Raw genomic sequence first — 60948 nt, 5'->3', positions numbered from 1 at the left:
GGAATATTATTGAGCTCTACAAACTGATAGCGATTTGTTAAGTAAGAATGAAACCATGAAAGGGCTGTGCCAGAGACTCCAACCCAGCGTTCTAACCTTTCTAGCAAGATCCTATGATCAATTGTGTCGAAAGCTGCACTAAGATCAAGAAGCACTAACAGCGATACATAGCCTTGATCTGAAGCAAGGAGGAGGTCAACTAATGCTGTTTCAGTACTGTGATGGGGCCTAAAACCAGATTGGAACTTTTCAAATATGTGATGCCTATGCAGATATAGGCATAATTGCTGGGCAACAGCTTTTTCTATGATCTTAGATATAAATGATGTGTTTGAAATGGGTCTATAATTAGATAGTACAGTAGGATCAAGATTTGGTTTCTTGATCAGAGGTTTAATAACTGCTAATTTACATGATTTGGGCATGTGACCTATTGTAATGGATGAGTTAACTATAGTTAGAAGAGGTTCAGTTGCCGCTGGTAATACCTCTTTTAATAACTTTGAGGGAACCGAGTCTAGTGTGCAGGTAGCACAATTTAAGGAAGAAATTATTTTCTCTAATTCTGATTGTGGGAGTGGATGAAAAGCATCAAGTTTTTCTCCCAGTATGCGATTTAAATCGATATCAACCAAACCAGATGACATACCAGTTGTATTGCTAATAAAAGGTTTTATATTTTGTCTAATATTCTCTATTTTATTATCAAAGAAATCTATAAATACATTACTAGTGAGGTTTACTAGAATCTGAGGTTCTGCGCCTGCTTGATTTTTTGTAAGTTTGGAAATAGTATTAAAAAGAAATCTAGGATTGTTTTTATTTTTCTCTATCAGTGAGGCTAGGTATGCTGAGCGTGCTTTAGCGAGTGCCCGTTTGTAGTCAATGATGCTATCCTTCTAGGCACAATACAATACTTCCAACTTAGTAGATCGCCATTTACGCTCTAATTTACGTGCTATTTGTTTTAAGTTTCTAGTTTGGTCAGTGTACCACGGAGCGAGTTTTTTAGATCTAGTCTTTTTATATTTGAGTGGAGCTACTATATCTAGAGCTGATCTGCAGGTATTCTCTATGCAGTTGGTTAGACTGTCTAGCTCTCCTGGATCGGATGGCGAGTGGGCTAGAGCAGTTAAATCAGGGAGGGCTTCAATAAACTGTGTTGCTGTTAATGAATTTATTGAGCGCTTTATACACTGCCGAGGAGACGGGCGGGTATTTATGTTAAGATGAATCTCAAATTGGACTAAATAGTGATCAGAGATAGCTACGGTTTGCGGGAGTATATTTATATTATCTACGTCGATACCCAACGTTAAGATTAAATCTAGGGTATGATTTTGATAGTGTGTGGGTCCTACTACGTTTTGTGTAATGCCAACAGAGTTCAATATAGAAGTAAAAGCCCTTGTCAGTGGATCCTCCGCATTATCAAAATGTATGTTAAAGTCTCCTACCATTATTATTTTGTCACTACTAACTGCTAAATTTGCTGTAAAATCTGTGAAATCTTTTAAGAAATCTGAGTAAGGCCCTGGTGGTCTATATACATTTGTTAGGGAAAATGAACTTTTATTTTCAGATGGACTAATTACATTACATACGGTGAACATAACATCCTAGTAATTACATACATATGGTGAACATAACATCCCAGTTCACCATAACTGCCCATGAACCTCCAGATCCACACGATGATGAAGTATTTGTATGATTATACCAATAGGTTTTCAGCCTAGCCTTAAATATTGAGACTTGAACACTGACGAGATGGTATTTCCATAGTGTGGGAGCTTTATAGGAATAGTGAGCTTTAAAAGAAAAGAGGGTTGGAAAGCCCAAAATGTTAGGCATTTTGAGAGGCAGAAAAGTAAGAAGATGGAAAAATGTTTACATAAACTGCAAAGGCAGGCATCTTTTATTGTTGTTTAAACTGCTCATGTTTGATGGATTCCCATCATTCATACTTCTTGGACACTTTTGTGGGCTGTTCCAATGCATTGTGGATTTATGAGTTCTGCTGTTAGTTTTTCATTGTATAGATTGCATTCAAACCTCTTCTTTCAAACAGAAAACAGGTTGTGTCACATTTCACGAATATTTAAATTATCCTTCGCATAGACAGGCAGCAGATAGATGAGGGTGGGCTTAGTGAATTTTGCAACTGGTATGAATTCAGTCAGCCACAAGCCAACAGCATGGCGAAGTAGGTCCTTTAGCTGCCCTCCCCTACGACCCTCATACATTTCTCATTCAAAAAATTTTCAGCAAGCAGAAATTAGTTCATTTTGAAAATCAATACAGTCTCATATGAGCTGAAAAATAAAGTATCTGGAGAGAGAGAGACAGAAAGAGAGGGAGATAGAGAGACAGAGGAAAACACTTATGCTCTGTTTTTTTACCTTTGGTGAAGGGTTATTGATCGCTAGCTACATTAGGCTGCTGTATGCTACTAAGCTCATCTGCTCTATCATATACCATATATCTTAATGTTTAGCATCTGGAAATGCTGTTGTATGTAAGTGTTGTATGTTATTGTGCAGTGGTGCCTGTCCCTGAGGGCTCTATGGATTCACAGTGCTCTGTTTATGCTGCTTTAGGTCAGCCATCAGCCAAGCAGCTGCAGAGAGAGAGCCATCAGAGTTTGAAAGATTGAGGCCTGTACAAAAACAGCCATCTCACCAATCTGGTCCCCTCCCCACTGCAGAATACCAACCTCCAAAAGAACTGACCAGTAGCATGAAAGTCCACTAAACACCAGCAAGATTTTAGTGAAATTGAGTGGACAGTTTGACTGGATGGCTGTGGATTTTTGGACTGGCTAGATCAAAGATGAAAAGAAAAGTGTTTTATGTCTTTATGTATTTAAATGCTTCATTTTATGGGCTACATTTAGGCACATAGCTCCCATAAACAGACTTTGCTTTCTATGGTAGTGAATCTGCACTTGGTCTCCTATACAAGTAAGGGAACGATACATTAGAAACAACGAAGACAAGATACAATAACAAGATGGTGTGATGGAAAATTAGGAAAGAAATGTGTTTATCTTTCAGTTACATCAACAGTGGGGAGTGGTGGACAGAAAGCATATTGTGAGGGTGATGGCTGTAACGTTTGTCAGAGGCAGGGGTGACGCAAACGCAAGTGAGTGAATATTTATTAAAAAGGAAATAAGAAAACACGAAACTGAAACACAGAATGCAGACGGGGACAAAACTACACAACGAAGGGCTAGTGCTAAGGAACAGGGCTACAGGATAACTAGAACAAGGTAACATGCATGAGAGCAGGACAATAACACAAGCAACACAAAAGTACAGTGGAGAACCATACAACAAGGGGATGACTACTTGACTATGGGGCAGCAGGGCATGAACAACACTACTAGGCTACTAACTACTAAACAGACAACAAGAGAATACAACCAACGATAAACCAAAGTGAAAGGGAGACCAACATCAACACAAATGAGAAACAAGTGACTTGCGTTGAACGGAGAAAAGGGTAAAAGGGAGAGACACATCATTTAACAAAGACAACTATAAACGAAACAAAGAACAAGAACAGGCCTTAAAGGCAATCAGGAAATATAGAGAGCAGGAGAGCAAGGGGGTACTCATGTACAATGACTGACAACAAGTCATGGCCTGACGGTTAGGGAACTGGTCTTGTGACCGGAGGGTCGTGGGTTCGATTCCCAGACCTAAGGCCATGACTGAGGTGTCCTTGAGCAAGGCACCTAACCCCAACTGCTCCCCGGGCGCCGGGCTAGGGCTGCCCAACGCTCTGGGCACGTGTGATCCACAGCCCCCTAGTAATCACTAGTGTGTGTGTGTCTGTGTGTTCTGACTGCACAGATGGGTTAAAAGCGGAGGACAAATTTCGATTGGGGTGTAAAAATCACAATTGACAAAAATATGGCACACACAACAAGGGGTAGAACAGAGGGGTTTAAATGCACTGAAACATGGAGGTGAAACAAGATGCAGGTGGGAACATTGAGGACAGTGGTGTGGCAGACAGAAGGGAAACCAAGGAAACGGGAAAAACTAGGCGGGACCAGGGAGGAGTAGGACGTGACAATGTCTATATAGTTATATAGTATAGTTGATGGATGGATTATAGTATATTTGTATAGTATAGTTGACGGAGGGTGTATAGTATAGTTGTACACTACAGTTGTAGTGTAACAAATTAACGGGGCAGGCATGACGCAATCACAGGTATTTTAAAATTTTATTAAAGAAACCAGACAGAGGATAGTGGTGCACAGAGAGCATATTGTGAGGGAGATGGCTGTATTAGTTATATACAGTTGTGATCAAATTTATTCAACCCCCACTGAAATAAAGTGTTTTGGCCAGTTTGACATTGATTTTGATCATTTCAGTCATCTTATTTACAATTATATCAAAGAGGCACTTATAAATTAGACAAACATAACATAATATTTATGATGGAATAACCACAAATGTCTTTACTGTGCTCACATCATTATCAGTTTTATTCAACCCCCTAGTGACATTATTTTTTAGTACTTAGTACAACATCCTTTTCCAGTTATGACAGCTTTCAAGCGTGAAGCATAGCTTGACACAAGTGTCTTGCAGCGACCTATGGGTATCTTAGCCCATTCTTCATGGGCAAAAGCCTCCAGTTCAGTCACATTCTTAGGCTTGCGCACTGCAACTGCCTTCTTTAGGTCCCACCAGAGGTTCTCAATTGGATTTAAGTCTGGTGATTGCGATGGCCACTCTAGAATGTTCCAGCCTTTCATGTTCAACCATGCTCTAGTGGACTTGGATGTGTGCTTCGGATCATTGTCCTGTTGGAAGGTCCAACGTCTCCCAAGCCGCAGGTTTGTGACTGACTCCATCACATTTTCCTCCAAGATCTCCTGGTACTGAAGGGAATTCATGGTACCCTGCACACGTTGAAGCTTTCCTGTACCATTAGAAGCAAAACAGCCCCAAAGCATAATTGACCCCCCGCCATGCTTCACAGTAGGCAAGGTGTTCTTTTGTTCATAAGCCTGGTTCTTCCTTCTCCAAACATAGCGCTGGTCCATTGTCCCAAACAGTTCTAATTTAGTTTCATCTGACCACAGTACACTGTCCCAAAACCTTTGTGGCTTGTCCACATGACTTTTGGCATACTGCAGTCGACTTTTCTTGTTCTTTGGAGTCAGCAAGGGGGTGCGTCTGGGCGTTCTGGCATGGAGGTCTTCGTTATGCAGTGCGCGCCTTATTGTCTGAGCTGAAACTTCAGTGCCCACATCTGACAGGTCTTTTTTCAGTTCCTTAGCAGTCACGCGGGGATTTTTCTCCACATTACGCTTCAGGTAGCGCACAGCAGTCGCGGTCAGGATCTTCTTTCTGCCACGACCAGGTAACGTTTCCACTGTGCCCTTTAACTTGAACTTGCGAATGATACTTCCGATAGTGTCTCTTGGAATATTTAACAACTTCGCAATCTTTTTATATCCATTGCCATTCTTGTGAAGAGCAATAACCTCTTCTCTTGTCTTCTGGGACCATTCTCTTGCCTTCACCATGCTTGGAAACACACCAGTAGATGTCTAGAAGGAGCTGAGTATCACAGTCCTTTTAAATCTGCCTAATTGGTGCTTATCATGCTTGATTGCTGCTCGTTGACATCCACAGATGTTTTCAATACCTGATGGAAAACACTGGAATGAACCTCTGTTCTTAGGAGTGGTAGTCGTAAAGGGGTTGAATAATTGTGTCAATGAAGAAATCACAAAAAGGCCATTTAATACTTTATGACCAAAAAAATTGATGCTATCTTAGTTGCATTTAGTTCTTTAACAAGTCCTTGTAAGATTTCATTATGAACACAATTACAAATGTGCACTGAATTCCATAAAACCCTTCGCAGCATTGGGGGTTGAATAAATTTGATCACAACTGTAGTACAGTTGATGGAGGCTGTAGTATAATTGTATGGTATTGTATAGTTGACTGAGATGGCAGTATAGTTGTATAGTATAATTGACAGAGGCTGTATGGCAGGGGTACTCAACTGGCGGACCGCGGTCCGGATCCGGACCCGAACGCAGTCCTGTCCGGACCCAATCTCATTCCTGATTAACCGGATACGGACCAAAACAAAACCGGAGCATTTATTTCAGGGCTATTGAAAAAACACTCCGTCACGAGTGTTACGAAAATGACGTAATCGCTGTGGCTCCGCGTGTGCGCGAGTGCCTCGCGCGCTGTCGGTTTGCCAGGTCGTGCACCTCTCGAATTTTGTAACTTTGCGCGCGAACTATTCAGTAAGACAGATATTTGTTGTGAAACCAAGTAGTTATAATTTCAAGCATTTTTAAGTACTTTAACCTAAATTCCATTGAGTCACGCGCTACAGTCACTCGCGAAAGTACCATGCTTTACGTTCGCCACCCCCACCGCACCGGACCTCAGGTCACAGGTATCTGCCAAAATTGGACCGCGGACAAATTTAGTTGAGTACGCCTGCTGTATGGTATAGTTGTATAGTATTGTATAGTTGACAGAGACTGTATAGTGTGGCCAGAGAGAGCGCTGAAAAGCACAGCTCATGCTCAATTACAAATAGCACAGCATGTGAGCATGACGCAAGATCATCAGGAAGACCTGTAAGACGTCAGCATCATCACATCGTCCAGCACAATCTCGCACTCTCATTTAAGGATCATGTATTATTTCCTTTATTGGAGTGACATGGAATAACATGACTCAACACAATTCTATTACTAAATTAATTAACAAAATCTCTATCTTTGTGTTTCCTTTGCTCTCCCTTCTCTGGTAGAGCTGTTATAATTCTCTTTCGTGAGAATCAGGTGCTCTGGTGTAGAAATTTCTGCCTCAAGCTCTGTAGCTCTGTAGCATCTGAAATATTCTGGGCAGGTTAACCAGCTCAGGAATCTCTCCTGCAGGCTGTGTGGTGGGCCGTCACAGCCATGCTGGCTTAACCCAGAGCTTCCAGAGTGTGTGCGAAAGCAGGGAATAGGGAGCTGAGTCACTGACAGGACATACACATACACAGCCCACAGAGAGAGAAAGAGCAAGAAACACTGGTGGAGCAGAGAGGTTGGAGGATGAGTGCAAGAATGAAATGAGAGATGGAGGCAATGACAGAGCATATGAGAGAGATGGGAAGGGAGAGAAAGAGAAAAGGAGGGAGAGACAGGAAGAGTGTAGGCCTGTCACCTAGTCCTGACTGGTGGATCTTTTTCTGCTGTGCTGTATAATTGATCAGCACGAAGCTGGATATAAACACAGTCCTACCAACACACTTCCCAGGTTCAGACAGTAGAGTGGTACCGATGCGCTGCCTCCACATCCTCCTGCACACAGGCACAGGGAGTTCACTTTGTGGGAGCGTCTCAGGGAGCGGAATGGAGCTTCACTTTGCATTTAAGGTCTTAAAAGTCACAGATATCTCTCTCTGTCTCTCTCTCTCTGTCTTGATTCTTTTGTGTCAGTTATTTTAGTGGTTGTGTTAATACATTTACATGTAGCACATCTAGATCAGTTGCAGCCTGCAGTACCACAGTTGGAATCTGAATGGTTAATTAAATAATTCATGACCAGCATGTCTTTAATGTTCTGTCTCGTCTATAAGAAATTAGTGGAGGATCCTGGGATACAGTCTGTACATCATCATGGAGGATCCTGAACAATTTAAAGTATAATATTAGCTACTGTTTTATTTGTGGAATGATGAGTAAGCACCAAAGGAATTCTTTTGTCTCAGTTTCCTCCCCTCACTCTACCTACTCTATTTTAATTCTGCATTGTATGAGGAGGTAGGTGTTATAATTTACTCCAAACCAAATCCATAAACCTACAGTTTAGTTACATCAACAACACAGATACATCACAGACCTCTTGAATACATTCTTAGATTCTTTATCAGCGGCTTTGCTGCTTATATTTTTCTTGATGACTATTTTAAGATTAGTTAGTTCTATACAGGTAATAATAATAATAATAAATAATAATAATGCATTTTAATTCAAGGCGCCTTTCTAGCACCCAAGGACACCGTACAATAATACAACAATAAAAGTACAAATAAAAGACAGTAGAAGACCGATAAAATAAATAAAATATTATTATATTATAAATAAAATAATATTACAGATTGGGCAGTAGAAGTGAGCCTGAACAAATGGGTTTTGAGTCTAGTTTTAAAAAGTAAAATTGAATCTGTATTTTGGAGTTCAGATGGGAGTGAGTTCCAGAGTCGTTGGGAATTTTGTATTGAGAATGGTATTTGATGGGTAGCCAATAAAGCCATTGTAAGACCAGAGTGATGTGATGAGTAGAGGGGGTTCTAGTAATGATCCGCACAGCTGCATTCTGGACTAGTTGGATTTTATAGAGTGATTTGTTGGGGAGACCAGTAAAGAGAGTTACAATAATCTAATCGGGCAGTGACAAGACTATGAGTTAGAATATCAGTGGTATGACGAGTAAGGGAAGGACAGAGGCAATTAATATTGCAAAGGTGAAAATAAGCAGAATGGGTAATGTTATTGATGTGAAATTAAAATGATAAAGTGCTGTCAAGGATGACACCCAAGCTCTTCACCTGGGAGGAGGGAGAAACTGAACAGCCAATTTTTTTTCAATTCATTGTAACGATCTGCGTGACGCAGAACATGGAGGCGGACACAAACGCTGAGAGGAGCGTTTTTAGTGAAATATGACATAGGAGAGAGTTACAGAAAGCAGTAGAGTGCACACTGGAAAGTAAATTGTCAAGGGCATGGTTGATGTCTTTTGAGTACTGCGAACAATGACCTAGAATTACCAGCATTAGAACAAATGATATTTGAGTAGAAGGTAGATAAGAGTCCTTGTAAAGTAAAATATGATTGTAAATATGATTTACTTTTCTTGTAAAGACGCTTCAGTTGACGTCCTTTAAATTTCATTGTCCTGTGTTCAGGTGTAAAACAGGGGGCTGTTTGTAAAAATTAGACATTTTTTTAATAGAACAACTGAGTTGAGAATATATTGGAGTCCAGTATTACAGCATAGAACCAGAGGTAGGATTGTGAGTGTTTTTATCCAGAGTAAAATCAATATTATGAGAAAAATAGTCCAGGTCAATGTTCTTAATATTACGAAAGGTGATGAGACGGTGGTCAAAAGTGGTCAGTTATAGGTAGCTCATCTGCAGTTATATGAGAAGTGGAAACTCCAGAACAGGAGTTCTAGGTATAAAATATGACCCTTAGGGATGTGTTGGGATATTTGTGTGCTGTTGGATGCCATAGCTCTCAAGACAGGATGTTAAATCTTTGGTTAGAGGATTAATAATGTTATCCATGTGAATATTAACTATATCTCCCATCAATCTAATATTTGGTGTGAGTGTTCAGATCTGTGCTTAAAATGCAGCAAAGTCATTTAGAAATTTACTATTGGGTTTGGGAGGATTATAGACGAACCCCTTTGTGCAGTAGCCATTTTGAGCTGACAATTTGTACTAATACACTTTAACACTAGTTATGTCAAGATGTACATATAGCAAAATGATAATTCAGGATTCAAACTGAAGTAGACAGTTGGTGTGACGCCGGAGTAACAGAGGCAGCCGGAGACGCAGGTGGAATGAACGGGGGTTTATTCTCCATAATAGAATATTAACAGAAAGCAAGGTAATACGCAGAGACTCTGAATGAGTAAACAGGCAGGAGGACTCTGAGACAGCGCTTGACGGTCCAGTAAGGCTCGTAGCGTGAATGTGCACGCGGCGTTCCAAGGATAGAGCGGCGGCTGGCGACCGAGCACGCACTCGAACGGTGTCATCCCCGTGCTGGAATGAGTGAGGGAGTTCTGTGCGTACTCGGCCCAGGGCAGAAGGGCGCACCATGTGTCTGCGTGCTCGCTGCAGTACGCGCGCAGGAACTTTCCCACTTCCTGGTTCGCGCGCTCCACCTGTCCGTTAGCCTGCGGATGGTAACCAGAGGTTAGGCTAACCGTGATGTTCAGCTTGGACAGGAACTCCCGCCACACACGCGAGGTGAACTGCGGTCCCCTGTCCGACACGATATCCTCAGGCAGACCGAACTGCCGGAATATGTGCCGAAACAGGAGATCCGCAGTCTCCCACGCGGTGGGCAGGCCCCGCAGGGGAAGAAAGCGGACCATCTTCGAGAACCGGTCGATTACCACCATAATGACTGTGTTCTCCTCGGACGGGGGGAGGTCCGTGATGAAGTCCAAAGCGATGTGCGTCCATGGTTGCCTGGGTGTAGGGAGAGGGAGGAGCTTACCCGCAGGAGGAGTGTGTGGCACCTTGCACCGCGCACACACCGCGCAGGACGCCACCTGCTGCAGTACGTCCCGGTGCAGCCCCGGCCACCAGTAGCGAGCCCCCAACAACTGAGCCGTTTTAGACACCCCTGGGTGCCCCGTCCCCACTGACGTATGAGCCCAGCTGATGAGGGCACTACGGTGCGCGGGGCGAACGTACTTACGGTGCGGCGGGCAACCTGGATGCGGGTTCGCTGCCTCGATCTCCTGATCGATCTTCCACTCCAAAGCTCCCACAACGCATTCCGGTGTAAGCACCGGCTCCTCGCTCGTAGACTCCGTACTGCCAGGAAAGGACTTAGACAGCACATCCGCACGCTGGTTCTTCTCTCCTGGCCGGTACGTCACCTGGAATTTGAAACGAGAGAAATACAGAGACCACCTGGCTTGATGGGCGTTCATCCGTTTCGTGGTCCTGATGTATTCCAGGTTTTTGTGGTCCGTAAGCACGGTGAACGGATGCTTAGCCCCCTCCAGCCAATGCCGCCACTCACCGAATGCCTTGCACATCGCCAACAACTCACGGTCTCCCACCCCGTAGTTGCGTTCGGCAGGGGTGAGCTTCTTGGAGTAAAAGGCTATGGGACGGAGGGAGCTATGCTTCTTCGGCCGCTGGGAAAGCACCGCGCCTACTCCCACGTTCGACGCGTCCACCTCCACTATGAAGGGACGGTTAGGATCCGGTTGATGCAGAACCGGCGCGTCGACAAACGCTTGCTTCAGCTGGTTGAACGCTCTCGTAGATCTCTCTGTCCAGCGAAGCTTTGTACCTCCTCCTCTCAGCATATCAGTAAGGGGCTCTGCGATCTGGCTATATGCGCGTATGAACCGCCTATAGAAATTTGCGAAGCCCAGAAACCTCTGAAGCTCGCGCCGTGTGTGAGGCTGTGTCCATTTCACGACCGCCTCCACCTTCCTGTGCTGCATGTGTACGGAGCCTGGCCTGATGGTGTAACCTAGGAAGTTCACCTCACTGAGATGTAACTCGCACTTCTCGAGCTTGCAATACAAACGATTGCGCAAGAGCGTGCCCAGAACTGCCTGTACATCACGCACATGTTGGTCGTAGGAGGGAGAATAGATCAGGATGTCATCGATGTAAGCGACAACGCATCTATTCAGATACTCCCTTAAGACCTCATTAATGAACGCCTGGAAGAACGACGGAGCAGAGGCCAAGCCATAAGGCAAGACGCGATACTCATAGTGACCCGTAGAGGTACTAAACGCCGTCTTCCATTCATCACCCGCGCGTACGCGAATACGCGGTTGTAGGCGCTGCGTAGATCTAGCTTAGTGAAAACCTTAGCCGACCTTAACTGCTCCAGTGCCGACGGCACTAGCGGCAGCGGGTAGGCAAAGTTCACTAAGAGAGAATTGAGCCCTCGATAGTCTACGCATGGCCTCAGACCCCCGTCCTTCTTCTTTACGAAGAAGACGCTGGCTGAAGCGGGAGAGGTGGAGGGAGTAATATAGCCCTGAGCGAGAGCCTCCTTTATATACTGAGCCATAACCCGCTCCTCTTCCTGCGAAAGTGGATAGACTCGACCGCGCGGTGGCGTAGTACCCACCCTGAGGGTAATGTGACAGTCCCAGGGTCGGTGGGGTGGTAACTGGGTGGCCTTGACAGCGCTGAATACCTCCGCTAGATCACGGTACGGAGCGGGAATGACCGGAGTGGTGCTGATGTTAGGGCTCTCTACGCTGGTGGATTGCGCGAACACACGGGAGGGAGACCGAGTGCCTTGGAGGGGCGCTACCCACTTCAGCAGCCTACCCGTGGACCAGTCGATGACGGGGTTGTGAAGCTTGAACCAAGGGAGACCTAACGTGATAGGGTAGCGTGTGGAAGCGTGTGGTATTCTCCCTACGGCCCTGAACGTATACGGTTACTGGTGCAGTGCGGTGAGAAATAAAACCCCCGCCCACAGGTCGCCCGTCCAGTGCTTGCACGCGTCTCGACTCCTCCAGACGAATCAGGGGCACCCTCAGCTGCTCAGCGATGCTCCTCCTCATTATGTTCCCCGAGGCTCCCGAGTCCACTAAAGCGAACACAGACAGGGACATCGCCCCGTAAGACACAGACACCTCCCATGTTAGAAGATTACCCATAAGAGATATACTCACCCTAGCCCGCCCCCTCCTTAGACCTGTGGTACGAGCGAGGGGGGGGGGGGGGGGGGGGGGCGGTAGCACCCATCTCCATGGGCTCGGCTGTGGTGGTCTCACGGGGCAGTTTGTGTACGGGAGCCTGCGGGGTGATAGGAAGCGCCGCTCCTCGGCCCCTCTCCTGCAGTAGCCGATCTAGGGTGATAGCCTGATGCACCACCTGATTAAATTCTTGACCCTCGGGACGGCATGACAGCTCTGCCCGCAGGTCCGGGTTCAAACCCGCCAGGAATACATCGGTCAGCGCAGCTTCTCCCCATCCGGTCCTGGCAGCTAGGGTCCGAAATTCAAGGGCATACTCGGCGGCGCTACGGCTTCTCTGCCGCAGCTGCAGTAAACTCTGGCCGCAGAATCTTCCGCGGCTGGGGTGATCAAACACCGCTCTCAGCTCACGGATGAAAATCTCATACCCTCGGGTGCAGGGGGTCTCTCCGTGAACCTGGGCCGCTCCCCAGTCCAGTGCCTTGCCCCGCATGCAATTTACTGTGAAGGCGATTTTTTCTTTCTCACCAAAATGAGGCATGCTGTCAAAATACAACTGGCACTGGACCAGGAAGCCCTTGCAGTGCTCTGCGTCCCCACAGTAAGGTTCGGGGGGGGAATCGGTGCTCGGGGTGCCGGAGGTCTTACAGACGTTTGCACCGTCAGAGCTTGTATGCACGAGGTTAGGGTAGTCACCAGCGAACGGAGCTCCTGGAGCTCCTGCTGTTGTTGGCCCAGGACGACTCCCTGATGAGCTAGTACCTCCAGAGGTGAGGCACCCTCGCCTCCGGCTGCTCCTGGGTGCACATTCTGTGACGCCGAAGGCATCGGAACAGAGGCAACCGGAGGCGTGGGTGAGACAGAGGGACGTTTATTCTCCATGGCTTTAAACGGCAGCTCAAGTAAAACTCGTAGCGCATACAGGGATGCAGAAGTAATGCTCGTAGCGCAAACACAACACAGTGATGCCCAAGTAATGCTCTTAGCACACACAATATGTGTATAGGATCTCTTGGATCAGTGACGCTCGTGGTGGCAATGTGCAGCACTAGACCAGACGACCTGCGGGCTTAAGAAGTGCAAAGTAAACAAGAAACAGGTGCTCAGTATGATGGTGATTGCGACTGTGGGAGTGGCTGAGTGCGCGGGGGTGTGTTCTGGGATCGGCTGCTGGCCGGGTTGCGCGCCCTCTGGTGGCGACCCGGCCCCCTCACCGTGACAGACTGAGGGAAAAATCGTGCCAAAGTAAATAAATGCACGTGCGCAAATCAAAAATATACTTGGCCTCCCATTTGCCATGACAACAGTAACAAACAGCCTTTATATAATATATAGAGGATTTCCCATGAAATTGATAACCCAAAAACAAACACACACATTTTAACTTCGAGCTATGCGAGTAGTCAATCGAAATGTATTATTGACGCTTTACATTTCACTTTTGCAGTGACCCGCATGAACACAGCAACTGGATAAGATTAATTTTCTGTTCTCTGGCGGGAACGTAAGTGAATGCTCAATGGGCGCATGATCACGCCACTGTTAGAAGCGAGTAGCTGAGTGAATGTCAGGTCGGCTGCTGTTTGCCTTTGTTCGCAAGAATGCTTAGATTTATCTGGTAATCATCACAATATAATATGCAGATGTGCATTAAATGGTTGCGTTAAGTTAGTGTAAAAGACGTGAAAATCAAAAATTTGGCTTCACCAGCACACGGAAACATGTGCAACGCATGCAAACCCACACAATGTATGCTCTGTGGATGTGCATGTTCCCCTCCCCCACAGCGAGGACCAGACCCTCCTGCCTTCCCGCTAAAAATGTCAGGTGTTGTTCCTTGGCTAGCTAGATGTCAGGTGTTGCTAGATTGCATGCTTTTAGCTAAGAAACTCTAACTCTGTTCCATCTTATTTACTTTATTACATTGTTGTCTATTATTTTATAATTTGTCACTTTATTACATTATTTTATTGTGTTTGTTTCCTTTTTATCTTTAATATTTTCTTTTTGTCTTATCTTTGCTTTCTTTTTTGCTTTATTCTGTAAAGCACTTTGAGTTGCATGTATGTATGAAAGGGGCTATACAAATAAAGATTATTATTATTATTATTATTTATTATTATTATCTGTTTTATTATCAAAGAAATCAATAAAGACATTACGGTTTCCTGGAATCTGAGTTTCAGCGCCTGCTTGATTTTTTGTAAGTTTAGAAATAGTACTAAAAAAAAATCTAGGATTGTTTTTATTATTCTCAGTTAATGAGGTTAAGTATTCTGAACGTGCTTTAGTGAGTGCCCTTCTGTATTCAATAATGCTATCCTTCCAGGCACAGTGGATTACTTCCAGCTTAGTAGATCGGCTTTTCTGCTCTAATTTACGTGCTCCTTGTTTTATGTTTCGAGTTTGGTCTGTGTACCATGCGGAAAGCTTTTTAGATCTAGCCTTTAAAAGACCCACAAAGCAGCAAGACGGAGAGAATCTTTCTCCATATTGGTGTTTGGTATAGTTAGATTTAAGGGTGGCCTGCAATAGTCGCTGATTCGACTATAGTCGACTAGACCCCCTAGTCGACTATGAACGTCATAGTCGAATGTACCATTCTAACTCCATGGTGGTGCCCAAGGATGCTGCTAAGCATTAGTTGTTACATGAAATGTCTTGTTTTCATTATATATAGCCTTTTGTGAAATAAAACCATCCTAATTTCTGTTAATAAATATTTAAAAATTATGTTTGCGCATTACCAATAGGCATCTTCCTTACTACACATTAATAAATCACACCCTGCAGTTGCACAATCCAAACGAGCGGAGCTGAACACGCAACACAATACGCAGCATTTGCCGAGATTATAACGGCTACTAAAAAACTTCAAAAGTATTTTGAAAAAGATAAAGATTAATCAAACAAAGTTATGTCATCAACGTCTTTCATTTCGCACAACAACCAACATTGCATACCATTTAAAACGCGCAAGGTCGTGTCGAGACGGTCGTGTCGTCTCGTCGCAGTGCGTCTCGGCAAGTAGGCCTATAAACATTTTTTGATGCTGTTTGCTTTTAAACCCCGTTACTTGAACCTTTCCTTATACTTTTTTGCTGTTGTGTAGCAATTTTTTAAATATTTGCAGGCAGGCATATTTTATTTAAAATATTTTTTGACATTTTGCACAGTGCCTGTCTGACAGTTCAATATGCGCAATGCGCACTGACGGTTAATGTTCTCTAACGTTTCATTAAAAAATAAACAAGTAAATAAATAAAAGCTGAATAAAGCCAACCTAGCGTGTTTATTCATTTATCCGAGTGTTTTAGGTTTTTACTTTGAAGAGAAAAAAAGTCCTGAATGAGAACGGGATCCCGTTTAAGGTGCTCTAAATAAAAAAAAATAATAATAAACCAGATTCGACTATTAGTCGCCTAAAGGGAAAAGCTGACGAATCAGATTCGACTATGAAAATCCTTAGTTGAATACACCCCTAGTTAGATTGTGTAGTTATATTACATTATATTATAATTATATCGTCCCCGATCTTGAGTTTGGAATTGCCCTTTGCCCATAGCGCAGCTAAAAAGTGATAACACACATGAAGCGCGTAAGTGCTGTAATAGTAATTAGATACCAATAATGATTCTTAACGACAACGGCACAGATAAGGTATGCTCTGAGGCATCCTTCTAATCCTCATAAGTAAATGTCTAGCACTGGAAGCTTAAGAACCTGTGGGCTTAAAAAGGGTAAACTGATGAGGGTGAAATGCATGACAGCTAGAAAGCAAGTGTCATTAGGTGGGTGAAAGAGGAGCAGAGTGGATTGGAATGAGTGGACATGTGCACGGCAGTGTGAGCATGGGCATCTCCCTCACGGGCTGGGACCGACCTACCATGACAAGGCACACATGTACAGACCCACACATTGTTATTACCATGACCTGCACTGCCATAGCACATAGCATCACCTACAACACAAAGAAGGAATATGGAGGATAAGAGGAAAACAAAAAGAGGGGAAAAGTGATGGAGAGGGAGAGAGAGGAATGGAGGAATATTGAGGGACAGGGGGAGAGGGAGAAATTTCAAGAGCAATGTTTTCCCCTGCTGACTTTGCCCTTTCCATGAGGGTAAAGGTCATTCGCTTTAATCTCCTCTGATGTGCAGCTTATTGGCTACTTGTCCACACTACTCATGAATATGTATGCTCACACCTGCCTGTGTGTGTGTGTGTGTGCACTGTGCTCGGTGCATATAAATTCCCTCCGCAAAGATGTTTTTCCCTTGAGATCCTGACACACACACACACACACACACACACACACACACACAAATGCAAGATAAATTGTCACTGTGGTTCTGTATTGATGTGTGTACACACATGGACATGCCTGTGTTTACTTGTGTGTAAACATGTGTGTGAGCAGAGATACTTTCATTTCATAGAGTGTGATCTCAATGAATATAAATAATATTTTGCTCATTTTTCAGTAGAAGGTCAGAGGAACTTCACAGGTAGCACACAGAGGGTGGAAGCTCAGATCACCACCTACACCATCTACACATAAACCACTTACATCTATACCTCTCTTATTATAATCTCATACCCAAACTATATAAAAAAAATTAAAAATCTGACTTATTTTGTTTGGTTGTTTGTAGGTGTGAGTGGGTGTGTGGGAGGGATTATGGGGTGTGTGGGTTTGAGTGGGTGTGTGTGTTGGTTTGTGTAGGTGTGAGTGGGTATGTGTTCGTGTACGTGGGGGTATATGGGGTGTGTGTAGGTGTGTGTGGGTATGAGTAGGTGTGTGTGGATATGGGTGTGTGCACTGCTGGTTACAGCTCCATGTTCTGCTCTGGAGTGTGTTCCTGCAGTAGATCTAAAACGAATTGCATCATCCACCAGCAAACAGCCATTTTCTACCAGCATGAAAGTTTGATGGACTCTTGAGATGAGCATTTTGCTGAGGAAAGCTGTCAATTAAATTTTAATCGCCCAAGGTTGGTGTGAACACCTCCTTTCTCCATCTCTATGTCTCTCCCCCTCTCTCTCTATCCACTTCACAGGTCTACATGACAGAGTTACTTTGAGTTAATGTATTTATTTGCCATTCACCCTCTGAGTATGGAAGCATATAGAAATGGCATCCCAGTGTATGCAAAACAGTAAACTGAAGCCTGAGCTCTCAGTGGACCTGGACCAGACAGGTCTGAGCGGTGGGGAGGTGTCGGGGTATGTGAGTGTTTGTGGGGGGATGTGGGTATGGGTGGGTGTGTGTATGTGTTTACAGGTATGGTTGTATGTTTGTTTGTGTGTGTGTGTGTGTGTGTTTGTGTGGTGTTTTTTTTTGCACCATGACACATCATGTGAAGGTAAAGGGTGTTCAGACAGGAGCAGTTGTATGGGTGTGTGTGTGCCAGAGGTGGGGACTCGAGTCACATGACTTGGACTCGAGTCAGACTCGAGTCATTAATATTAAGACTTTTGACTTGACTTGAAAAAATATTCAGAGACTTAGACTTGACTTGGACTTTTACACCAATAACTTGGGACTTGAATTGAACTTGAACCTGTTTACTTGCAAAGACTTGATTTTTTTTACCCCAAATCAAAATTTTAAAACGCATATTAATATTTATAAAGTGCGCCCCATTAATTTAATTTCCGTCCTTCTGACGCAGACCAGTCCTCTGCTTTTCCACACTCTGTACGTTTGTGCATGAGCTGCAGCACAACCAATCAAATGGGGGGTTGGCGAACGTAAATTTTTACCGGGCGGGGTGTAAAATGGACACAAGTTAAGTATTATATCGCGATCGATCGATCGCCAGTGGTTGGTGCCAGAGCGAACTAGTAACTCATTGAGGTAAATAAACTAGATTTTTTTCCGGCGTGAGAAATCGGATGTGTGGCGTGAGAGCGTGTGAAGACGGTCAAATGCGTGTGTCTCATGCTCAGTGCGTGAGGGTTGGCAACCCTGGGTTCTGTATCTGAACTCGGGGAAGAGAGCCTCTCTCTGTCACCATCATAATATCCAGTTCTATCTCAGCATGGATTGTGTATTTGAAGACATCTACGTCGAGAAAAAAATATATTGACAAAAGTGGAGCGAGTTTTCAGCTATGGGGCCATCATTCTACGGCCTCATCGTGCACAAATGACATACAGACTTTTGGCCAGTTTGGTCTTTTGCAAATGCAATGCAGAATAGTTTACTGAAATGTCTAAAGTTGCAGATTCCTGTTAATTGTTCAGTTATTATATTTTTTTGTCTTGTGTCACTCACACATGTTCTCCAAGAAACCAGATAAGAGAAGAGAGGGTAAAATGCTGTTATGGTTCTTTGTATTGTACTGTGAAAATATCAGCACTTTTTATTTGAACATGGAGTTCTACTTATGACTTTTTCACAGAATATTTATTTCTGGAAAATTGTAGTTTAAAGTATGAATATTTTTGCAGCTAAGTTTAACAAATTGAACTGTGCAATAAAGAGGTGTAATTTTTTTTTTTTATACTTCGTGTTGCACATGTTGCACATGTTTTATCAAGATTTGAGGAGAATACAGATTTAAATTACAGATTTAAAGATTTTAAAGAACGCATGTCTATTATTTACATTTAAAATATACCTGCAACATTGGTAAAAAAAAAAAAAGACTCGAAAGGACTTGAAATTCCAAGTTTCAGACTTGGGACTTGACTTGACTGTTGCCTGTCTTGACTCGAGACTTGACTTGACTTGAGTGTCTTTGCTTGAGACTTGACTCGGGACTTGAGGATAAAGACTTGGACTTACTTGAGACTTGCAAAACACTGACTTGGTCCCACCTCTGGTGTGTGCTCTCCTGCACTAAAATCTTTGACCTCACATGAGTGTTAAACTGTGATGAATATTGCAGATATGGTATTTTTCTATTTTCCACCTGGTAACTCAAACCAGTGGAAGGAAAGCGTGTAAAAGTTTTTTCATCCTCCTGGATTTCTCTCCCCTCCCCTGATTCGTCATGTCTACCTCAGTCCGTTAGGGGAAGATCTAGGTACTCCTGAATCCAATGCACACAACCATGTAGCCATGTGCTGCCTCTCATGGCCAAGATTAAAAGATGAAAAAACTGGCAAGCTAACTCGGACAGAAAGGCATTTGAGTGGGTTTCCCAGTCCTGATCCATCCTCAGATACAGAACTGTTTCAGTGTGTGTTTCAGATAAGTGCTTGGTGGTGAGGCCTGAAGCCATTGCTGTCCACAGTTGTGTCTTTAGGCATGAATGATAGCCAGACACACTCTATAAACACAAATGTATTCTCTCTCTCTTCTTCTGTCTGTGGCTGTGTGTATGTGTCACGGCCTTTCCCAACAAAGGGCAAAATTTATATTTCCCTTTGCCCAATCCAAACCACTACACCTTGGGGAGTCGCAAGTTGACAGGAATGCCGAGAGAGTGGAAGTTTCACAATTTGTTTTATTCAACAACAAGTCCAGAACCTCAGCAGCCAGTTCAAGGAGGGACACGCACATCAGTCCACTCAAAGTTGTTGAGAGGCCATGCTGCAGACAAAAGACCCAACAAAAAGGAACAAAACGCAGTCACTACTTATAATAACTGAAATTCTAACAGAAAAACCCAAACCCACAAAGACACTAACAGAAAAATGGGGCCCAAGATATATATATATATATATATATATATATATATATATATATATATATATATATATATATATATATATTAGCTAAATAAATGTTAGCTAAGACTAGCACTGGGGAAAAACTACTAAGTCAAATAATCCGTGTGTGACGGGCAAGAGTGAGCAACTAAAAGGAAGCGATCACGCCAAGTCTCAGGGAAAAATTATGGTTTAATAGAAAGTGTGCAAACCAAAACCCGTGCAAAAGATCCAATTTAAGGATATAATGACCAGCGGTCAACTGGTACAAAGACAAGACATATATAGGCAAACAAACGACCTGCAGGTGAGACAGATCACGGGCTCCGCTCACCTGAGAGACGCACACGACATCACAAAACAACAACAACAACAGCCACTGTGGACGGAGGCGACCGGTAGGGGGCCGCCTCACCGTGACAGATTCATTTTCCTCCGTCCCCTCTGGTTAGTAGGAAGTGACTGCCATTTTGTTTTGGGTTGGTTTTGTCTCTGTATGTTAGTAGGGGGATAGGGAATAGTGTATTTTCTTTTCTTGGTTAGACGACATTGTTGTATTTACTTTCTAGTTTGGGGTTTTGTTTAATATTTTGGCTTATGTCACTTCTGAAAGAGTTGTTTAGTTTGTTTGTATTATATAAAATACAAACATAAAAGAAAGTATTGTTATTTTATATAATTATATAGATACCTTGATGACTAAAATACCTATACAGGTATATAATACATCCACATTAAAGTGTAGTGGAGACAGCTAAACGCCATTTCACTGTGACACCCAAAATGGAATCCTTTCCCACTGAACTGAGAAACTGACTCACATCTCTTTGGTTGCATGTAAATTTAAAGACTGATTCTTTACACAGCAACAGGCCCCAAAGGACCCACATCCATAGTGGTGTTTACCTCCCAAAAGCCTACAATTCTGACCTTATGATCTCCTGAGCTTGGGAGAGAGGCCATCTAAGAGAGGCTGGTCAAAACCAACCTTCGTCGGAGGACACTGGGACCACAGTCAGGAAGGACCATAAAACTCTAAATTCCAACCTTATCTGATTGCCCACAGTTTAAACCCACTCTATGTCCTGTGTTATAATCCAGAGCTGAAGATACAAATATTGCAGAGATCTCTGTAACTCCAAATCTGAACTGTACACAGAATTGGGATTCAGCCTACAGGAACCAGCTCAGCGAATGCAGTCTAGAGACACCGAACTTGACTACCTTCCATACAAGGAAAGATTAATTATTCTTGAAACCAGTATTCAGCTTTCCAGCCTTTAAGGACAAAGGACCACAGGACCATGTGCCCAAATGTGAACACTGTGCCATGTGGTTGATATGAAGACACAACTTATGATCTTTCATGTATTCAGTATTAAGTGATCTTATTAGAATACGTGTTACTGTATAAACACACCACATACCCATATCTATGTATTAGTTTGTATGTTACTCATTGAATGTGATCACTCTCATGTGTGCGTATGTGACCTCACATTTATTCCTGTCTGTGCATTATGTGTCATTTATTGTCCAAAAGTGGAAATTAAGAATGGCTCAATGTGTAGACTAATAGAATCAAATAATTGTTGTTTAGGCAGAGTATGTAAGACAATTTATTTAGGATTAGTTTACTTTGTCTTCGAATTGTGTTAATCTGTCTTCTTTGGTTAAGTCATTAACTAGACCTGGAAAGACGGGCACTCCTCGCTCTCCCCCTCTCTCTCTCTCTCTCTCTTTCTCTCCCCTGTCTGGGCAGAGGTCATGAATATTCATTAATAAAGGCCAATGGTCAATGGCCTGATGAACATGAAAGCGCCTTACAATTACGCCCCTAAAACTTGTTTTAAAAGCCCTAGCTCGAAGCGAAACAATGAGCTTGGCAGCCTGGTAATTTGGGAAGACTTGGAGAACTTCGCCAGAGTCGCCGAGACTCAAAGACTCGAACACGCCAAACCATCGCGACTGTTCGCTGGACTCACGCCGAACACCGCAATGTCCAGAAGAGCGATGCCAAGAAACCGCAACTAACGCTCTCACCGAGTCCAACAGAAGATTCTTCTTTATTCTATTTTATTTTCTTTATTCTACGTTTCGTCGTCAAAAGTACTTTTATTTCGTCTAGTCGTTCAAGTCAAGCTCATCTTCTTTCTCAGTCAAGTCATCTGCACAAGTTTGTCTGCGCCCTCAAGCTTCGACTGTGACGTCACCGCTAAGCCTCCGCGACCCGAGCCGTCTCACGTGACCTGCTCCGCAGACCTTAGCCGCCTCAAGAAACGAACCGTGAACGCGCACCGGTTGGTCCGCGTAACCACGTCTCTCCTTCGAAGTAAGACGCTCAGTTCATATGCTGTTTTGGGGTTGCCAGCTGCTATTTCTCCCGGAGTCCAAAACAGTAAATACTGTTACCATTAACCTGCCCAAACTTCCTCTTTCTTCTTTTCTATTCTCTCTCTAAAGACCTCGTGTCCGTCCCTGGGTCCTACGCTAGTTAGGCAAGCCTTAGGATAGTTAAATAAATAAATCTCATGATCCGACAGTTGTTTATCATTCGCTATTGTTGTTTAATTTTATATTCTTTGCTGTTCACTATTATATCCCTGGTTTAAATTAGTAGATTCACATATAGGTTTAGTTTCAATTTGAGCCAAATCATTCATATGCTTTGTATCAATTGTAATATTAACCATTTAATAAATGTGGACATTTATTCATCTGGTCACGGTGGTAAATGCATATTTTGGTCGATGGTATTAGGTCACTGCGCGGAACCAGAACTTAACCCTTTAGTAATGAGACTGATCAAACCATATTCCACCTAACTCCGTTATCACAATACTGGTTCCTGAGCAATCAGGATGGTGCCCCGTTCATAATCCATAAACTAACATATGTATCCGCTACAAAAGGTAGAAACCCATGTGTGCTGTCTTTATTCAGTATTATTCATTGTCATTCATTTTTCTCCTTTGATGTTGTGGAGGCCGATAGCCTAGAATGGGTCATAACACAAGCCATTAAGGACATAGACTACACATAAATGTCACTAGCTGTTAAGCTAGTAGTAGGTTTTTCAGCAAGTACATTAAAATGCATAAAATAACCAAGTTCACAAAAACTCTTTTTTATCCTTGTGTTTCTGAATTGTAAAGTGGTCTTATAGTCTGAGTTAGTCTGAGCGGTGCTGTTAGGAACTTTTAAATCATTTTAAATGAGCGTAAATACAGAAAAGAGGTGTATGTTGTGGTTTAGCACAGGAATATTTCTCACTCTCTCTCCTCTCTCTCTAATGCAGTGCTTGTATTATAGAGTGTTAATTTTTCACATGCACTGCAATGTCTGCCATTTTTTACTCCTACTGATGGAAGCAGCAGTAAAATAGCTCTGGTATGAAGGGCCTGCAGGATCTTCCTGATGAAGCGATCAGTTATGCTGCTCTCCACTTTTTCCTTCCTTTTTTGAGCACTAGATTTGCTCAGCTAGTTGATTGATTACTGTGGTCAGCAGGAATGAGGAAGAGGAGGACCCATTCTTCATCCCAGCACTACTGCTGCCAGGCACCAAGGATCAATATGCAACTCGTGCTCGGAATGCAGAGTGGAGGTGTGTTGGTGTGTACGGGAGCAAAGCGATGAGGGGGACCCATGGGAGAGCATAGATGTTGGCTGGGGGCAGGGGTTGGGCAGTGAGGAGAACAGTGGGATGAGCCACGAAGGATGTGACTTAGGCAGATCTGTGTAAGCAGACAGAGGGCACAGAAGACAGGCGTCAACAAAACACAGACAGACAGATAGTGTCAGCTGACTCTGCTGACAGCACCTGAAACAATCGCTAATCGTATTACCTTCCACTGGGGAGAAATGGGGGAGAAGATGGGAGAAAGGATTTTAGAGAGAGGAGAGGTGAGGAGAGAAAAAATGAAGAGTGAATGCAGTATCGTGAGGTAAGGGAAGGAATCGAGTCTCGAGCGGGTCTGCCAACAATCCAACATTTCTGACTTTTCTAACATTTCCTATTTCCTCTCATTTCTTCTCTTTGTTTGTTTCTTCCTGTTTCAAATCAGTGCAACAATACTGTCTCTCACAGTAGCACATAATCATTGTGTATATGGAGTGTGTAAGTGTGTAGAGCAGCTCTGAGTACCATACCAACAACACACACGCACACAAACACACACACTCAAAGAGAAAAGATTGGATTCGGCTAGTTGAATGGATAAAGGGCTTTCCATCAGTCATGTCAAGCTGACCTTTATGGCTGTATATCACACACAAGTGGACAGTCTCCTGAAAGTCCACACATACACACACTTCTCAAAGACTAATAAACACCCCAAACCATTTTGACTGTGACTTTCCAGCACAACTCAGTAATTATGATAAACTCCCACTGCCCTCTCTGTGTGGCAATGATTGCAAACATATAATGGCAGTGTAGCGGATATATTGATTTATTATGAATTATAAAAGGGGGCACCATCCTGATCGCTCAGGATCAAAGGTTTTGATAATAATAATAATAATAATACATTTTATTTAAAAGCGCCTTTCAAGTGACCAAAGGACACTGTACAATAGATAAAAATAAAATAAAAAAGGTAAGTGCACATACAACTTAAAATGACCAGAGAGACAGATACATAGTATATGCTAGTTTAACACTAGAAGCGCCGCGCCTCATTTACATACTTATACCTAGAAGCGCGGAGGGCCGGTCATCTGACCGATTTCACCACCTCCTACTAGCGCCGTGTTGTTTTCACCTACTTAAAGCGCGCCTCGGGCGGTCAAAAGACCGCTGAGTCTTTACACAGGGGAGCTGGTACTGACACATAATTAACGCTAGATGGCGTTTTGCACAAAAGGAAGAATGAGCCGCCCAAACAAAATATTCGTAATGGTGACATTTGCAAGTAACGTCAATATGTTAACAAATTAATGTGACTAAACCTTTTACAATCAGTGCCTTGTGACCTTGTTCTCAGTAGCTTTCCCATTGTCAGTTTTGTTTAGTTTCATATTGCATTTCCTGGTTTGTGCGAAAACGTAAATGCAAAATATAGTTTCAGTTTTGTTTCTTGGTTAGTGTAATAGTTTGCTTGGTTAGTGTAATAGTTTGCTTATTTGTCTGTGTGTTATTCTGTTGGCATATATGTCACTATATTATCATGTTCGTTCGCCACACCACTAACCCACTGGCCCGCACCCCCACTGTGAAGCGTTCACGTCTTTTGTCTTGCTAATGAAACAGACTGCGCTGCAGCCTTCCACCCCCACATCCACAAAAAGCTTGTTCGATACTCAGAGTAGCAAAGTGAAGCCCGTAGACCGAGCTAAAGCAAGTTTGTTTGTATACTCAATGTTACGCCATTTCAAGTTTTAATGTCTAAAAGTTGTGTATGTTAGTGAATTGTAGGCTATGGTGAACATAACAAATCTACAAATAAATGTCTATAATGTTTTGTGTTAGACAAAGAACAAAAAGCATAAATAGGCAAAATAATTACAAAAATATCATTATAAAAGGTAGGCTATGTACCTTTGCGTAACAAAACGCAAAATTATTAAAATGATACGGATGGCTTCACGAATATAGTTGCCTCTGTCCTCTCTAATGTTCACTTTTTTATCTTGCCGTATTGTGTTGCCGTTTCAAATGAGGTGTTTGATCGGTGAATAGCCGATGTGTGATCCCACGTCCTAACGACCGTGTTATCACCGAGCGTTATCACCATTCGGTGATTTACATGTATCGTATATTGCATAAGTTTCGTTCCCCACCTCAAATTAAGTTCCATTTATGTAGTGAATTGTGAACTTGAGAATAAACCTCCGCCGCTGTGGTTAATGTTCATGCACTGTTTGAACAATATTTATTAATTACAGCCAGGTTTTGGAGGTTGTAGAACACAGCTACAGGCCAACAACGGGTGCATCCCGTCTCTCTTTAGCGTATATTGCATAAGTTTCGTTCACCACCTCAAATTAAGTTCCATTTATGTAGTGAATTGTGAACTTGAGAATAAACCTCCACCGCTGTGGTTAATGTTCATGCACTGTTTGAACAATATTTATTAATTACAGCCAGGTTTTGGAGGTTGTAGAACACAGCTACAGGCCAACAACGGGTGCATCCCGTCTCTCTTTAGCGTATATTGCATAAGTTTCGTTCACCACCTCAAATTAAGTTCCATTGATGTAGTGAATTGTGAACTTGAGAATAAACCTCCACCGCTGTGGTTAATGTTCATGCACTGTTTGAACAATATTTATTAATTACAGCCAGGTTTTGGAGGTTGTAGAACACAGCTACAGGCCAACAACGGGTGCATCCCGTCTCTCTTTAGCGTATATTGCATAAGTTTCGTTCACCACCTCAAATTAAGTTCCATTGATGTAGTGAATTGTGAACTTGAGAATAAACCTCCACCGCTGTGGTTAATGTTCATGCACTGTTTGAACAATATTTATTAATTACAGCCAGGTTTTGGAGGTTGTAGAACACAGCTACAGGCCAACAACGGGTGCATCCCGTCTCTCTTTAGCGTATATTGCATAAGTTTCGTTCACCACCTCAAATTAAGTTACATTTATGTAGTGAATTGTGAACTTGAGAATAAACCTCCACCGCTGTGGTTAATGTTCATGCACTGTTTGAACAATATTTATTAATTACAGCCAGGTTTTGGAGGTTGTAGAACACAGCTACAGGCCAACAACGGGTGCATCCCGTCTCTCTTTAGCGTATATTGTATAAGTTTCGTTCACCACCTCAAATTAAGTTCCCTTTGTTTTGATTTGTGTGTCAGCTTCACACAACTCAACATTCAAAACACAGCTTAGGTGCAGTCTTTGCACATTTGTGTTGCTGTTCGATCGCCCAAACCGAGCTTTCAAGCAAACTGTGTTGCTGTTCAAACGCCCAAACCGAGGAGTCACGCAAACTATGTTGCTGTTCAAACGCCAAAACCGAGCTTTCAAGCAAACTGTGTTGCTGTTCGATCGCCCAAGCAGAGTTTTCACTCAAACTGTGTAGCCGCGTCCCGACGAATTTATAGCTCACGTTGCCTCATGAATGCTATTGTGAATAAAGTGTTCATAACAGCACCGCCCATGCCATCATCTCAGTTTCGCTCGCAAAGGTATGCATTTACATACGTAACTTGCATTCTGCTTAATTCTTTTGTAATGCCAGTGTGTCAAAAGCAGCCATACATAATGTATGTATCTAACAGCTAGCCCTGGCGAAGAGGGATTATACCCGAGAGATCATTTATTTGAGATATTGACTTGATAAGTAGGCTAATTACCATTCGCAGAATTCCTGCAAACTACTAAAGCATTTATTAGGCAAAGCAAGACGCTCTCACGGTTTGAAAACCATTGATGTAAACTTATATATAGTATATATTAAATAATATTAATAAATAAAGTATATATTTTAAGACTTTGGAAAGTGAAACACTTTCACTTTCGTTCAACGGACGAATTCCGTTTTGTCTTTACACAATAATCAGTTTGAACTTTGAATAATTTAGTTTTGAAAACTATTGATCTTTATTTAGTTATACTAAATATTAAATGACATACGAATCTTTGCGACACCCGCTGGCAGAAAAGAGAATCACAGTCTTGAAGTGTAGGCGACGACGACAATATTACAGAGATACGAGCGAAATCGATTGAAACTAGCATGTGCAGGGTTTCTTTTAACAATGTAAAAATACTAGTTTATTAAAAGGACAATTCTGGGAAAAGTCATGAAAGGAGGGTTCTGAAATTGGATCCAGTGCAAAGATATTATTATTTTTTGTGCTGCTGCGGTCAAGTGACCGGTGCTCGGCGCTTCTAGGTATAATTAGGTCGACCAGAGGCGGCGCTTCTAGTAGACGTCACAGCGGTCAAATGACCGGAGCTTTGGCGCTTCTAGTGTTAAAAAGATGAGTTTTTAGTCTGGTTTTAAAAACATCTAAAGATGAACAAGCTCGCAGTGCGTCGGGAAGACTATTCCACAGCTTTGGACCCGCAACACAAAAGCTCAGGAAGTTCTCAATCATCCAAGCCCTCACATCAGTTAAGCATTTCAGCAAGGCACCAGGTGGCAAGCTGTGGGATGGTTTTGAACAAATATATATATCTGGACATCATCAGCAAAACAGTGAAACTGCAGCCCATGATGTCTAATGATGTCACCAAGAGGAAGGATATACAAAATAAAGAGCAGGGGCCTGAGAACAAAGCCCTGGGGAACACCATGTGACAAGGAGCATGTGTCAGATCGAAAGCTACCCATTGAAACAAACTGCTGCCTACCAGAAAGATATGATTGAAACCAAGCTAATGCAGTGCCAGTTACACCAACCGTGTTATTGAGCCGAGTTAGTAAAAGGCTATGAGACACCGTATCAAAGGCTGCAGTAAGGTCCAACAGTACAAGAAGACTCAACAGTCCTTGGTCAGCTGACATCAGCAAGTCATTGACAACCCTAACAAGAGCAGTTTCAGTGCTGTGATTCCTCCTAAAACCTGATTGGAAGACCTCAAACAGATCACAGGGGCCTGTCTGTTGAGTGCTGATGCTGCTTCCTGTGTGATGGTTCTGTGTGACGCTGCTTCCTGCCGACGCTGTTGCGGAGCGAATTTTGAAATTGTTTTCTAAAGTATAATAATCTATTTACGTGCTAATATTTACCTTTTGCCTTCCTAGATAAATTTTACAGGTTTTATTCTGGCCGCTGACCAACTTTCTGCCTTCACAAATCAGCTAGCGTAAGTTTATATATCGGCTAGACACGGTAAGTGTTTTGATTTATTCATGGCTGGTGTTGGTTTGTTCCCGTGTTCGGAGTGTGGCATGTTTAGTCTAGACCCTTTCGCCACCGACAGTAATAGTGGTAGTATTTGTGAGAGGTGCAAACTAGTAAATTTTCTCGTGGCGAAAGTGGAAAGCTTAGAGCGACGCGTCCACTCATTATTGAGGGATAGAGAGACAGGGACAGGGTCTGTAGTAGGTGTGGACGTGCCAGGGAGAACTAGTCCCTCCGCAACTCCGGCGATAGAGCCCTCACAGCGGGGCGAATGGGTGACGTCTTGGCGGCGTAGTCGGAGAGCGAGGGCTGCAGCTAACGCCAGCGCTAGCCCACCAGAGCACCACTCCCCGGTTCACGTGTCAAACAGGTTTGCCCCGCTCAGTGCTACACCCTCTGAGGAGACTCTGGTCATAGGAGATTCTATAGTCCGACACGTGAAAGTCGCTATTCCTGTAGGGGCACCAGCAGTTACAGTCAGCTGTTTACCGGGAGCCAGAGCGCCGGACATTAGTGGCAACCTTAGACTGTTAGCCCATAAACTATTCTCTAGGATTGTTATACATGTAGGGGCCAACGATATACGTCTGCGGCAGTCAGAGGTGACTAAGGCTAATGTTAAAGAGGTGGTTAAATTAGCCCAGACGATGTACGATGCTGTAATCTGCTCTGGCCCCATCCCAATGCGGCGCGGTGATGAGCAGTACAGCAGGCTCACGTCGCTAAACCGCTGGATGTCCAAGTGGTGTTCAGAAAATCAAGTGGGCTTTATTAATAATTGGGAAGAGTTCGAGGGCAAGCCTGGTCTTTTAGGCAGGGACGGTGTCCACCCCACCCGGGATGGCGCTGCCCTGTTATCTTGCAGCATAGCCCATAGCCTGTTAGCTAGTCGGCAGAGTAGCACTAGGAGCTGCTGACTGTCCAGGGTCGCGACCAGGCCGCAGACTAACGGGTTAAAACTGTCTGCGAGCTGCTTAGAGGCGTCACCAAGATCCCATAGGATTGAGACTGTGTCTGTGCCCCGGGTTAAACTAAATCATAAGAAAATAGTCCGCCCGAAGTTTTTAACTAATATTCAGACTTCACATCAAATTATTACAACCTATATGACCGATCTGAAAATTGGATTAATCAATATTCGATCGCTCAACTCAAAAGCAGTTTTTGTAAATGAACTTATAACAGACCAGAAAATTGATATTCTATGTCTAACTGAAACGTGGGTTCATTCTGGTGATTATTTAACTCTAAACGAAGCCACTCCTGTGGGATATAGTTATATACATAGACCTAGACTGTCAGACAGAGGAGGTGGAATATGTATAATCTATCGTGATTGTTTAGAAATTCATCAGAAATACTTAGATATCTCAAACTCATTTGAGATGCAGTCTATTAATGTAATTAGTCCATCTGAAAATAAAAGTACATTTTCCCTAACCAATGTATATAGACAACCAGGGCCTTACTCAGATTTCTTAAATGATTTCACCGATTTTGCAGCAAATTTAGCAGTATGTAGTGACAAAATAATAATGGTAGGAGACTTTAACATACACTTTGATAATGCGGAGGATCCACTGACAAGGGCTTTTACTTCTATATTGAACTCTGTCAGCATTAAACAAAACGTAGTAGGACCTACACATTATCGAAATCATACCCTAGATCTAATATTAACGCTGGGTATCGACGTAGATAATATAAACATACTCCCGCAAACCGTAGCAATCTCCGATCATTATTTAGTAAAATTCGATTTTCACCTTAACATAAATACCCGCCCGTCTCCTCGGCAGTGTATAAAGCGCTCGATAAATTCATCAACAGCAACAGTTTATTGAAACCCACCCTGACTTAACTGCTTTAGCCCACTCGCCATCCGATCCAGGAGAGTTAGATAGTCTAACCGACTACTTAGAGAATACCTGCAGATCAGCTCTAGATATAGTAGCTCCACTAAAATATAAAAAAGCTAGATCCAAAAAGCTCGCCCCGTGGTACACAGACCAAACTAGAAACTTAAAACAAATAGCACGTAAATTAGAGCGGAAATGGCGATCTACTAAATTGGAAGTATTCCACTGTTCCTGGAAGGATAGCATTATTGACTACAAACGGGCACTCACTAAAGCACGCTCAGCATACTTAGCCTCACTGATAGAGAAAAATAAAAACAATCCTAGATTTCTTTTTAATACTATTTCTAAACTTACAAAAATCAAGCAGGCACAGAACCTCAGATTCCAGTAAACCTCACTAGTAATGTATTTATAGATTTCTTTGATAATAAAATAGAGAATATTAGACAAAATATAAAACCCTTTATTAGCAATACAACTGGTATGTCATCTGGTTTGGTTGATATTGATTTAAATTACATACTTACATACTTACATACGGGAGAAAAACTTGATGCTTTTCATCCACTCCCAAAATCAGAATTAGAGAAAATAATTTCTTCCTTAAATTGTACTACCTGCACACTAGACTCAGTTCCCTCAAAGTTATTAAAAGAGGTATTACCAGCTGTAACTGAACCTCTTCTAACTTTAGTTAACTCATCCATTACAATAGGTCACATGCCCAAATCATGTAAATTAGCAATTATCAAACCTCTGATCAAGAAACCAAATCTTGATCCGACTGTGCTATCTAATTATAGACCCATTTCAAACACATAATTTATATCTAAGATCATAGAAAAAGCTGTTGCCCAGCAATTATGCCTATATCTGCATAGGAATAACATATTTGAAAAGTTCCAATCTGGTTTTAGGCCCCATCACAGTACTGAAACAGCATTAGTTAAAGTAACAAATGATCTCCTCCTTGCATCAGATCAAGGCTATGTATCACTGTTAGTGCTTCTTGATCTTAGTGCAGCTTTCGACACAATTGATCATAGGATCTTGCTGGAAAGGTTAGAACGCTGGGTTGGAGTCTCAGGCACAGCCCTTTCATGGTTTCAGTCTTACTTAACAAATCGCTATCAGTTTGTAGAGCTCAATAATATTTCATCCAAACGTACAATGGTTAAATATGGGGTCCCGCAAGGCTCCATCTTAGGACCACTATTATTTACATTATATATGCTACCATTGGGCACAGTTATAAACAAACATGGTGTCAATTTTCACTGCTATGCGGATGACACTCAACTTTACATATCAGCCAAACCCGATGACAAACTCAGTTTAGGAAAAAATGAGGCCTGTGTAAGAGATATTAAATGCTGGATGTCTCTAAACTTCCTACAATTAAATGAGGACAAAACAGAAGTTCTCCTTGTGGGCCCTAAGGCCGCAAGACAGAAAATTCCAAATTTAATGCTTAATCTTGCAGACTATCCCATTACACCTGGCACAGTAGCCAAAAACCTAGGCATCATACTCGACTCCGACCTATCATTTGATAAATATATAGATAATACTACTAGGATAGCTTTTCTACATCTCCGCAACATTGCCAAATTAAGAAATGCATTATCACAGGATGATGCAGAAAAATTGGTGCACGCCTTTGTTAGCTCTAGACTAGACTACTGCAATTCACTACTGTCAGGATGTTCAAATAGGAATCTAAATAAACTTCAAATAGTTCAAAATGCCGCAGCTAGAGTTCTGACCAGAACTAGAAAATTTCAGCATATTAGACCAGTCCTATCAGCCCTGCATTGGCTCCCAGTTAAATTTCATATTGATTTTAAAATTCTATTATTAGCATATAAAGCACTACACGGGCTTGCTCCTGAATACCTCCAGGAACTTATTTCCTACTATGAACCCCCACGTCAACTAAGATCACAGGGTGCTGGTCTGTTATTAGTTCCACAAATTAACAAGGTAACAGCAGGGGGAAGAGCCCCCCAGCTTTGGAATAATCTTCCTAAATGTGTCCGGGACTCTGACACAGTCACAATCTTTAAATCTAGGTTGAAAACCCACTTATTTAGTCTAGCGTTTGATAATTAATATCCCCCTTAGATAAAGGTACAGATCCAGGGGTTCATAGACGAAGGGTTTTATGGTAGACTGGGGTGCTGGTGCTGTCATCCTGTCACTGCTCGTGGTCACTCAAGTTTGTTGACAGTGCAGTGGACGGATGCCATTGTCTCAGAATGCCCCCAAGCCTATGTTACCTTCTGGTTCTGCCTTTTTTAGCTAGGCTGTAATAATTTAACTTAGTGCCGGAGTTGCTGCCACACTCCAGAAATGTTTATAATTTTACCTGTCCTGTACATGTCCTCATACAGAGCTAATTTTCCCTGTTTCATTTCTCCACATGGCTGCCCGCCTGCTTGAGGAATAATGAGATGAGGAGAGACAAGCGATCCATCCTGGGCCGGCTACCTCCTGCCTAACCGGATGCCTACAGCATGATGGACATTATTACATCTTTTATATTCTGTCTAAATGGACATTATTGCATCTTTTACATTCTGTCTACATTCTGTCTACATTGTTGTTGTTGTCATGGTGACCGGTGTCGGCCAGAGGAGGATGGGTTCCCCCCCTGAGTCTTGGTTCCTCTCAAGGTGTCTTCCTCATGCAAAAAATTAGGGAGTTTTTCCTTGCCACTGTCGCCTTTGGCTTGCTCACTGGGGGCTAGGACTCGGCACTTGTAAAGCTGCTTTGTGACAACAACTGTTGTAAAAAGCGCTATATAAATAAAATTTGATTTGATTTGATCACATGATTGAATATGTTCTGTTAACTGAGCAGCCACTGTTCGCTCCAACAGTTTGGCAAGAAAAGGGAGATTAGAGATGGGCCTATAATTTGCAAGGTTCTCAGGATCTAAGCCAGGCTTCTTGAGAACTGGAGTAATAGCTGCCAGCTTCAAAGAAGCTGGGACCATTCCTGAACTAAGTGAAGCATTGATAATATTGGTAATAAGAGGACAGATAAATGGAGAACAGGCTTTCACCTGCTGTGTAGGAAAAGGGTCTAATTGGCATGAAGTTGCCCTTGAGAATTTAATAATCTTTGAAACAAGCTGTTGATTTACCATATTGAAGGTAGAAAAATAGCTGCTGCTGAACTGAGGAGATAGTTGTGGAATGTTTAGCCTGGTTGCAGAGGGCTGGAACTGGGAGTAATTTGTAAGTATTTTGTGATTTAAAAAGTCCATGAACCGAGAGCAGAGTTCAGCTGAAGGAGCCATAGGGAAACTTTTCACAGGTTTCAATAGGCTATTTACAGTAGAAAAAAGAGCTCTAGGGTTACCAACAGCACCAAACATTCAAACGATGTCATATTTGGGATAAAAACGGTTTTCACTTTGAGGCCAGGGCTGTACACCACTGCAAGACCTCCTCCTCGTCCAGTTAAATGAGGTTTGATCACGTATTGATACTGTGGAGGCAAAGTCTGATTAAGCGCAAAATACTCGTTGGACCTCTGCCAGGTTTCCGTGAGACAAAGCAGGTCAATGTCATGTTCCTGAATAATATCTGCGACAAACGTTGCCTTATTATTTAAGGAACGAACATTAAAAAGAGCACATTTAAGATTATGATCAGTACTCGGAGCATGTAGAGATGTTGTAGACACATAACACAGGTTCCCGTTATTTGCGCGATCAGTAGAGCCTGCCGTCGCCTGGGAAGATTTACGGCGACACAATGACCACTGCGAGGGAATATTGTTGGGGTGCAGATAATAGTTATGAGTCTGACCAAGACCCCGATGACAATATTTAGGTCGTCGCAAAATGCCAAGGTGACGATGGATCAATAACGAAGCAGGAGATTTACACTGTGCATTTCGGAGTGCAAAAAGTTCACCAAAAGAGTACCTTATCCTCCTTGTCGTCATGATAAAGCCCCAATGGAAGTTGCAGCCGTAACAGCCCAGTAGTAGCCAGATAAATAATCCCGTAATATTTACATTTACGGAATTTAACAGACGCTCTTATCCAGAGCGACTTACAAAGTGCTTTGCTTCTGATCACAGAATACATCCTAGGAAATAGTACAGATAGGCCAGAATTCAAGACACCATTGAGTCAGACTACTACTAAACTACAGGAGTCAGTATCATTACCTAGTGTTTTGCAAGTTAGACATTTGCCAAGAAGCAGAAATAACCATAAACAGACATACAATTTAAGAACAACGGCAAGTGGTATCAGCTGAATTAGTGCTCTGGTAAGAACTCAACAAACAGATGAGTCTTCAGTCTACGCTTGAAGATAGCAATAGACTCTGCAGTCCTAGCAGCTAATGGAAGATCGTTCCACCATCTTGGAGCCAGGACGGAGAATAGTCTGGAGCTTTGTCTTCCATGAGACTTTAAGCATGGAATTTCAAGTCGAGCCAAGCTTGAGGTTCTAAGTGTTCGCTGTACAGATCGGCTTTTTACCATGGACATCATGTAGGGAGGGGCCAGTCCATTTTTGGCTTTGTAAGCAAGCATCAAGGTTTTATATCTGATGCGTGCCGCTACTGGAAGCCAGTGAAGAGAGCGTAGTAGAGGAGTCACGTGAGAACTTTTGAAGACCAGTTGTGCTGCAGCATTCTGAATTAGTTGTAGAGGTCTGATGACCCGTAGAGGAAGACCTGCAAGTAGGGAATTGCAGTAGTCCAGCTTAGAGATTACTAGAGACTGCACAAGCACTTGAGTAGCTTCCTGTGAAAGGAAGGGTCATATTCTCTGTATGTTGCAGAGGAGAAATCTGCAGAATCTGGTCAGCTTTGAAACGTGTTGAGAAGGACAACTCGTTGTCCAACGTTACACCCAGGCTTCGAGCAGTTTCTGATGGTGTTAACAAGATGTTCTCAAAGGAAACTGTGAGGTCGTTGTGTGGGTTTGGGGTTCCTGGAATGAACAAAAGCTCAGTTTTGCTAGGGTTGAGCTTCAAGTGGTGAGTAGTCATCCATGAAGCAATATCTGCCAAGCATGCCGAGATACGCCTAGAGACCTGGGTGTCAGAATGAGGGAAGGAAAGAATTAGCTGGGTGTCATCAGCGTAGCAATGATAATAGAAACCATGAGACAAAATAATGTCACTAAGGGAACGAGTATATAAAGAGAAGATAAGAGAGCGTAGGACTGAGCCTTGGGGGACTCCAGTGGAAAGTTTACATGGATTGGATGTAGATCCTCTCCATGTTACCCGATAGGAACGGTCTTCAAGATATGACTGGAACTATTTCCAAGCAGAGCCAGTCACACCTAGGCTAGAAAGAACAGAGAGGAGGATGTTGTGGTTGACAGTGTCAAAGGCTGCAGAAAGATCTAGAAGAATTAATACTGATGATAGCTTGTTAGCCTTGGCAGCATGGAGCTTCTCGGTCACTGCTTTGAGGGCAGTTTCTGTTGAGTGTGCCCGTTTGAAGCCAGACTGATTAGGATCATGGAATTGGTTCTGGGTGAGGAAGAGAGATAATTGGTCATAGACTGCTCACTCCAGAGTTTTTGATAGAAAAGAAAGAAGTGATACCGGTCTGTATTTGTTCATGTCAGAGGTGTCAATTGTTGCTTTTTTCAGGATTGGTACCACCCTTGCCATCTTGAACACGGTAGGTACATGACCCGAAACTAAGGAGTTGTTGATGATTGCCGAGATAAACGGAAGTAGTTCTCTTGACATATTCTGGAAAAGAGTGGAAGGAATTGGATCCAGTGGGCATGTAGTAGGATTGCTAGAAGTCAGAAGTTTATGTATCTTGTCAGAGGAGAGAGGGGAGAAAGAAGCCAAGGAGTTGAGTGTTGGGTTAGGGGTACCAGTAGGAAGGTTGAGAGCTGGGGAGAAGGACTGACGGACTGCTGCAATCTTCTCTTCAAAGAAGATGACAAAATCCTCAGGAGTGAGAGAGGATGGAGGAGGGGGTGAGGGAGGGTTAAGGAGTGAAGAAAAAATACTGAATAGCTTGCGTGGGTTGGATGCAGATGATTCAAATTTCTTTCTGTAGTAGACTGACTTTGCTGATGTGGCTTCCAGTGAGAACTTGTAATAATCCACATAGCACAGGCAGCACAGGTACACTCGCGGCAGATGTTAAACACAGTCACAAACGCTAAACTCGAGCGCTCGAGAGCTCAGAGCCACAAGGAGAAGTACAAAGCTCATTTTACGATAAATCCAGTACAAAGTTTAATACAGTGTGTTGGGTTCCGCAGCACTTTTTGCACACAGCGAGCAGAAAAACCAAATGCAAACTTTAAAACCAAATGCAAACTTTAAAATGATAAAACTATTAAGAACTAATTAAAACTATTGTGGTAGTAAATGTGGTATGGCTGAAAGACCATAATATTGTTGTTGCTGTATCTGGGGTCAGCGGTGAGTATTAATTACAGGCCACGCCCACTGTTGAGAGTGCACCGTGACGCTAGGGGAGCAATAAGAGTGAGCCCAATTAGGTGGGATTAGATACACTAGGGCCAAGGCAGAAGAGTGCTGGTTTGCCGTGGCATCATCGCCATGGAAAGAGTTTGGTTCATGCTGGTTTGCCGTGGCATCATCGCCGTGGAAAGAGTTTGGTTCGTGCTGGTTCACCGTGGCATCATCGCCGTGGAAAGAGTTGGTTCATGCTGGTTTGCCGTGGCATCATCGCCGTGGAAAGAGTTTGGTTCGTGCTGGTTCACCATGGCATCATCGTCGTGGAAAGAGTTGGTTCATGCTGGTTTGCCGTGGCATCATCGCCGTGGAAAGAGTTTGGTTCGTGCTGGTTCACCATGGCATCATCGTCGTGGAAAGAGTTGGTTCATGCTGGTTTGCTGGCTGGATTTGCTACCGAAGGGCGACGGAAGAATAAGTGTAACTGGATCAACTGCGGGAGCATTTCGCTTGCGGCACGTTGCAGTGTCGGCGTCGGCAGCGGCGTGCTTTCTGGGGCGGGATCGCGTTGCTTGGTGCTTGCGGGCCACTGTTTTCTCCCTTTTAAATTAAGACTATTTTATTTGTTTTATAAGTGAGAAGATATACAGTTAGTGCAGTGCTGAGCCACCGATTGTTTGTTAAATTGTTCTCTGTGTTGGGATCTGGATACGGGAATGACCGGTTGACATTGTAATACTATACCATAGGTTGCTGACTACGAGGTTGTTTATTTGTGTTTTTGCTATTTTCATTGTTTTGTGGCCAAGGAGTGGACCACCCGGAAGTTCTAGTGTGTCTTTCTTTTCTCTTTTTGGAGTGTCATTTTGATGTGTGGGGCTGCTGTGGGTGATCTTTGGTTGATTTGTGGTTAGTTGAATGGTGTGCGGTGGTGTTGGTTGTTTTAATTTGGTATGGTGTGAGGACTCCGTGGGTTGAGACATTTCCTTGGCCACGCTGTGTTTTGCACCCATAGTCGGCACTGACAGTAAACATTTACATATTTTACCAGCTGAATTCCACACAGAGTAAAGTTATTATTGAGTGTTTTTTTAGATATCTTCTCTGTGGTAATTTATTAAAATAAATTGTATGTTGTGATTTAAACATCTCTCGTGGTCGATGTGTTTTATTGGCTGGCTTATACACTCATTTAGTTGAGTGGCCTAGAGGGGAGGCCCCCTTCCTCCTAATCTAAGGGGTGGCGTAGTTGCATTCTGAACAGACCCGCCACACAAACTTTGTCACCAGGGGAGAAGCGGCAGCCAAAACGCGCCAGCATATCTCTCGCAACCCGGAAGTCAAGGATGATAACAGGAACAGGTGTAATGTTGTTGGATTTTTGAGTCTTATTATCGAAGGGTGAATACTAAATCTGCACAGTGACCTAATACCATTGACCAAAATATGTATTTACTACTACAACCAAATTAATGAATAAATGTTCAAATTCATTGAATGGTTAATATCACAATTATAAGCATTACATGTGGGATGATTTAGCTCAGAAAAGTAGCTAATTCTAAACTTGCTAGTATAAATCAAAAGGAAAGCCATAAAACAACTGATTATTATATAACTATGAACGTACTATGTAGCTAAAGTAAACCTTCTCTAAACAACATAGGACCAAAGGAAAATAAGGACTTTAGGAAGAAATCAGAACAAGCTAAGAGTGCAAAAAAACTCTAAAGTACATTAAGCACGGCGAGGACCAGGGGGTCTTCCCTGGGAAAACTCTTCTTGTTGTGTGGTTGCAGACTTCTTAAAAGTGTGTACGTGGGAATGGGTGTGTGAATCTGTTTGCGTTGCTCATTTGTTTCACTTTAAATGTTTGGTGTGTGACGCTGATACCACTTGTCACTGTCGCCTCGCTCCCTGTTTGTCTTGTGTTTAATGTGGGGAGCGACTGCCAACCTGAGTGGCACGTCACTGGGGATCGAGTGCGCAGATGTGGTTCCATTCCGTTGTACACAGTTTTTTGTTTGTCTAGTCTATGCATGTGTGTTTTGTCCTAGGCTGCTTGTGCTTTGTATAATGTAATCACACGCATGCTCCTCCCTTAAATATGTGTTTGGGGAGGGACCGGCTGTGGTCCCACATAGCTCCTAATGGAGGCCCTGACCAGGTAAGTGGGGGGTTCTCCTGATTTGGAGAGGAGACCCCTCCCCCTTGTTAGGAGGATCAGGGTAAGTGCGGACTCCCCACCACGGGTCGACGACTCCTGGATGTGTGTGATTCCTGTGGCTCCAGACCCGCTCATCGGTGTGGGTCCAGGGCTTTACTTCTGCGCAGGGCACTCCGGGAGGAGAAGTGCCCTTGATGGGGGGCCTGTCTGATTGATATTATGTAGTTGTTAAATGTCTTTTCTACACGCTGTGAGCGTGTACTGCCTTATTTAAAATAAAAATAGCTTATTTTAATGCACCTCGTCTTCATATCCTCAAACCCCTCACAACCCTGACGCACACAGAAAAGCAAGGCAGAACTTCACTTTCAAATGAGGAGAAAATGAAGCCATTTCAACTGCAATTCATAGAGTAATAATAATAATAATAATAATAATCTTTATTTGTATAGCACCTTTCATACATAAATGCAACTCAAAGGGCTTTACAGTATAAATAAAAAGAAACATTAAAAGCAGATAGGACAAAAAGAAAATGTTAAAAGAAATTAAAGATAAAAATATTAAAATAACAAAAAGTAAAAAAGTAAAGTAAATAAGATGATAATAAGGAAACAAACACAATGAAATAAAGTGACAAATTATAAAATAATAGACAACATAATGTAATAAGGAAAATAAGATTGAGTTTCTTAACTAAAAGCAGATCTAAACAGGAATGTTTTTAGACTGTTCTTGAAACTATTCAGGGATGAAATGCCTCTGAGCTCTTCAGGAAGAGAATTCCAGAGCTTTGGGCCATAGTGACTAAAAGCACCCCAATCTTTAATCGGCTTTTAGGAATCACCAGTAGATTACTGTTTGAAGATCTGAGAGACCTGACTGGAACATATCTAACCATCATTTCACTGAGGTAAAGAGGGGCAAGACCATGAAGACATTTAAAAACCATGACTAGAACCTTAAAATCTATTCTAAAGCTGACAGGTAACCAGTGTAGTGAGTGGAGTGCAGGTGTAATATGATCTCTCTTTTTCCTGCGGGTCAGAACCCTTGCAGCCGCGTTCTGAACTCGCTGTAGGTGCGAAACAGCTCTTTGGAAGAGCAGATAGAACAGCGTTACAATAATCTAGCCTTGATGTGATAAATGCATGGACAAGTTTTTCACTATCAGCAGGAGAGAGCATATCTCAGACCTTAGCGATGTTTCGAAGGTGAAAGTAAGCTGTCTTGCATATAGTCATGATGTGTGATTTGAAGCTGATACAAATCAGCTGAGTACAAAGCGATTTGCAAGTATCAAATGCACGCAAATGCAAGCATGGAGGATATGTCTTGTTGGAATCACCAAGCAATGGCTAAAGACCATCTTAAAATTATTAAATTTGAACGCAGTACACATTGTAATGTGTAATGTAATTAAAATGCAATTATAAAAAAAGTTCACTATTAACGACACCAACCTTACTGGCACAAATACACAACAGCGTGACTTTCTCTGTATTTTTCTTCAGTGTTTGTAGTTTTGGGTCTGAAGAGTGCATTCTGAATATCCTCTGATAAAGACACATTTCTTTTCTTATACTCTTAGACTTTAATGCTGCTTTTGACACCATTGGTCACAACATTCTACTTGATAGGCTGGAGACACTCGTTGGCATAAGAGATCAAGTACTCTCTTTGTTCAAATCCTATCTGACAGATTGTTACCAATTTGTCCTTGTAAATAATGAATGCATTATTTGCTCAGAATGCATAAAAGTAAAATATGTTGTCCCACAAGGATCTGTATTGGGCCCCATATTATTCTCTGGCATGATTGGCTCTGCCCTTCCTGTCAGTCATATTCACGTGTTTGTATTGTCGTCTGTGGGTTAATGATCTTAATACGTAATGCATTTCAGCTGTGTCTCATTTTGTTTGTCGCTAGCTCATGTATTTATGTTGTTTATGGTCAGTCTGGAGTTGGAGTAAAAAAAATAAAGGGAACACTAAAATAATACATCCTAGATCTCAATAAATATTCCAGTTGAAAATCTTTATTTATTACATAATGGAATGCATTGAGAACAAAATAACAAAAATGATCAATGTAAATCAACAGTATCCCATGGAAATTCCTCAAGACAAGCTAAAATGAGGCTCAGTAGTGTGTTTGGTCTTCATATGCCTGTATGACCTCCCTATAATGCCTGGGCATGCTCCTGATGAGGCGGCGTGTGTCGTTTTGGATCGAGGAGGACGAGATGTAAGGAAGGAGGAGTTTATTAAGGGAGCTAACAAAACAAGGCACTAACCAACAAACAAAGAATACTGATCGAGGTTATAAAGACAAGAGCTAACTAAATAAACTCATGTTAACTAGTATACATAGAAAATACACCAGACTAAACAGAAGACCAATACAAAAGAGGGATTACAAAGACAAAACTAAGTTCTGACTGACATATACACCTAAAACATGAACCAGTTAATATAACTAAGTGAAACAGTAGTGATTATAACGCCAAACTAGAATAAACACTGCACAAATCGGAACCAAGTCAAGTTTAAACACATAACACAGGGAAGGCTAAAGCAATAATAACCGAGAACAAACTAACAAGATCAAAACAAAACCAGTGGATGAAAAGGGAATACAGGGAGGAACATACCACAACCGGAGGAGGAAATACATAAAACTGAAACCACAGCGGGAAAGGCGAGAAGCGAACACGGAACACAAGGACAGGGAAATAACGACCAACATGGAGGAGAGAAATAACAGGATTTAAATACACTGAAACAAGGAAGTGAAACAAGACACAGGTGGAAACACTGACAACAGGGGAATGACAGACAGAGGGAAACCATGACAACAGAAAACAAGGTGGAATTAACAGGCAAGGAAACCACAGGCACATGGAACAGTACGACCGGAGTGACAGCTAACAGAGGGGGGGGGGCAGAGCCTCAATGCCTTCATCATACAGCAACTGCGGACACACTTCAGCCACATGAGGCCTAGCATTGTCATGCATCAGAAGGAACCCTGGGCCCACTGCACCAGCGTTTGGTCTCACAATGGGTCTGAAGATCTCATCCCGGTACCTAACGGCAGTCAGGGCACCTCTGGCTAGCACATGGAGGCCTGTGTGTCCCTCCAAAGAAATGCCTCCCCACACCATTACTGACCCACTGCCAAACCGGTCATGCTGGCAAATCTGCCAATGTTGGTGTTCTCTCTGGCAAATGCCAATCGCCCTGCACGGTATTGGAATGTAAGCACAAGCACCAATTGTGGATGTCGGGCCCTCATACCACCCTCATGGAGTCTGTTTCTGACAGTTTGAGCAGAAACATGGATGTTAGTGGCCTGCTAGAGGTCATTTTGCGGAGCTCTGGCACTGCTCCTCCTGTCCCTCCTTGCACAAATGAGGAGTTAGTGGTCCTGCTGCTGGGTTGTTGCCCTCCTACCACCCTCTCTATGTCTCCTAGTGTACTGCTCCATGCTGTGGACACTGCTGACAGACACAAACCTTCTTGCCACAGCTCTCATTGATGTGCCATCCTGGATGAGCTTGACTACCTAAGCAACTTATGTGGGTTGTAGACACCGCATCATGTTACCTTTATGGTGAGAGAACAGACAAAATGCCAAAGTGACCAAAACATCAGCCAGAACGTATGAGAACAGAAAACTGTGGTCACCACCTGCAGAACTACTCCTTTATAGAGGGTGTCTTGCTAATTGCCTCTCATTTCTACCGGTTGTCTATTCCATTTGCACAAAAGCATGTGAAATTGATTCACAATAAGTGTTGCTTCCTAACTGAACAGGTTGGTTTCACAGAAGTGTGATTGACTTGGAGGGTAACACTTTACATTAAGTGTTTACTTACTAACATTAACTAATGCATTATTTAATATGAACATCACATGAAGTAACACGTTACAACGTTAACAATAATTAACTAATGTTAAGTAAACATGTAACAGTTGCATTAGTTGATGCTGTGTTTATATCAAGTGCAAACTAAGTGGTGTTAACTAACATGAAGTAATGCTTTAGTTAACATGAACAACACATGAAGTAACACATTAACAATAATTAACTAATGTTAAGTAAACATGTATCAGTTGCGGTTCCCATTTTGGCTCTTTGTTGCTCGTACCTTTTTAGAGCTTTAGTGTTAGTGTATGTAAATCAGTACAATGTAATATGTTCCTTTAAGGTCACACCAATATGTTACATTCTGATTTGTCTTTGTGTCTTGCAAGGCCATTTACACACGCCATTCTCCACGCTGCAGTCATGAACTCACCTACCAGTTTTTTATGACTTCTGCTTAATTTGTGATGTCATGCAAATGTCTGACACATTTAACAAGTCATCATGCATTTAGAAATTGTAAAAATTAACAGAAAACATAATAATAATATGCTTTATGATGTATGAGACTCCATGCTTAAAGTCTCACGGAAGACAAAATTCAAGACAGAGGTAGGGACTCGAGTCACATGACTTGGACTCGAGTCAGACTCGAGTCATTAATATTAAGACTTTTGACTTGACTTGAAAAAATATTCAGAGACTTAGACTTGACTTGGACTTTTACACCAATAACTTGGGACTTGAATTGGACTTGAACCTGTTTACTTGCAAAGACTTGATTTTTTAACCCCAAATCTAAATTTTAAAATGCATATTAATATTTATAAAGTGCGCCCCATTAATTTCATTTCCGTCCTTCTGACGCAGACCGGTCCTCTGCTTTTCCACACTCTGTACGTGTGTGTGTGTGTGCATGAGCTGCAACACAACCAATCAAATAGGGGGGCAGCGAACGTAAATTGTTACTGGGCGGGGTGTAAAATGGACACAAATTAAGTATTATATCGCGATCGATCGATCGCCAGTGGTTGGCGCCAGAGCGAACTAGTAACTCATTGAATCATAGATGTGTATCAGAGGTAAATAAACTAGATTTTTTTTTCGGCATGAGAAATCGGATGTGTGGCGTGAGAGCGTGTGAAGACGGTCAAATGCGTGTGTCTGACGCTCAATGCGTGAGGGTTGGCAACCCTGGATTCTGTATCTGAACTCAGGTAAGAGAGCCTCTCTCTGTCCCCATCATAATATCCAGTTCTATCTCAGCATGGATTGTGATTTTGAAATCGAGAAAAAAATATATTGACAAAAGTGGGGCGAGTTTTCAGCTATGGGGGCATCATTCTACGGCCTCATCGTGCACAAATGACATACAGACTTTTGGCCAGTTTGGTCTTTTGCAAATGCAATGCAGAATACTTTACTGAAATGTCTAAAGTTGCAGATTCCTGTTAATTGTTCAGTTCTTATATTTGTTTGTCTTGTGTCACTCACACATGGACACACATGTTCTCTAAGAAACCAGATAAGAAAAGAGAGGGAAAAATGCCGTTATGGTTCTTTGTATTGTACTGTGAAAATATCAGCACTTTTTATTTGAACATGGAGTTCTACTTATGACTTTCACAGAATATTTATTTCTGGAAAATTGTAGTTTAAAGTATGAATATTTTTGCAGCTTAGTTTAAAAAATTTAACTGTGCAATAAAGAGGTGTAATTAATTTTTTTTTTTATACTTCGTGTTTTTAGTTGCACATGTTTTATCGAGATTTGAGGAGAATACAGATTTAAAAAAGAACACATGTCTATTATTTACATTTAAAATATACCTGCAACATTGGTAAAAAAAATAAAATACTCGAAAGGACTTGAAATTCCAAGTTTCAGACTTGGGACTTGACTTGATGGTTGCCTGTCTTGACTCGAGACTTGACTTGAGTTGACTGTCTTTGCTTGAGACTTGACTCGGGACTTGAGGATAAAGACTTGGACTTACTTGAGACTTGCAAAACACTGACTTGGTCCCACCTCTGATTCAAGACTATTCTCTGTCCTGTCTTCAAGATGGTGGAACGATCTTCCAATAGCTGCTCGGACTGCAGAGTCTCTTGCCATCTTCAAACGTAGACTGAAGACTCACCTGTTTGTTGAGTACTTAAATGAGCATTAACTCAGCAGATAGCACTTGTTGTCTTTGTTCTTAAATTGTATGTCTATCTGTCTATGGTTATTTGTGCTTCTTGGTATAAGTTTAATTTCTGTTTAAGTGAGCCTGTTTAATTGAAATACTAGGTAATGTGATGATGCCAGTAGCTCTGGCCCATCACAGAGACTCTACAGACATTCATGTAATGGAATAAATGTTGTGCTTACCTCTTCATGTGGGATTCTCAAGGGGACTGGCGGCCCAGCCAGCTCCTTCCTTATAGTGGTCGAAGGGCCTTCGGCCTACTGAAGGAGGGGAGGGGGGTTACAGTTCCTGGGAATACCTGAGGACGAAGATGTACACAACGGATGGATATATTAATTATTATTATTGTCATAGTGCACTAAATGTAAAACTAGTGCACTACTAGTATAAGAGGGTAAGGGAGGTAGAGGTTAGAGGTAGATGTTGGTGGTTAATGTTGGTTATTGGTTTTTGATGGTTGGATATTTGATATAATTGCGTTGAGCCCACAAAAGTCAGGCTAGACTGGCTGCTGTTTGCCAGTGCTGGTTTAAAGTACTGCTTATAAGCCTTTGCGGGCTTGAGTACTTTTTATATGTTTGTTTTCCTTTTATACAGTTTTTCTTTACATTTACTAGTATCAGTTATTACCTCCTTTGCTGGAATCCATCATTAAAACACCTTGAACTGGAACTCCTGAGCCTGTATTCATCTCACTCTCTGTAGTGAACCCGCCCCCATATTCACCCACTCGTACCACGCTCACAAATGGTGGCAGCGAACAAGGCTTGCAAGAGTGACGCCGTAAGAGGATTGGCCTCAGTGAAACGGCCACGGAGGGTCACCTGCGGAAGAGAAACAGGTTAGCAGACTCTTCTAAAGCAAGGCAAGCTACAAGACTGGGAGAATGCCGCCAAAAAGAGTTCCACCAGCAATGAGTCAACCACAGCAAAGAGAAGATGATCCGCTGCTAAGCTCTAGCACCTAAGCTGCGTCTGGCAACCCACCCGCAGATGTAGAACAGCTGTGCGCAATGCTCCAGAGCTTTATGAAGGAGCAAAAAGGAAGGGAAGACTATTTTCAAAAGGAAGTCGCAAAACAGGAGCAAAGATGGCGCTCAATGCAGCACCAGTTCGGTTTACTGCAGAAAGAAGTCCACAAGGGCCGGGCTGCAGGAAGACGCGAACAAGAGCAGAGTGAAGAAACAACGGACTTCGCTCATTCTCGGATTATACGATGCACTCAAGCAGAAAGTGCAGTCCAAGCGAACGAAAGTGAAACTCTGCAATCTACATCGCAAGTTTCATCACACACAGTGTGGCCAACACCAAGACTGCCAACGCTAAAAGAGTCAGATGACATCGAACACTTCCTCACAATGTTTGAATGCATAGCGCAAATGGCAAACTGGCCAAGTGGAAGTTGGGCGCTACATCTCGCCCCGCTACTGGAAGGAAAAGCCAGGGCGGCTTACGTAGCTATGGATGGTGCGGACATCGGCGACTACCACAAGGTAAAAGACGCTATCCTGAGAAAATACGAAATAAACAAAGACACTTACCGTCAGAGGTTCCGGATGAACAACATACTCGAGGCAGAGACACCACGGGAGCTCTACACTAGACTGAAAAGTCTCTACGAGAAGTGGATGACGCCACAGGAGAAGACCAAGGAAGAGATTGGCGACGCGATCGTGCTGGAACAGTACCTGCGCATGGTCAAGTCAGAGCTCAAGAGGTGGATTATTGAGCGTAGTCCCGGGTCAACTCTCCAAGCCGTAGAGATGTCCGAGGCATTCGTGGCAGCGAGACAGTCCGAAGACAACTTCCACTTCGACGAAGTCAACAAACCGCGTCAGCACGCCGAGTTCGGTAAGTTTGCTGGGGGGCGGGGTAGCAGTCCGATGCCACAATATAGCAGACCACCTACACACGAGCGCTCGAGTGCGATTAATGTGAGAGCAGCTAGCGATAGACGCCCCGCAGATAAAACACTACGGTGCTTTAACTGTAACCAAACCAGCCACAAAATTAGTGCCTGCCCGAATTTAACGAGTAGCTCCAGTCGTTTGTCATACAGTCCAAGGAAAGAGTTTAGCTTTGAAACTGTTGATGACACTGAAAACAGCATAATTACTGTAAAAATAGGCAGTAGAAAATTCAAAGTGCTCATTGACACGGGAGCTAGTCAGACGCTGGTATCTGCTAAATGTTTTCCCAACGATGAAGTCGTACACACCGGGAAATTATGGGTAAAATGCATACACGGGGACGAGCAGGTATATCCCACAGCAGATGTAAGCATAGAGGTCCAGGGACAGGCTTATCTACTAAACGTGGGTATAATTCAACAATCTCCCTACTCCGTGATTTTAGGCAGAGATGTACCCATTTTAATAGACCTCTTAGCAGATAGGCAGAAAACAGCTGATGTAATGGTTGTAGCCAGGCTGCAGGCTAAGCAAGAAAGAGTAGCAGGGGAAAATCAAACTCTCTTGAGGGAGTTACCCTACAATGAGACCCCTAATATCAAAAAGTCCAAACGTCAGAAAAGACAGGATAAAATCAGAGGCACTACTATTGAGGAACAAGTAGAATGTCCTGATATAGAGGTAGACTCACTGCCTGGTAACATAGCGCAGTTACAACGACAGGACAAGACACTTGAGCCAATATTCCTAAAGGCAGAGAACCCGAATGCAGAGAAGGGCGAGATCCGGTTCACAATAAATAAGGATATTCTTTTCCGAGTGAAAGGCGAAATAGAACAACTTGTGGTACCTGTAGGTTTGAGGCAGGAAGTACTTCAATTAGGGCATTGCGACCCATGGGCAGGTCACCTCGGGCACGCTAAAACTCAGAGCAGAATAGCGAACTGATTCTACTGGCCACGTCAGCAGGTAAACATAATAGAATTCTGTAAAGCATGCCCAGAGTGCCAGCTAACCGCACCAAAAAGAAAATCAGACAGAGTACCCATGATAAGCTTACCTGTTATTGATGTACCGTTTTCACGGATCGCCATGGACGTAGTAGGTCCCCTACCCAAGAGTCAGAGTGGCAAACGCTATATTTTATTAATTGCCGATTATGCAACACGCTATCCAGAAGCATTTGCACTAAGTAAAGTGAAAACACACCAGCTGGTTAATGCACTCCTACAGTTAATATCCAGAGTAGGCATACCACGTGAAATACTCACAGATCAGGGAACAAACTTTATGTCCAAGCAGCTTAAAGACGTCTTTGCGTTAATGGGTATAAAAGGCATCAGGACGACCCTCTTTCACCCACAAACTGACGGCTTGGTTGAGCGCTTCAATAAGACCCTGAAGTGCATGCTTCGCAAGTTTGTGTCAGAGACTGGCTCTGACTGGGACAAGTGGCTCCCATACGTGTTGTTCGCCTACCAAGAAGTGCCACAGGCGTCAATGGGGTTCTCACCATTTCAGCTCCTCTATGGAAGAGAAGTGAGAGGCCCATTGGATGTACTCAAAGAGGCATGGGAAGGACCTAATCCAACCAAGAGACTGAACATTCTGTCGCACGTCCTGAAAATGAGAGAAAAAATGACAACACTGACTGAGTTGGTCAGAGAGAACATGAGGAAAGCCCAACAACAACAGAGTGAATGGTGCAGCCCAGTGGTCCTAGTCCCCAAGAAGGATGGAGAGCTTCGCTTTTGTGTTGATTTCTCAAAGTTGAATTCAGTATCTGCATTTGATCCTTACCCCATGCCGCGAGCAGATGAGCTGATCGAGCGGCTGGGGAAGGCAAGGTACCTGACGACACTGGACCTGTGCAAAGGTTACTGGCAAGTGCCATTGTGCCCAGAAGCAAGGGAGCTGACAGCGTTCCGGGTACCGAGCGGACTGTATCATTTCCTGGTCATGCCGTTTGGTCTCCATGGAGCTGCTGCAACGTTCCAGAGGCTGATGGATGCTGTACTGAAAGACACAGGGGACTTCGCAGCAGCATACATTGCCGATGTCGTCATATTCAGCGCGACTTGGGAGGAGCACGTACAACACGTGGGCATAGTTCTCCAACGCATCGCAGACGCTGGATTAATGGCGAGCTCCGGCGAAGTGTAACCTAGCAAGAGACACGGTGTCATACCTGGGCTGCGTCCTGGGAGGAGGACTTATCCGCCCACAAGTTGATAAGGTGGAGGCGGTCAAGGGGTGTCCAGCACCAACGACAAAGAGAAGGGTGAGGTCCTTCTTGGGTCTCGTCGGCTGGTTTATCCCCAACTTCTCCAGCAGGGCGGCAGCATTAACAGACTTGATTAAAAAGGACAAACCTCAATGGGTGAAATGGACTGAAGAGTGTGAGACCGCATTCAAGGACCTCAAGGAATGCTTATGCGCAGACCCAGTATTGCGCAGTCCTGACTTCACCAAACCATTCATAGTGCAAACGGACACTTCAGGCAGCGGCCTAGGGGCAGTTCTGCTGCAGGGTGAGGGCGAGGAACAGAGACCAGTCCTCTACATCAGCCGGAAGATGTTCCCTAGAGGGGGGGGGGGTGTGATGATGCCAGTAGCTCTGGCCCATCACGAGACTCTACAGACATTCATGTAATGGACTAAATGTTGTACTTACCTCTTCATGTGGGATTCTCAAGGGGACTGGCGGCTTATAAAGATTCCATTTCTACATTTAAATCCACATATTATTCCAATTTAATTAGTTCTAATGAGGGTAATTCCAAAGCCCTCTTTTCACTAGTTGCAAAAATTGCTAAATCATCAGACTCACTTCCTCCCCATTTATATTGTTCTGACTTTTTTAATACTTTAGTATCATTCTTCTCCTCAAAAATAGTACATATCCACAAGCAACATTTACCAACTGTTAATTTGGCAGTAATTGTATCACCTCCATTTGCCTCTCCTAATCTACTTTCAGCTTTCACTCTTCCCTCAGTTAATGATGTTTCTAAATTAATTCAAAAATCTAAATCTTCAACCTGTCAATTAGATCCCCTTCCCTTGTTAAAGCTAGTCTTTCATCTGTGTCCCCTTTCATTATGTCACGTTGAGGACCCCGGCCCCTCCCTTTTGGGCGTGTGTCAACGTAGTCCACGTGCTTTGTCTGCGTCAGTGTATATACGTGGGTAGGGTTTTGTTGTGTGATTAATAAGTCTCACCTGTGAATCGTCTCGTGATCACGTGGGGCTACTGTGGTTTGTCTATTTAATGTGCGCTCGCGCAGTGTCCTGTGCTCGTCGTTGTCTACAGTCTACACGTTGTGTGTGTATACCTGTTCTCCGTGCACTATTGCGCAATATATATGTTAATTAAAGTGACGTCTGTCAAGACGAAATACGGATTCTGTGTCTCGTCCGTCTGTCGCCGCCCAGCGTCACAGAACGACGAGCCGACCAGAGACACCCGAACATGCCAGGATACGCCACCCGGCCTAAGAAGGCGTTGCGTCCCAGCAAAAGGCACCACCGCTCTTCCTCCTCGCCCCCGCGCCGCATAACCTCGCAGACTCGGGAACAGCTGATGTCAGACCCTGTATGCGCCCTCCAGCTGACCTCAGCCCAGAAGGTCGAGGAGAGAGACCCTGATCTGGCAGAGATCTTCCAGCAGGGCGCGGTAAGAATCTGGAGGGAGAGACACGCTCCTCCAGCCCGCGCTCTCTCGCCTCTGAGGGTGGGCTCGTTCGTCATGGGTGCTACCGAGTCCACCCCAGAGAGCGAGTTCGGAGAGGAGGACTCCGAGGAGGAGCAGGAGGAGGAGGGTGACTACCCCCCCTCGATGAATGACGCATCCACGGTGGACTATGGTGGAGAGGAGGAGGACTACCCCCCGTCTCTGGACGATACCTCCACCGTGGACTACTGTGGAGACGGAGAGGGCTACCCCTTGTCGCTGGAAGACGCTTCCGGACGCGACTACGGGTCAGAGGAGGAGGAGGAGTCCGAGGAAGAGGACTACCTCCCTCCGCCCGTTGGTTCCTCTTCCGTCAAAGGGGAGGGGGAAGAGGTCGACATCGGAGACTACCCTCCGTCGGAGCACTCGGCAGACCCCGCCGATTACGGCGAGGAAGAGGAGGAACGTCCGCGGTCCGTGCACTCGGACGTCTCAGAGTGCCGGGGCAGCGAGGCGGAAGATATGGAGGTGGAGGAGCCCACAGCCGACTCCGGAGAGCGGTCGCGAGGCGAGAGGGACATCCCCTACGACCAGCTGGGGGGAGAGTCCGCCCGCCGCGCTGCGCCGGGCACGTCCGCCAGCCGCGCTGCGTCCGGTGGAGGGACTGCAGGAGGAGCACCGCCACCCGCAGCGCCTACTGCACCAGTAGCTCCCGACCTCTCGTCCCTCATCACTCTCCTGCTGGCGCGCAGCCTGGCGCCCATGTCGTGTGTGTGTGTTCCCGTGTTTGTCAGTCTTCCCCTTTGTTTACCAAACCCGTTTTTCCCTCTTGTGCCACTGTGTGTGAACGTGCCTGTGTGTGTGTTTGTGAACGTTCCGTTTAATGTGTCTTCCGTCTTTTCCCCCGTCTTCCCAGGGAGGGTGTTCTAGGCGGTCCGTGGCGGACGCTTCACCAAGGGCGGTCACCTCCCAGACGCAGGACTGAGCGCGTCGGATCCGCCCATCGTCGTGGGTTCGGGGCACTCGGTCCTGTTGGCACCCCGGGACGGGTAGTGCCCTTGGAGGGGGCGTCTGTCACGTTGAGGACCCCGGCCCCTCCCTTTTGGGCGTGTGTCAACGTAGTCCACGTGCTTTGTCTGCGTCAGTGTATATACGTGGGTAGGGTTTTGTTGTGTGATTAATAAGTCTCACCTGTGAATCGTCTCGTGATCACGTGGGGCTACTGTGGTTTGTCTATTTAATGTGCGCTCGCGCAGTGTCCTGTGCTCGTCGTTGTCTACAGTCTACACGTTGTGTGTGTATACCTGTTCTCCGTGCGCTATTGCGCAATATATATGTTAATTAAAGTGACGTCTGTCAAGACGAAATACGGATTCTGTGTCTCGTCCGTCTGTCGCCGCCCAGCGTCACACATTACAGACATTATACAGTACATTCTTCCCTTACCACTGGTGTCTTTCTCCTGGCTATCAAAGCAGCTGTTATAGCCCCAATACTTAAAAAACCTGTTCAGTTAAAATCATTTATGTCTCACTCTGTTTTGGTTACCTCAAGTGTAATTATGAAAAAATTTATGTAAATTTGTGGTTCAGTTTTCGACTAGTGGAGCTTTTCCAGTGCATATGCAGAGGCAGAGTCAACAAAGAACTACTTAGAACTCGTTCGTAATTGGGAGACTAAGAAGGCTTTTGGGAAACACTCATAAATTTGGCGTACTTAAAGTTATGTCATTCTTAAAGTTGTTTGTAAGTTTTTAAGATTGTTCGTTATTGGGAAATACACCCTTGGCCAGTTTATTTTTTTCTGCCTAGTTTCTCTTTGTTAGTTACTGTGAATCTCAGTGTTAGCTTGTTGAACCTGCAATGTGACCCTGTCTCTGTTTATGGATATGCCCTTAATAAACCTCACTTTGCTCAGCACATGCGTCCACCTTATCATTCACTGACGCCCCCAGGCGTTACAGTGGAAGCACAGAAGAAATGAAATTCTAACTTGCTAACAGTATAGATGGATCTGTTCTAGATATATGCCCTTGGGATCTCTGATTGGCCCAGGCAGGGTGGCACCGCCCAGCTGTGGCAGCAGTGGGGGAGCTTCCAGAGTCATGTGATTGCTCAGCTGTCTGCTGTCTCTCTCCTAACACCCTTCATTTGGAAGAGCAGACCCAGGGCAAGTGGTAATTACCAAGGCCAATTATCCAGTCCAATTAACTGGGCTCTGTCCCAGGCGTGGTGGACACCTGGTCCAGCCTGAGGGATCAAGCACAAAAAGACAAGCTTAGCGGGCATTCCCTGGGTAATTATGAAGCAAGATGAAGTTGGACCACTTTCAACAGGTTCTGCTCTCTCTCCACTTCAGTACCTAAGCAGTTGAAATGGAGACAAGAATAGACTCAGGCAAAATGGAAGTGTATGTGTGTGTGTGCACTCTGTGGGTCAGAGAGAGAAGCAACGAGACAGAGAGAGAGAGAGAGATTTTAGAGGTGTGAAGCAGACTCACCTGAGGCTTGTGTCCTCAGATCCACTCTGGCTGTTCCCACTCCACTGTCTTCATTAGAACAGGGTGAGAGGTAGGGAGAGGTGACAGTAGCGCAAGAATGTGTGTATGCGTGTGTGTATGTGTGAGAGAGAGAGTGAGGGAAGAAGAGGGTAAGAGGAGGACAAAGCGGGGGGTGAGAATGAGAGGGAGAGAGGGAGACAGAGAGAAATTTAGGTGACAGAAACCTGCATAATTCCTGAGCAATCAGACCCTCCAGAAAGTCACGATGTTGCGATTTGCAACTTCAACGCAACTTCAAGCAAACCCCGCGAATTCAGGGCGGTGTTGCAACTTCAGCCAATCACCGCAACTTTCCCGCAAATTTGACCAATCACTGATGTCGTATTGATGTGACGTCGACAAACTCCCGCCTTACTTCCGTATATACGTTCAAGAGGAGCAGACTGAAAGCAGCATGAGCGACGAAAATAACGGCAAAAAGATCGGGAAAAGCAGTATAGCAGTATCCCGGTACACTACATGAAAGCGGGGGTAAACTGTCCAGATCCGACCCGCGAATTGATTATCTATGGCCCCCTGGATGATATTTAATTACTATTAGAACCGGCCCGCAGGCCACAGCCGCCCGATGGTGTTTTGCACGCACAAACACTACATTCCCCACAATGCAACGGTAGCCCGCGAAGTCACTGCAGCGCACGCAAGTGGCGAGGGTCTGAGATAAAGTTTATAAGTTTAAACTTTAAACTGAGATAAAGTTTATTTATCTCTGATCCATATCTATGAGTTACTAGTTCGCTCTGGCGCCAACCACTGGCGATCGATCTCGATATAATACTTAATTTGTGTCCATTTTACAGGCCGCCCGGTAACAACTTACGTTCGCTAACCCCGCCCCCCGTCAACAATTAATGTTCGCCACCCCCTCCAGATTCAAATCTCACTTCAAGCGATCTTGAAAAGTTGGCAACCCTGAATAAATAGGTAAATAGATAATTAAAATGGACTACTAAATAGAGGAAACCATACAACATTTACTCCCTATTGTAATGTACTCACAAAAAAGCAAAAACACACCGCAACTTCCATCGCAATTTTTTTGAAAAACACCCGCAACATCAAACATTTTAGCCCGCAACAATCACAAAAAAGGCCCTCGAAATCCTGGTGGGACTGAGCAATATGCAAACAAACACTTTCAAAACTAACTGTTTAATACACATCCATAATGATCTTAATACAGCACAGAGATGTATGCCTCATAGAACTGAATCATACTAGAATGTATTTGCTTTACTACATGTTCTCCACAGCATAATTTCAGCCATAAATTGACCCACTCATTCTGGGCTGTATTAGGCATCTGTATTAGGTATGTATCAGGTGTGCATTAGGTCTGTATTAGGTGTGTATCAGGTGTGTATTAGGTCTGCATCATGTGTGTATCAGTGTATTATGTGTGTGTGATGAGAGATGGACAGGGGTGTGAGGGCCTTTGGTGACCCACTTCCTCAGAGACCTCTGGGAGAGATTAAGGTTGAAGGTTCTAACATTAAGAGCCACAACCTGCTGTACTATCTTACAAACACTGCTTGGCTTGTCAGCCAAATAACTGATGACATTTAACTATTGTTCATCTTATCATCTGATAGCAAAGGTTTATTAAATACCATGCGTGAAATATAACCCCCCATTCCCACTTTTAATTTTTTTACAGTTTTTTACTTTTTTACTGCTTTCAACTGAATGGGTTTAATTAAGGAACAGGTCAGTGCAGGGCACTGAAGTGATGTAGCAGGGCTACTGTATCAAAACAGCCCTGATGAAACCCTGTGGTGGTATGAGAAGGGTCTGGAACAGAGGGTACACCCTCTGAAAGAACAATCACAAATCATCATCAATCAATCAATCAAAATGTATTTGTATAGCGCTTTTTACAACAGTTGTTGTCACAAAGCAGCTTTACAATTGTCTGAGTCCAAGCCCCCAGTGAGCAAGCCAAGAGCGACAGTGGCAAGGAAAAACTCCCCAAGAGCATAAGGAAGAAACCTTGAGAGGAACCAAGACTCAGGGGGGGGAACCCATCCTCCTTTGGTCGACGCCGGTCACAATTAAAGAGACTGAAAAACAAAGAAAAGATGTGAAGGATAAATTTGGATGAATAAATGTGTATTTATATATTTTATATATGAGTACTCTATGTAATTCCTATTCAGTCCTAAATGTCTTGATGTTTGGTAATGGTAGTCATAGCAGAGGAGAATTTGGGGCAGTGAGAGGGCCCAGGGCAGTGGGTTTATCCTTCATCCACACTGGTCATCATAGCTGTTTAGGCAGGAGGTGGCTGGCCCAGGATGGATCTCGGGAAAGGCTCGTCTCTCCTCATCTCAGTGTTTCTCAGGTAGGTGGGCAGCAATGTGGAAAAATAAAACAGGGAAAATTTGCTCTGTATAAGGTCAGAGGAAATTTAAACATTTCTGGAGTGTGGCAGCAACTCGGGCATTAAATTTAATTATTACAGCCTAGCTAATAAGGCAGAACCAGAAGGTAACACAGACTTGGAAGCATTCTGAGGCATTGGCATCCATCCACTGCACCATCAATAAATTTGAGTGACCACGTTTTGTGACAGGATGACAGCACCAGTGCCCCAGTTTACCATAAAACCCTTCACCCATGAACCCCTGGATCTGTACCTTTATTTAAGGGGGACATTAGTTATCAAACGCTAAATAAGTAAATTTTCAACGTAGGCTTAGATTGAGACTGTGTCAGAGTCCTGGACACATTCTGGAAGGTTATTCCAAAGCTGGGGGGGCTTATAAGAAAAGTCTCTTCCCCCCACTGTTACCTTATTAATTGTTGGAACTAATAAGAGGCCAGCACCCTGTGATCTTAGTGGATGTGGGGGTTCATAATAGGAGATAAGTTCCTGGAGGTAGCAAGAAGCAGAAGCAAGTCCGTGCAGTGCTTTATAGGTCAGTAGAAGAATTTTAAAATCAATACAGAATTTAACTGGGAGCCAATGCAGTGTTGAATACTGTATACAACAAAACTAAAAGCATAAAGGCTAGGAACATGTAAATGGAACATGTTTTTTCTTCTTTTCTGAGTCACAAGATGGCCAGTGCAGCTGATAATTGTTAAAGACAACAGTGCTGATTGATAAGATGGAGTTAATTTCACCCATGGAACTTTCCTGGAAATGAAATACCATGGCAGCCTGCATTAGGATGAACCTCCCATCAAATCTGACCAAAGCTGAAACACAAACCTTGTTTCATAGCTGTGGTGCACTGTGTGAGTAAGGACTGATGGTTGTGGGGAGATCACTAGCTCAGATTGTTAAGATGTGCACAGCAGACTGAGGCAGCACTGTCTCTGTGAGCTAGTGCTCACTATGATTAACAATCAGCTACTCCTGTGGGCAAGCCGCATCAGGTGACTCCTCGTTAACCACCATGGCAACGGGCCAGTTAAAATCAGCACTGGATGAGGTGGATGGTAAAAGTTTGTCTCTGGGCCAACGCCACTTAAATTAAATAAACGGCCACAATCGATCTGTAGTTTGCTCAGGGGTTGTTGTGAGACTGGGGGCTGGCGGTGATGAGAACAGCTCAGTCTCTGATGGACCTTCATTGATCGCGAGAGCTGAACTTCCAGCCAGTCGCCTCACGCTGCTCTACGGTAAAATCAAATAAGTAGGCAGGTACATAGCAGACAGGTGATCCTCCAAGTGGGTGTAACGGGGCCACACTAATGGGGTGTTTCATTTCTGCACTCCCTGGTTGTGTTAAGCAGATTAAGCATAATTTTGAGTTAAATGACATTGTCAAAAAGGTAATTAAAATTTTTATTTCCCAGACTGTAAGTGCAGGGACTTTCCCATTCTGAAACATACATTGTTTGTATGTATTTAGAGAATTGCGATGACTTATTTGCTGAATCCATTATATTGTTCATTTCCATCCGATTCACAAATGACATTTATAAGCTACAACATCCCAGATAACTGTGATTATACTCCTGTACTCCTGTGTAATACTTTCTAGGGGAGTACACATCCTGTCATTCTGGACGTGTCCATCATTACAGGCTCTCAGTCTGTGGTGGCATTGATTAGCAGACCCCTAGACTGCACTGTGATAAGCAGCATGCTGCCCTCCAGACATGGACCTGTCCCCCGTTCGATTCAATTTAATTCAATTTAGTGAAAGTACATTTAGTGAAAGTAAATCGGTGCCCGTTGCACAAATAAGAGGCATAATTGCATCTCATATAACGTTTCCTGAGTGAGGAAGAAATCAGGTTTCTTGGCGAGACTAATAATCAGGGTATTGATTATCAGGCTCAACTAGAAGCCTCCACTCAGTACAAAGCCTGCCATTCCATAACAAATTGCCCTTGATCCGTAAAAGACCATGCTTTGTTCAGTCCGTAACAAGCTTGCTCAAATCCATAACAGATCCATATATAACATAGCCTGCTCGGGTCAGCGTTATTATAAAGTCATGCTTTATTTTTTTGGGTACCAGAACTTTGCTTGTCCAATCAGAAATTCAGATATAGGCCTACATAACTGTACAAAAGACTAATAGTTAAAAAAAAACAGTAGTAAAAAAGAAGTAAATGTGTGCATATAATGATAATGTGCAGTGACAATGACACACATGAGCTGAGGCAGGATCATTTGGAGTCAGAAGCAGGATGATTCAGGTTCAGATAACCTGTGTGTACTGTGAATAGTTCAGCAAAGTATCATAATGCAAGTTGAGTATAACTGCTCAAAATGCAACGGAGTCAGCAAGTAATGGGCCATGGTCCAGGGCACCATCATGTTGTCCAGTACTGTCCCTGTCAGAAGACATTTAAAACAAATAAAATAAAAAACATAAAGACATCTCACTCATTAACTGCCGACTAACTGGGCATTGTCCACTACAGATAAATAGTGTTACGGAAGACCATATAATTACCATTACAAAAGAAGTCAAAATAGAGGTGTTAACATTACACTGAGTGGTGACCAGGTACACCTTCTTACAGCTGTAGCTAGGGGCTCCTGCTCTGTTGCTTGACAGGTACAGTTATAATGAGCTGTACTCAGAAGTTCACTGATGGTTCAACTTGTCTTATTCTCTGCACAGTTGTGTCTTGCTCCCAGCAGCCTCTTTGATGGCTGACAGGGCAGACATCTAGATATTTTGTTTATGTATACATAGAACTATTCCCATATCACTTTTCCTGTAGGTGGCCATGTCACTGCTCTTAGGATTCTGCTCTTCTGGACTGAGACTAATGATGTAATTCCCGGGATCTGTAGGAACTGCCTCACCAGCTTGAGAGTCACAGCCTCAAATACCTCTGTCACCACTGGGACAACCTTGGTGTTAATGTTTCACATTCCCTCCATACACTGTATTTCCTCTTCTAGTCACTTGTATTTCTTCCTTTTCATCTTCCATTGGTTGTCTGCATCATTAGGGACTGCCATCCATTCCTACCATTTAGTGCATCTTATCTGTAATGTCTCCATCCATGTCTGTCATTCCTTCTTTGTCTGTCTGGATCTAGAGGATCCTGTATATCTTGTATATATATATATATATATATATATATATATATATATATATATATATATATATATATAGTCAAAACCAGGCCACTGGTATAGTCAAAACCAGCGAGTAGTTTGTTTAAGCATCGAGTAGTAGAGGTCCGAGACACTGGGAGAGTCAGTCCTCTCACTGCGGAGGCCAACAGTAGTACCAACCGTGTTGAATTACAACTCACAGACGGTTACTTTTTATGGCAGCTTATAGCTATATCAGGGATGGGCAACTGGCGGACCTCACTCAGTGCGGCCCGCAAATAGATCAATAATAATTTAATAACAATTACAATAGGTTTCCCACACTACGTGTGTGAACCCTAATTAAAAGAAAAAATACAGATAGAGCAGGACTTTTTTGTTCTTGTCACGTAGGGCTACGCCCCCCTCTCCCGTGTCGGTGTCCCTTACGAAAAAGAAGTTTATTCAAGTGTGCTATTAGTATACTTCTTTTAAACTAAAAATAAGCAAGTATGCTTTTCGTTTACTCTTTATGCACTTATCAGTGATGTACTTAACACAGTTATACTTAAGTATACTTGACTTATACTGACAAGTATACAGAATAGTTTAATTATATGTGGCCTTTACTTGTACTTAAACCTTTGATCAATATATAGGCTACATAAGAAAAGTATAATTAAATATTCTTGCCTTATACAGAAGTATACTTGACTTATAGTTTGGGGTGGAATAGCTTAGAGTAAATAGTACATGGGCAGAAGTGAATCAGATCTTTATGTACACAGAGTTATTAACCGGTACAGAAACAGATAAACAACTGGCTAATTCTATTGACAGTAGTTTTCCAAGGTTTGAGAGGATTTTAACAAGCTTGATTCATATTATAATACATAACATTATACACATGCACACATATATATAAAACATATTTTTGTAAGCTCAGGGCAAAAACCTGCTTGTGGGCAGCCAGGGAGTGTCACGTTGAGGACCCCGGCCCCTCCCTTTTGGGCGTGTGTTAACGTTGTCCACGTGCTTTGTCTGCGTCAGTGGATCTCCGTGGTTATGGTTATGTCATGTGATAATCCGTCTCACCTGTGAATCGTCTCGTAATCATGTGGGGCTAATGTGGTTTGTCTATTTAATGTGCGTTCGCGCAGTGTCCTGTGCTCGTCGTTGTCTACAGTTTACACGTTCTTGTGACAGTTGTATGTTCTTCGTGCGCTTTGTGCGCTATATCTGTGCCTTAAAAGTTAAAGTGACGTCAGTCCAGGAGGAATCGTGTCTCTTCCTTCCCTGCTCCGCTGCGTGTCACAGGGAGTGATTTCAGAAAGGCTGCATGATAAAGTTTCTAATACCAAAAATTTCTAAAGACTTTGTGTTTCTGTCTTGTCCTAAACTGGTGTTAATTTGAATTATGTTCTTAATTTGGAATCCAGTGTTATTTGTTATATTTATTTGTTACATTTTGATATATAAAGAAATATGTTCTTAATCATGAGTATGTCTTGTTTATTTTTATGTATGTAATCCACTGGTAAGTCTACTTAAAGTACAGTTAAAGGTATATTTAAAGTGTAAAAAATTGAAACTAAATTGAAATTATTGTATACTTAAAACATATAAGTAGTAAACTATAATTTTTATGTTAAGTTCAAAAGTAAGCTTATTTGTATACTGTTAGTTTACTAGTTATATAGCCTACTTATATCCCACTTTTAAGTGTATGAAAGTACACTTTTAAGAATACTCTTAGTAAACTAGCAGTATACAAATAAGCTTACTTTTAGTATATTAACAGTACAAAATAAAACCTAAATG

The 60948-nt window shown here is 43.2% G+C and overlaps 1 protein-coding gene and 1 long non-coding RNA gene across 2 annotated transcripts; one reads left to right on the top strand and one right to left on the bottom strand.

Annotated features, from left to right (window-relative positions):
• Positions 1-23928: 23928 nt before the first annotated feature.
• LOC143498238 (uncharacterized) lies at positions 23929-33594 on the top strand. Its single transcript, XM_076993691.1, has 2 exons — positions 23929-24096; positions 28860-33594. Exon 2 carries the CDS (start codon positions 28968-28970, stop codon positions 29874-29876), a length of 909 nt encoding a protein of 302 aa, XP_076849806.1. The 5' UTR covers positions 23929-24096; positions 28860-28967; the 3' UTR covers positions 29877-33594.
• Positions 33595-45147: 11553 nt separating this feature from the next.
• On the bottom strand, positions 45148-55513 carry LOC143508844 (uncharacterized). Its single transcript, XR_013129513.1, has 4 exons — positions 53556-55513; positions 46106-46299; positions 45658-45773; positions 45148-45424 (listed from the first exon to the last, which is right to left on the bottom strand). It is a non-coding gene; the product is annotated as an uncharacterized LOC143508844 (long non-coding RNA).
• Between the last annotated feature and the right edge of the window lie 5435 nt (positions 55514-60948).

This window comes from Brachyhypopomus gauderio, chromosome 2 (assembly GCF_052324685.1).
Source record: "Brachyhypopomus gauderio isolate BG-103 chromosome 2, BGAUD_0.2, whole genome shotgun sequence".
Classification (NCBI taxonomy): Eukaryota; Metazoa; Chordata; class Actinopteri; order Gymnotiformes; family Hypopomidae; genus Brachyhypopomus; species Brachyhypopomus gauderio.
This window is presented reverse-complemented; position numbering and strand designations above follow the sequence as displayed.

Excerpts from the sequence above, each read along its gene's own strand:
- LOC143498238 (XM_076993691.1), top strand. The coding sequence starts at position 28,968 with ATGGCTGGTGTTGGTTTGTTCCCGTGTTCGGAGTGTGGCATGTTTAGT.